Source organism: Gymnoscopelus braueri (genome assembly GCF_963280865.1).
Source record: "Gymnoscopelus braueri genome assembly, chromosome: 3".
Taxonomy (NCBI): domain Eukaryota; kingdom Metazoa; phylum Chordata; class Actinopteri; order Myctophiformes; family Myctophidae; genus Gymnoscopelus; species Gymnoscopelus braueri.
Genome location: NC_137612.1, coordinates 14,056,194 through 14,128,282, shown reverse-complemented (window position 1 = coordinate 14,128,282; position 72,089 = coordinate 14,056,194). Strand labels below are relative to the sequence as shown.

Here is a 72,089-nt window from a genome sequence, read left to right as displayed (position 1 = left end):
AAACCTTTTGCTTGTACCATGTGTGACATGAGGTTTGTTCAGCGTTACCACCTGTCAAGACACAGCCTCACTCATTCGGGTATGCGTCCATGCACCCAGCCCACCTCTTATTTTGTAGGGCATCAGCATTCACTCCTTTTTACTGTGACAGTTTGAGGGCCGTTTTGTGTTTGGCAGCACGAGCAACGTATTTTACATAACATTGTTTTCAAATACAGGTACAGATTTTTCCACTTAAAAATAAATGATTTCCCCCAGAATTGTTGGCACTCTGTTCAAAAGTAAACACTACACTTAACAGTCAGTTCCACTGTGTGGTAGTTAGTTGTTTTCTTACAAAGGACATACAGGGGTATTAAACAGATGAAAACATTACGTGTTAGAAGTCATCCATCATGGTCCAGTGAACACAGTAATACCAGATACTTTAGTGTATGACATCCATGCAACTCTGCTCTAGATGAATTTATGATACAATCCTGTGTACAAAAGACTAGACGCCGGCTACAGATTATGCTCCTGGAAGTCTGCAAAGTAAAGTCAACTTTTGTTGCACATTCATTTTAATATAGACCTTCATATACCAATGTTATCTGTACGTTGTCAGTGTATTTTTAGTTGAGAAGATCATTTCACATCGGGGCTTTAGTTAAAAGTTAACATTGTTGAGGGAAGTTAGGTGTGGGGGGGACTAGATTTTCACTCCTTTCATAGTTTAAATGGTTGAATTTTTACGATATTTGGGCGGGTATTCATAATTAGAGGTTTCACATCATGACCGTGATGTGAAAGACTTTCGTTTTTCAATTAAATGGAGCCTCCTAATGTTATATGAATTAATGCTACATGGTTCCAACTTAAAATTGATGCATCAATGTTTGTTTATTTTTTATATATCCCTACTTAGTAAGATTAAAACGGAACACAGCGTATATGAAAACATAAGTCATCACAAAAGGGGCTTTGTGACAGAGCTGTGGATGTTTGCAGAGCAGTCACCAGAGCTCTGCTGTAAAGTGCTTCGCATTAATTTTAAGAACATTGGAGACAAGTTGCCATGGAAATATAAATAATTTGCTGAAGTATGCTTTGGGCACTGCAGTTACTAATGCTGTTAACTGGGAGCAAACATAATGTAGAGATGGATAACATGGATAGATATGGCTTTGAACACCGTACATTTTGACCACCAAATTCCCAAAATGTTTAAGTTTAGGAAGTGTGCCAATAATACTAATGGGCAATTCATTCATGTATTTATTTGGAGGGATCGGTTTTAATGTCACTTGAAAGCTAATTCTGTGTAATCTAGTCAATGCCTAGGGTCTGTAGTTCCTTTGATTTCTGCGTTGAGATCATTTATTTTCTTTAATTCTGATTTTTTTTTATCCTACCAGAGAGCTCTGGAAACATACTAAACCATCACCACCTTGTTAAATTCAAACATCCTATTATCCTCGGTACTATAACCCCCCAAGGTAAATAATGGCAGAAAGATGTGTAAAGTACATTGATAGTTAGGAAGTTCTCTTCTAAGGATGTCATATATTCAGAGATGACGTGTAGTTAGTTTCCATTTCAAAATGTAGAACACTTAAAAATAGTGACTTTGATCAAATAAAAAGCAAAACTCGTGTCTGATGTATTCATGAGATGTGGACGTAAAACAATATTCAAGGTGGCGGCACTGAAATAGACCTGTTAGACATGAAGTGACATGAGGATTCTCGCGATTTGATGTTTCGCGCACATTGAGTAGGCGTGTTTTTCATATGTAGATGAATTTGCTAGCTTAGTACACCCTAAAGCTTTTTGCTTCGAAAGTGCTTTGCTTAGCTCCACATTATGTCCAATCCTATTTACGACAGTGAGAGAATCTTCTATTTAAAATGTGTGACACATTACATTGACTAACGTAACATGTCTGGAAAGCTGTATTCCAAAGTGGATCATAAGTAGGCATATTTTAAAAGTTAGAATGAGCTGTATCTCTACCATGATGACATTTAGTTCTAGTGTTAGACTGAGCTTGTCAGCTTTGATGTTGTGCTGTGTGGAGGTAGGGCTGGGCTAATATATTGCTCTGTGTGCATAGGGGTGAAGCCGTATGCTTGTTCCATGTGTGACATGAGATTTATTCAGCGTAACCACCTGGAGAGACACAGCCTCACTCATACGGGTATGCGTCCATTTACCGTACCCATATATATATATCACTGAGCAAGGCTCTTCTTGAAAATAATTGAAACAATGACAGGAAAACCAACGACAAACTCGAGTTTGGATTGTCAAGTCATTTGATGGGATGTTGAACCAGCCTCAAAATACCTTTTATAATTTTTCAGGGGCACCATGTTTGCGTAGATCTGGGATATGAAAATTTTTGAAATTCCACTCTGATCTACACATAATGAGTTGATGACAAAAGGCATACAAAATATATATATCAATTCTCTGCTGCTTGAAACTATACATTTGAAAATTGTTTTTACAGCTAGGGCGAGTGTTTTCATCTTTTTTTGTTGTAGATGTTGGAAATGTAATGGGTAAGAGGAAAATATTAGCACAAACAAATACTGCATGTTGACTTCGTGTGACGCTGAAAGTAATTTATTGACCATGTATTTGTGTGCTCTTTCAGGAGAGAAGCCATTTGCTTGTGACATGTGTGATATGAGGTTTATCCAGCGCTACCACCTGGAGAGACACAAGCGTGTCCATAGTGGAGAGAAGCCTTATCAGTGTGAACGATGCCAGCAGGTATGTAACAACATGTACTGACCAGGGTTATTATTATAGTTACCCGTAAAGCCTTTACCTGGAGCTACTACTGCCAGGGGCAACTGGGTTGACTGTAGTTAGATGTTTGCATGATTAATTCAGTGTCCACAGCTGTTGTATCATTTCGGGTATGTCAGTACATTTATTTAACATCGACGTTCTTTCCAGCGTTCAAAACCATATAGAAACACGAAAACTCAAAACAAAAAGCATAGACCTTTGTCTTCCTTGGTTTGACATATTTCGTTATTTGACGATCCAATGGAGTTTCCATTGGTTCAATATTTGTAAAACCCACACACAGACGTAAAGGGTGTTCAATAGCACTGATTTATATATATATTTTCTTAATACGTTGAAAAATTGAGATAGTTGGTTTCTGCCTGATAGCGACGAAATACCATAAGCTCTGAAACATAAATGTTTTGATTTAATGCAGAAGCTAACCATCTCCGACTTGTGTGTCTCTCAAAGAACTTTTCGCGAACAGACCGACTGCTGCGGCATCGACGGCTGTGCCAGGGTCGCGGCGTCGCCAAGGTGGAGAACCAGCCGTGCTGCGAACCGCGCCCCTACCCCCAGGAGCCCCCGCCCGCGCCCCCCACCTGGAGTCCACTGCATCCACCTCCGGGTCGCCTGGCCGTCTGACATTCCGCCTCCTCTCTCACACATCCTCCACCACATCTCCAGAGACAGGGCCAGGCCACAGGGCTCCTCTTCTACTCAGCTCTGTGCCCAGTGGCGTCACACCCAAGCACAGACTGATACCTTACAGCTGCAGTCTTGGGATTAACTAATGACAGAGGGACATTTGTGTTTTTGTTCTGTTGTATTTTACTGTATTTCCTTATTTTTTAAAAAGACTTCTCCGTGATAAACGGGAGTTCTGTTTTGTACTTAATCTATTTGTTTTATTTCCAGTTTTTCTTTCTTTTTATTTGCAAAAAAAAGTAATTATTGTTAAGATATATCTGCTTCTGGTGGTACTTTGGGGAAGGCCAGTGGTATTGTTTATCCTGAATCCTCTGCAGCAAAATGGGATTCATCTGTGATTTTCTTTTTTTATACATAGTGGCAAAAAGGAACGTATATGAACCTCCTGCAGATTAGTTTCTTTGTCGGTCATTTTGGATAAACGATTAACCATAAGTCAAGTGAGTTTAAGCGCAGTCTAAATCAATATAACTGTTGTACGCTTGCAAATAACGTAACGAGTAATGCCTGCCGTACAATGTGATCTAGGTTAGATTCGGGGTTCTAGTTACTTGGGTAAAGTGAACTTTATCAAAGAACAGGAAGCGATGATCTGGTCTTAAAACAGGACTGGAACCATAGGGGTGGATTTACTTTATAGGCAAAGAGACTACAGTTTTAATGATTTCTTTGTGTAAATAGTATAAAATGTAACTCATTCTTTAACTATAGGACTTATGTGGTGATCACATATTTTTGATACAAAATGGGCCAAAAACAAAGTCACGCTAGCAGGGAGTTCACATACTCTTCCTCCTCGCCAATGAACTGTAAAATGTGTAACGAGAGAGAGAGAGAGAGAGGGGGGGAGAAAAAATGTTTCATTGTTTTGTCAAAAGAAGAAACTGTAATGTCAGGCAGTGCGACGTTGATGTGAAAAAAAGACTTCCAAAAGTGTGACATGAGGAGTGCCAGCAGTTGACTTATAAAGCCTCATGCATGTTTTATACTTTGTTCTAGTGTCGTGTGACACTGTCTTAAAAGACCTGAGGCGATTCTTTAAAAAAATCAGAATCCTAACAGTTTTTTGAAAAAAAAATTTAAACATTTTTTTTTCCAAGATTTTTCAAAAATAGCAGATCTACAAGCTCATAGCGCGGCACTTGGTGCCACGCTATGAGCTTGTATATCTGCTATTTTTGAATAGCCAAAGAAATCTAAAGTGACACAGATGCGTTCCAGGTCTTAAGCATACGTGAGGCTTCATAGCTCTGCCAGGACAAATGTAAAGGCTTGGTCACAGAGATATCACCCTTGGGGTGATATCTCACCATGTACTGTGTCTTGTAGGATGCGCTGATGACTCAGGAAATGGTACAGGATGACGGCCTTATAGCAAGCCCCTGCCCCCCGCCCGCCCCGCCCACACCCTCTTACCAAGAGCTAGGCTATTGTACTTTAAACCGTATATGTACAGAGATCTACAGTACAATAGCAGATCATTGTCCCTCCCCTTTTTTTTCTCAGTTTGTCTATAGACCTTGGTTAAAAAAAAAAAAAAAAGTGCAAGTCGGCCGCTTCAAGTCCCATGACGTATGTACAGATTCTCACACTGTGAGAGTAGTGGGGGGTATACAAAATATTGTGGCCTTAGTGTGCTTTTTTTCTTTTTCTCTCTTCATTTGCCTTTTCCTTAACTAATTGTTTATTATTGTGGATCAGATATATTTACTAGGATGAGACACAGCCTTCTTCTTCGCGGGGTTATGTTTTTTTTTTTTTTTTTTTCCGAAAGCTGTCACGCTAATATAAAAGTTGATGGCTTCAAGTGGCGCTAAAACCAGACAAAGAAAAAAGAAATGCCCTCCTGTTGATGGAGGTTGTCTTTTTTTTTTTTTCAAACGATGAATTTTTGAGTTATTGTTACTGACGACGATGTAACACGTTCTGTAATCATTCATGAGCATTCATGAGCCACCATGTGAGAAGTCAATAGTGCTAACTTATTTCCCACTGCAGCGCGTCGTGGCTAGCTGCAGGCCATAGCAGAATCAACACTTTGTTCTTGACTCTGCTACACACTAACAATTGCCTTTTTTATCAGAATATTACGTGGTCTGGTGTGTATAATGGATGTCTGTTATGTTATCAGGCTTGGCCTTAAAACAAGTGCGGATACACAAATAATCATTGTAGTGCTAAATGATAATTGTTAATGAGCGGTTTTCTTTTTCCTATGATGAGCTTGGCTCATGCTGTGTTAAAGGTCTTTCATGGTCACAGTGAAATGGCAGCCGGTAGATTTGGGGGGCCACTTAGCTGTTTATAACTGAAGAATTTCTCACACTTGACCCTCCTGCGATTGTTGTGAGCTGTAAACCTGGTGAAGCTTAATATTGTATGATGGTGTACAATTCCAGAAGCCAAAATACAGATGAGAGATGATGGATGGGATGGAAAAAAAAACATCAGTTCAATTTTTCTGTAGGAAGATTTTCAGTCCTTTTAATTTCAAAGGCCTCTTTGATATTTTGGAATTTGACCTCGAGCGATGTTACTTGGAACAGTTTTACCTTTGATGCATTGAAAGACACCGTCTTTCAGTCTCTTAAGACAGTTTTTTCCTGTCTTGTCATAAAGAGTGGCCTCTTTGTCTCGTCATAGCCAGAATCGAGAGACTTTGTTGCGTCCCCTAATCTGTGATGGCATAGCAACGTTACAACCCATGTATTGACTACGTGGATTGCGCCAATGATTGATTTCTGGGCAATCGAGGGTTTTTATATTTTATGGAGATCAAATTAACATGAAGTTGTTACATGATGTATGAAGTTCACAAATTCATGGTTTATGAAACTGTCCTAATGTTGAACATTGATGTGGCATCATGGGGTAGATCTTTGGTTCTCTGGTTCCTAGCTTTTGAGAGACTTTGTTCAAATGATGTGAACGGTCAGTGCGTCGTGCTAATAACCGCAACAAGGTTTAACCTGAATTCTTAAGTCCTCGTTTTCAGATTTCAGGTCATATTCCAATGTAAGCTGTTCAACCCACTTTCAACATGTCGTCCCTATTTTGTTTGTCATTATAGGTGAAGTTTTTTTTCCAAAAAAGAGCTGATCTACAAGCTCGCAATGTGTCGCGATGCGACACTTTGTGAGCTTGTAGGTTGGCTGTTTTTGAAGATTTCAGAACGGGGCGCAAGTGGATATGTATATGATTTGACAGTTCAAGTGTGCGTAGAAATCTAATGTTACTGTTCAGATTCAAGTGACTTGGTGTAAACATTGTGAAAACCGTAAGTAGTTTGAAGGGCCAGGTTTGAGAGATGCATCGTACCATATGCTAATGCCAATGCCGCTAACATGATCACACACCACAGTGGCTAAAGGGCAATATATAGTTGACTTCACCTGTTAAATCCCTAACAGTTTTTTATTTTATTTTGTTTTTTGTTTTGTTTTTTAAGTATTGTTATCAATCTCATTGTTAAAATGCAATAGAATCCTTGAGTCTCAGATCATTGGTTAAAATACGATGAGATTTAATTTTTCAGACAAAAGAAAAATACGGGGAAAAAAGGAAAGTGTTTCTGTCTGAGAAGTTGTTTCTCTGTCACGTTTTTTTGACGATCGTTTCAAGGACCTTTTTTTATTCTGAAATTGTAAACACTGGAGTGAAAGGAAAAAAAAAACAAAAGACAAAAAAAAGAGATATGGATATTTTTCCTTCAGACTGTGCTAGATTTTAGGTTTTAGACGGAGCCGATTCTCATCTTGACAGAGAAGGTGGACAGAATTTGGATCAGTGCAGTTGAGAGCCCACTACGTTCAGTAATTTTAAAACATTAGACACCGTAGTACTACCAAAAAAAAAAAAGTTATTTTTATTTTTTATTATAAAGTCCCTGGTATTTGTAGTGAATTATATTGATAATGGTATTAGGTAAAGCAACAGCATAACAGTAGCTATCACAGAATTAGTTGTTTTTTTATTTTATTAGTCTTGCATGCAGAGTTATGGTCCTCAGTTAAGACAGGATCTTGATATTGATTATTTTTTTGTGTAGGCGAAAAATGAGTGCATACGAATAACTTCCTAAAAATGTTACATTGATTATTGTAAAAATGGGCTAACTAATATGTACCCTTGTGATCCAATTAGTTACAACTGTATTGAATTGAGAGGAGAGGCTTCTTACTATTATGCTGAAATAAAATAATTTGTAAAAGATATATAATTTTTTTGTTATGGTTGATTTGACTGTTCAGCCACTTTCAACCTGGTGTCCTGGGCATGTCATGCCACTTTCTTTTTTTTTAAATGGGGCTTAAAGGACAAGAACACTTTAGTTGTGGTTGTGTAGTGCCATGGTGTAACTCCCAAGGTTGGCGAGACATAAAAAATAATTGCTCCATTGATTAGAAATTGATGATTCAAAATTAGCTCCTCATTGACTTACATTGTACGGTGAAACAGCTCTCAAAGTCACTCTTTCAGCCCGTTAACAATCACAAACAAAGCCAATTTTGACAATGTAGAACATCACCAAACCTAGTACTTTTTGTTTGTTTTTTAAATAACAACTTCCTGTTGATTTAGCCATTTGTAGATCCAGATCCGCGGATCCGCTCTGGGTTTTCTTAACAAGAATGGCAAAATTAACAGGAAGTTGAAATTTGTATTTAAAAAACGGGCTAAAAGAGAGACTTAAAGCTGTTTTACCGTACAATGTAAATCAATGAGGAGCTAATTTTGAATAATCAATTTCTAATCAATGGAGCTTTTTTATTTACATTTCTCGCCCCCACCCTTTGGAGTTACATCATGGCAATACACAGCCCAAACCTCTAGTAAGTGTTTTTGCTCTCTAAGTGGTTAGTTGTATTTTTTTCTGAATTGAGAATGAGTCTAGAATGAATTTATTAAAAGGTTATATGAAGCCTCCCCCTGGCCAGCCGGGGCGCCTGATGGAGGGGAAAGGAACTGGTTGGAATAACGTGTGTTCCTTCCACGCGCTACGTCTACCAGGGAACCTCCCCCTGTCAGGTGATAAGAAGCGTGGGAAATCGTGGGATAAAAAATATTTAGAAAAAAAGGTTACATGAAGTAAGACTACTAATGGAATGACACCGTTTAACAGTAAGTGATGTAGTTGTCTCTGGGGATGACGGTGGACAGAATTCTTATTAAAATGCCACTTTTGACATTAGAAATAAGTTGTGGTTGATGTGACATCGTCAAGCATCGCAGCGTACTTCCCTGTGACATCACATCCTGTCCACGGGCTTGATGCCCAGGATGTGGACGCCTTTGGCCATGACAGCTGCTGTAGCTTTACACAGCAACATCCTGGACATGTTGACCTTCACCACCTCACCTGTCTGCCTGTCCTTCTCCACGCAGCAGCAGGTGGCGTAGAACTTGGTGAAGGTGGTTGCCAGTTCGTACAGGTATTCATCACACAATGTGTGGAGCAGCAGGTCATCCAGGATCTTGTGCAGGATCTCAGGGAAGCGCAGGATGCATTTGCCCAGCTTCCACTCCTTGTCGTGGTCCAACACCATCTCTGTGGTCCTCGCCGCCTCCCTCAGGCTGGCCTCATTCAGGCCGGCCAGACGAGCTATGGACCTGATATGTGTGAACGCATACAGCAGGTACGCTGCTGTCTTTCCTCGGTCTTCCAGCATCTTATCAAAGGAGAACACGTAGTCGTTCACCCTGTGACAGGTCTGCGTATTTGATGCAATCAAACACCACAGAGCGCTGAGCTTTGCGCAGCTCGCCATTCGGTCAGCAGCTCATCATGTCCTTTCTCTTTCAGTTTGTCCACGGACCTTCCATTTTTTAAATTATTTTTTTATTGTGAAGTAGCTGACCTACAAGCTCACAATGTGTCACGTCACGACACGTTGTAGGTCATAGGTCAGTAATTTCCGGCATTTTCTTTTTATTGCCATACCTCCCTTTTCAAGGCTGATTCTGGTTATTATTGGAACGTAAACAAAAACAACAATCACAGAACCTCAGGGTTCTGGAAGGTTCTGGGTTTATCCTTCGTAGTTGAAAAGAGAGAGCCATGAGCTGGTGGCCTCTTCTGCACCATCAGATGCTTCCTTTTCAGCTGAATCGTCTGCATCATTCAGGGAGTCCAGCGTATCACAAATATCAGGGATATCCCATCCGTTGCTCACTCCCTCTGCTTCCTCCTTCACCTCTCTGTGTTCTCTGTCGCCTTGTGTGCCAGTCCCACCCATTCCTCCTTGTGTGCCAGTCTCACCGGTTCCTCCTTGTGTGCCAGTCTCACCGGTTCCTCCTTGTGTGCCAGTCTCACAGGTTCCTTCTTGTGTGCCTGTCTCACCCATTCCTACTGAGCTACATGCAACGGAGGATTGCTTCTCAGGGACTTGCTCCTCGAGGCAGTCATCATCGGGGATGTGGGCTTTTCCCTCTGTTATCGTCACTGTCTGAGGAAGAAGACCCTCTGTTACTGTCTGAGGAAGAAGACCCTCTGTTATCGTCACTGTCTGAGGAACAAGACCCTCTGTTATCGTCACTGTCTGAGGAACAAGACCCTCTGTTATCGTCACTGTCTGAGGAAGAAGACCCTCTGTTATCGTTACTGTCTGAGGAAGACCACCGGAGGCCAAAGAAGCTCCCGGGACTCCTCCACCGGTGGGCACACCCGCCGCCACCAAGATGGCGTCCATGTGACGCATGTAGTCCAAGTGTCCTTTCACCACGGAGGAGAGATCCACGTTGACGATGCGTTGGTCCTCTACGTTGACCGGCTGTAGCCCGGCGACGGACAGCTGCGCGGCCGAGCCTCGGTACAAGAACCCCAGGAGCCAGTCTCCGCCGCAGTAGCCGTTCACTATCTTGCCCGCCACCACTTTGGACATCCTCTCCCACGCCTTCTTGGAGCCTTCGACAGGAGCCCCCAACAGAACCACATCCTCCACTATACCTACGCTGCCTGGCTCGTTGGCAAGCTCCTGCAAGCAGAAGTAGATTACCCTGGCTCCCAGACTGAAGCCAATGAGACTGACAGGACGCTTCCCCTGATGCCTGCTTCTGAGGACGTGGGCCAGGTGTTTGCCCACCTCCGCCGAGCGGCTGAGACAGACGGACCAGGGGTTGTCGATGACGCCGGCCACCGCCAGCATCGACGCCGGCCACGTCAACGCCGCCATGACGCCCGCCAGGACGGTATACTTCAGGGCCTCCTGGGCCACCATGCTGACCAGGCCATCCAGCACGGAGGTCATGGCGGACCCCAGGTCTCTGAGGAAGCGGGACTCCCACACCAGGCAGTACTGTTCACCAGAACCATCTCCCAGGCTGCACCACGGGGCCCGGAACGAGTTGTATCTGCTGCTGCTGCTGCAGAGCCAGCCGGTCACCGCTATGGTGAGGTGAAGGTGCTTCTCAGAACTCAGGGGCAGGAACTCAAACTCCTCTATGGCTCCCACGCGGTTATTCATCTTGTAACCGGTCAATCCGGCTCCTGCCGCTCCGAACAGGGAAGCCATGACGGCGATGCCGGCGGCCGAGCCCAGAGCGGCGGCCCCTCCTGCCCCCAGCACCGCGGCCGCCCCCGCCGCCACCAGAGGCGCCGCCAGTCCGCCCGTCACTCCGATCACGGTTCCGCCCCCCACGGCGGCGAGGCCGACGAGGAGGTAACGTCGGAACCTTCGTCCTCTCTCCCTTTTCAGCCTCCGAGATGACTCCTCTTGGCTCTCCTCGACCGCCTCCCTGAGCCTCTCTCCCAGGGTGTCCTCGTACTCCTCCAGTCGCTGGGGAGACACTCGCAGCAGACAGCAGACGTGTCGGATCAGAACCCTGGCTCTGGCGTCGTACTGACCGTCCCTGACAGAGAAAGACACCAGGTCCTGTACGATTGGCGTCGCCCCGGCACCCAGCAGCAGCGGTTCGGTCTGGAGGATGGAGTGGAAGGTATCAGAACCCTCAGAGCCCAGGCCCGACAGGAAGGCCCTCATGGCGGGCATGACCGACCCGTCCAGGCTCAGCCAGCTCACCACCAGGTCCTCCAGGTACCGTTCTCGAAACGTTCTGTTTTCAGGCCCACCAAACAGGCGACCCAAGGAAACGGCACACAGTGCAGCATAGGCAAAGCGCCCCGGTTCCGACAGCTGTCTGCCAATCATCTGGCTGCCGGGCTGCGATGCCGACCCTCCTCCTCCTGGGTCTTTTGGAGTGAAGTTTCTTTCTGTGTTTGTCTCTTTTTCATCCATGTCGTCGGTGGTTTGTCACTTCTTCTGCACAGTGTTGTTTTCAACTTCGTCATGACCTGAAGTCTCCTGCATCCGCTAAGGAACAGAGCTGTGCTCAAGGCTGTAAACCAAACGTTCACTGATGCCTCAGTTGTTGTATTTCGATGTTGTAAGTGGTGTCGCTTGCCAAAAAACAACCCATCTGCTTGTATAAACTTCATGGCCACGTCACGTGTGACGTCACACGCGTCATCACACAATACATGCAACGTCTGTATCTATCTTTACTGCTGTGTTGTGGGCTGTGATAGATGTCTCCCCCGAAACGTCTCCCCCCAAACGTACAGTCAGGAACACGGTTTCCAGATTGTGCGAGAGAAATAAGTAGCCAGGTCTATGAAAACAAGCCCACTATTAGCGACTATTACGGGCCATAAAGCATTTTAAACCTATATTCGTCGGCTGTTTGAAAATAGCAGATCTACAAGCTCACAACGTGTCGACGCGTTGTGAGCGTGTAGATCTGGGGCCATGGACAAATCACAAATGCATATGCAATGTGGGGGTCCTTGACATGAAAATGTTTGAGAACCACTGGTTTGAACAACATTATGAAACAAGCCCAAATAAGAAACTATTTACAAACGAGCCCAAAAAACCTCAACCCACAACTACCAATATTTACAAGCAACTTTACAGAGAAACAAGCCCAAAGTCGCTTATAATAAGCAGACCTGGCAACACTGTGACTGAGTAAAAGTGTCGTTTCCTCTGCCATCCTAACCAGTGTTGCCAGATGTCGCGAGAGAAACAAGCGACTAGGTCTATGAAAACAAGCCCAAAATAATTAAGCGACTAGGCTGTTTGAAAATCGCAGAAGTACAACAGGCTATATTAAGTACAAATTACAAAGTACATTTACTTTTTAATATCAATGTATTGCTGCATTAAAATTTCGACCTAAAGAAATAGCAGACCTACAAGCATAAAAGGGACTGACAGCAGAGATCTCCATGGGAAGGGACACTGGTAAACAGATAGATACAGAGATCTCCATATATGAGCACAAAAGGGACACAAATAGTTAGATGTGTTGTTTTTGATTCATCCAAAAAATGCTGCTGCTAATGATGATGATCAACACCGATTTGCTATACGCCCATATATGGGCATATCGGACGGATCATCGGCGGTGCGATGTGACGGTTGCGTAGCGGCCCAAAAGTTTAAGAATTTCCCCCCAAAAAAAATCCATAATTTTCATTTCAAAAGGAGTGAAAAAAGCAGATCTGCTAACACAATTTATCGCCTAGTGATGCATTGTGAGCTTGTAAGTTGGCTATTTTTACTATTTCTGAAAAAGGATATAAGTGATTAAATATCGTCTCTGTCAGGTGGAAACCTCATGTCCAAAACTGATACTTTTCAGGATTCAAATTCAAAAATAGCAGATCGACAAGCTCAAAACCGTCGCTCGCTTCCCACCGCGTTTTGAGCTTGCAGATCTGCTACTTTTGATACTTTTGTGTGACGCTGTAGTATGATCAAGTGGGGCGTTAATTTACGGGAAAAAACTAAAAGTTAAAACATGGAGATACTGTAAGAGGTTTCTGCCCGACAACAATGTTCTCTCTTTTTCAGAGACAAAACTGGATGACACAGTAGACGATTCTGAAATTGAGATTATAGGCTACAATGTCATTAGGAAAGACAGAACTCTTGGTGGAGGAGGGTTATGCATTTATGTGAGATCTGACATCATTTTCAATGTGTACCCAAAATTGGAGAACAACTCCACGGAATCGGTCTGGATAAAAATCACCTATCCTCACGCTAAACCCCTGATAATTGGCGCAATCTACAGACCCCCAGGTCAAAATGAGTTTTATGATTTATTAGAGGAGCACATGGCAATCATTGGAAATTCGGAATTGATTTTGATTGGCCACTACAATACGGATGTACTCCGGAAAGACGCCGCCATATTTAAATCTTTCAATAAATTCTGTGACATATAGCCTCACCCAAATGATAAAAAATATCACGAGGGTAGGCCCCACTTCTCAGACCATCATTGACCTCATTTTGACATCAGACCAGTCGAGGATTCCTTTAAGTGGAGTCATTGAGTGCAGTCTAAGCGACCATAACATCATTTTCTGCACGCGTAAGCTTCACAGATCTGTAGTTGATTGTCATAGCACGGTCAGCTGCAGAGCTATGAAAACTTACTCATCAGAAGCTCTCACAACAGCTCTTGAGAAAGTGGATTGGTCAAATGTACTCAGTGGCTCCTCGGCTGAGGAGTCTTGGACTGGTTTCAAAACTGCTTTTGTGTCTGTTATTGATAGCCTAGCGCCCAAGAAGGTGGTGAGAGTCAGAGCCCGTACACAACCCTGGATGAATGGAGACATCCTAAATGCCATCAAACTCAGAAACAAAATGTACTCTGAGTTCAGGAAATGCAAAGATGTGCAACTACTTGAAAGATGCAGAAATCAACGAAATGTAGTAAACAAATTGGTCAAAACTGCCAAAAAGAATTTCTTAAATGAAAGCGTTGAGGCAAACAAAAGCCACCCACAAAAGCTGTGGGAAGCGCTACAGAAATTGGGCTGCAACAACAAAATTCAAACCAAAGCTACGAACATCTGCATTATTTCAAGTGGCGTGCTCATTACCGACAAGCGAACTGTTTTAACAGCTTTTTTACCACCATTGCAACCCAGTTGGTAAGCAAACTTCCTCAGCATTCAGGTTTGTACGGCTCTGACCACATCCATGCTCACTATATTAAACTAGGGGCTAAAAAAAGACTCCTTTTCATTCAAACCAGTAAATGCTGATGATGTGCAGAAAAAACTACTCGCCCTCCAGCCAAACAAGGCCACCGGCCTTGACAATATCCCCACCAGATTCCTCAGAGACGCAGCTACTGCTATTGCCCCCATAGTAGCCCAAATCACAAACCTATACATCAGCCAGTGTCACGTCCCACAGGATTTCAAGTTGGCAAGAGTAATCCCTCTGCATAAAAAAGGAAGCAAATTAGAACCTGGCAACTATAGGCCTGTTTCCATCCTTTGTTCCATCTCAAAGGTTGTAGAGCGATTAATTCAAGAACAAATCAACAGCTACCTCAGTGAGCATAAACTGTTGTTTGAATTCCAATCGGGCTTCAGAACCTCCCATTCCACTGACACATGCCTACTGTATCTGACCAACTACATCAAACGTGAGGTAGACGCGGGCAAATACTGCGGCATGATCATGTTGGACCTCCAAAAAGCGTTCGACACTGTAAACCACTCAATTTTACTTGATAAGCTGAGGGCGATTGGTTTTGACTGCACATCACTAAACTGGATGAGATCTTACCTGGAGGGAAGAGAACAAGTGGTTGACATCAACGGAACCATGTCCTCATCCCTCCCGGTGAGCTGTGGGGTTCCTCAGGGCAGCATTCTAGGGCCGTTACTGTTTCTTCTATACATTAACGACATGAGTGCTGCCTGTAACTGCAAATTGTTCCTGTTCGCTGATGACTCGGCACTCCTGATCTCGGGAGAGGACAAGTTGCAAGTTGAGGAGGCACTCAGCTCCGAACTCTCAAAAATCCGTACTTGGCTTACCGATAACAAACTGTCACTACACCTTGGGAAAACTGAATCCATTCTCTTTGGGACCAAACATTCCCTCAGACAGATGGATGTAAATGATTTCAAGGTCAAAGTCGATGACACAATTATCTCTAGCAAAGAAGAGATTACCTATTTGGGTTGTGTTCTTGACAAATACCTGACAGGTGAAAGCATGGCTACAAAGGTGGTCAAAAGAGTAAACCAGAGAACCAAATTTATGGGCAGAGTTTCCTCTTTTGTCAACCCTCAGGCCCTCAGGACCCTCTCTGGGGCCCTGATTCAACCACTTTTTGACTATGCTTGCACCTCCTGGTACTCCAACACCTCAGTGTCACTGAAGACTAAGCTTCAAACCTCCCAAAACAAACTGATTCGGCTACTCCTCGGATTGGGGCCCATGACCCACCTTTCTCCCACCCATTTTGCCAGCCTAGGCTGGCTCAGGGTGGAAGACAGGGTTAAACAACTAAAAATGGGACTGGCCTTCAAAATTGTAAATGCAAATTTGCCCGATATGCCCCCTATTCCCGAGTAAATACCTCCAAAAGGTTAGCGACACCCACAGTCACAATACCAGAGGGAGCGTTAACAACAATTTGGTACCACCCACCCATAAATCAAACATGGGCAAATTCTCCTTCTACAGCACTGCCACCCAGGATTGGAATAGTCTAACTCCATCCCTCAAAAAATGCAGTTCGCTGGGCTCATTTAAAAGAGCCTTAAAAAATCACCTTTCAGGAGGCCAAAGGAGGAGGTAGTACCATTTTCCCGTTAGACAGCAGACCCTCCCCCCCTGTTCTTGTACATATAAAAAAAAATTCCCCTCTTTTTTATTTTGTTGTTGTACATAGTGTTATTTTTGCTGTTTATTTTGTAATGATATTTGAACTGTGGTGCCACTATATATGCCTATGAATTGAATACCAAGGCCCTCATTGGAAACAAGTCCGCAAGGACTTTTATGAACGGACCTGTTAGACAAAGTATTTTAAATGTAACTGTGCTGTTTTACATTTTTTGCCTAATAAAATATTCAATCAATCAAATGAAACAATGTATTCCTGAGTGTTGCCAACTTAGCGACTTTGTCGCTAGATTTAGCTTCTTTCCAGATCCCCCCCAGCGACTTATTTAGTGAAAAGCTTCTAGCGACAAATCTAGTTACTTTTTCTGGTGATTTGGGGATAAAAGGTGATCCTAGCGACAAATCGTTTTTTCTTCCTTTTTCCTCTCTCCCTCGGCTGCCTGACACTCACACACACACACTCGCTCTCATTCTGCAGCAGCACTGCATCAGGCAGCATGCAGGCGCAGCACACACGTTGCAGTAGAAAGGCTTTAGGCATGTCAAAAGCAAAACAATACAAACAAAAATACAGGAAGGAGTGGGAAACCTACCCTGAGTTCAAGGGATGGTTGAAGCCACACGTGGGCAATGATACTGATACCCGTGCATATTGCATGTATTGCAAATCAGACTTTTGGGCCAAAATGAGTGACATTAAAAAGCATGTTGCTACTCAGAAGCACATCCAAAAGGCAAAGCCGTACAACAGTGCTACACAAAGCACTTTGCCTGTCATTCACCAAAAATTAGACAAGGCAAGAAAGGCAGAGGCAACTATTGCCATGGCTGTTCTTGAGCACTGCTCCATGTTGGCATGCGACCACATTGGGCAAGCATGCAAAGTGGCTTTTGCAGATTCTACAGCTGCCACCAAAATCAGACAGACAGACAGTCAGTCAGTCAGTCAGTCAGTCAGTCAGTCAGTCAGTCAGTCAGTCAGTCAGCCAGCCAGCCAGTCAGTCAGCTGTAGTTCTGAGCTCTAAGATCATTAGCTAACAACCAGGACATTGTGATTAAGCCTGCAGACAAAGGGAGCCGTATAGTCATTTTGGACAGACAACAATATGTTTTTGAGGGTTTAAGACAGTTGAATAACTCAAATCACTATGTGGAGTTGGAGGCACCCATTTTTAAACAAACAGCAATAGAAGTTGGGGGTGTCATCACCGAATTAAGAAAGAAAAAATTTATAGATCAGAAACAAGAGAAGTACCTACGGGGCGAAAATTCCCCAAGAGCTAGAATTCTCTACCTTTTACCCAAAATCCACAAGGACCCTAGTACATGGACTATTCCTTATGAAATTCCACCTGGTCGCCCAATTGTTTCGGATTGTAACTCAGAAACATATGCCACAGCAGAATTTATTGAATTCTACTTAAACCCACTATCTGTAAAACATCCAAGCTACATTAAGGATACATATGACTTTATTGATAAAATAAAAAACATCACAGTGCCTCAGGGGGCCATTTTGTTTTCAATAGATGTTGACAGTTTGTACACCAATATAAACACAGTGGCGGGGCTGAAGGCAATCAGAGATATCTTTATAAAGTACCCTGACAGTCAAAGACCAGACGCAGAACTATTGAAACTGCTAGAATTAAATTTGACCAAAAACGATTTCACATTTGATGGGAAAACCTTCCTTCAGATCAGTGGAACAGCCATGGGAAAGAAATTTGCACCATCTTATGCCAACATTTATTTGGCTTTGTGGGAAGAAACCGCACTCAAAAAGTGCAGATTCAAACCCACACATTATTTCAGGTTTCTAGATGATATTTTTGGAGTTTTTGAGCACTCCACAGAGGAATTTGAGCAGTTCATCCAAATCCTAAACACACATCATGCCTCAATAACAGTGAAATATGTCACTAACAAAGAACATATTGACTTCCTGGATGTGACAGTCTTCAAAGGAAAAGACTTCAATACCACCGGCAAACTGGATTTAAGGGTATTTTTTAAGGAGACTGATACACATGCATTGCTCCACAAAACTTCCTTCCACCCAACCCATTGTTTTGCAGGAATAGTCAAGTCACAGCTCCTACGTTTCAAGAGAATCTGCACACAAGCAGCAGATTTTGAAAAAGCCTACAAGACTCTATTCACAGCATTAAGGAAACGTGGATATACAAGAACATTTCTCAGGAAAGCATATAACACGTTCCAGGAAGTGAAAATAAGGAATGAGAAACCCACACTAGCTTTAGTAACCACATTTTCTAGCCAAAGTTTACTGGCAAACAGAGCCATCAAAAGAAATTTTGAAAACAGGGGAGGGGACCTCTTACAGAACTTCAACATAATCTCGGCCTACAGGAGAAACAAAAACTTAAAAGACCACTTGGTCCACAGCAAATTGAAACCATGGAACCAGGTAATTAGGACAAGGCCTAACTACTTTAGCCCAAAACAAACTGTTAAGAACAGGACAAACAAAAATATAATTATCCTAAGACAGAACATCACATACAACACCAGAAATTGTGTTTATCTGATTACTTGCCAAGTATGTGGATTACAATATGTAGGAGAGACGAGCAACTCCATAGCAATTAGAATAAGCCAACATAAATATACCATTAATAATGAAAAGGATACCCATTTGTTAATTGTTCAACACTTTATGACACATGGAATTGAGGCTATAAAGGTATGTGGCTTGGAATACAATGACCGCTGGACAATTGGACAGAGAAGATTCCATGAAAAAGAATGGATCACAAGACTTAGCACAAAATATCCAGGTGGTTTAAACTTTTAAACTGCCCAACAGAACTGAAACCCTTCACAAATTCTCACTAAACTAAACAATGGAGTTGATCACCTACATCAAACCACATAGTTGAGTGGGAGATCTCATTGTTGAGTTGGTGAGAATATTAATGAAGACACATTGATACCAAGAGCCATCAGCAATTGGGCCATCAACAGGGAGCTCATTGTCTTCCAAAATGGAGGTGTGAACAGCAGAACTGTAGATATGCTAACTGGATTCCAAGCTTGTAACCTTTTAGCACCTATCCCTTAGTTATAAAATATAATGTAAACACATCTTTAACTGGAATTAAGAAAGAGTGGAAATAATTTTAAATCCGAGGGTCTGCGGTTACCATGACTCAGAGAATTTACGCCTCTGCCCTGCACAGTCAAACAGAAATCACAAACCTTTAAAACAGAAATAGTCTATGTAAGTTTAATTACACAGTCAGTGGGGCAAACGCAGTCCCCACCAATATTATTTACGATTCTGTGCTTATCGGTACATAACTCGGACGGCGCTGAGTCGACTAGCAGACCATCGGCCGGTCGCCGCGGGCACTCGCGCCTGGAGGCGCTCGGGCGCGACTCCTCGGCCTCAAGGTCTGCTGAGTCGGCGCGCCTCTGTCATGGTCAAACTTTATTTTAAATGGAACTCACAAAGCCTTAATAACATAAATAGTTTATGTAAGTTTAATTAATTGCAAAACATGACACCTCTTATTCAAAACAGATGGCGAATGCACCTTCTCTTTATAGGGCCTACACAGATGGTACCACAAACTACCTGTGAGGCCTCTTTGAATTGAATCTCATAGTCAGCAGTCAGTCAGCCAGCCAGCCAGTCAGTCAGCTGTAGTTCTGGACCAGGATCAGTTAGGTTGTTGTTCTATCTGTGTGGACGTGCTGAAGGAGCCTGTGACTCTGCCCTGCGGACACAGTTACTGCTGCAGCTGCATTGAAGGAGCCTGGAACCAGGAGGCTGAGGAGAAGACCCTGTCTAGCTGTCCTCAGTGTAGAGAGACCTTCTGTCCACGTCCTGCTCTGAGGAGGAACCACATGCTGGCTCAGGTGATGATGATGATGATGATGATGATGATAGAGAGCTGAATAATAGCCAGTGTTGGGGAAGATACTTTGAAAGCGTAGCTTGTAAAGCTACAAAGTAGTTCAACATGGCAGTAGCTTGATCAAGCTACATTTTAAAAGTCACAACAGCAGAAATGTCTCTCAACTGAGTATTTCAAAAAGGTTGACATTTTAAAGTAAACAGTAGTAGTAAAGAGACTAGAGACTTTGTATATGAGATGAGATGAGATGAGATGTTGTATAATGATGCCCCCCCATGGGGGGGGGGTTACTTTTCTTTGTATATGTAAACCTTTTTATAACAATCAACGTTGTCTGAACAATTGGGCCTATTTCTTTTTTAGATGCGACACAGTCTCTCAAAGTTCTTCAGATAGGCGGTTCCGTTTGGCACTGAAAGCATCCTTGTGTCCAACGTCATGAATTTGCTCATTTGTGGCCAGAGCTGAAGAAACTGAAGAATCCAGATGTTCAGCTGTCTTCTGTCTCTGCCGCTCCGCTCTACGCCGGCCCTGCAGACGTAGCCTGTGACCTCTGCCCCGGAAGCAGACGTCACAAAGCCCTGATGTCCTGTCTGGGATGCCAGGTGTCCTACTGTGACACTCACCTCCAGGCTCACCGCGGTGTCACAGCGTGGAAGAAGCACAAGCTGGTCCCGGCCACGGCCGGCCTGCACCACAAGATGTGTTCCAGTCATGACAAGCCGATGGAGGTGTTCTGTCGCTCTGTGTATAAATGAATGTATTATTGTGTCAACTGTTTCTTCACATTGTGTGTGAATCCAAACCAAACAACGTTCCAAATGTTGCTTTTTCTTGCAGAAACAGTTGGGGACGAGTCAGCAAAACCTCCAGCAGAAGATCCAGGAGAGAAAGAAGGAAGTGAAAGAGCTGAGACAGGTCATGGAGACCCTGAAGGTCAGTTCCCATCATGGCTAGTTAGTAGTTCCTGATATTCTGTTACTTACTGTGACTACAGCAGTAGTTCCTGATATTCTGTTACTTACTGTGGCTGCAGCAGTAGTTCCTGATATTCTGTTACTTACTGTGGCTACAGCAGTAGTTCCTGATATTCTGTTACTTACTGTGGCTACAGCAGTAGTTCCTGATATTCTGTTACTTACTGTGGCTACAGCAGTAGTTCCTGATATTCTGTTACTTACTGTGGCTACAGCAGTAGTTCCTGATATTCTGTTACTTACTGTGGCTACAGCAGTAGTTCCTGATATTCTGTTACTTACTGTGGCTACAGCAGTAGTTCCTGATATTCTGTTACTTACTGTGGCTACACACAGTAGTTCCTGATATTCTGTTACTTACTGTGACTACAGCAGTAGTTCCTGATGTCCAACACTGATGACATCGTCCATTTCATTCAGGTTCTGTCCAACACTGAGGACATCATGCATTTCAGGTTTAGGTTTAACCACTTTAAACCTGAATACATTGGCGATTTGAAATGAGCCGATCTAAAAGCTCACAACGTGTCGGCATTCAACACTTTGTGAGCTTTTAGATCTACTTTTAGATCTGCTCACACAAACCTTGTGTGAGGGTCCCTGGCACAACATATTTTCTGATGGGGGTCTGTGGCCAAATACATATTCATTTAAGGGCCCTTGGTATGAAAAGGTTTGATAAGCACTGATATAATTAATATTGATGCTTCTATTATTAATAATAATAATCTGTTCTCTCCAGAGCGTCCAGTGTGGTTCCAGCTCCAGTGGACCTCCAGTCTTACCCAGTGATGTTCTGTCCACTCTGAGCTCCTTCACTCAGCTGAGAGAAGATGTGTCTGCTCTGAGAGACACACTGGACCACGTCCTCACCACACCCTGGACACACACATCACACACAGGTTACACATGCACGCACGCACGCACACACACAGGCACACACATAGGTTACACACACACAGGTTACACACACACACATCACACACAGGTTACACACACGCACACACACACACACGCACACACACACACACACACACACACACGCACACACAGACACACACACACACACACACACACACACACACACACACACACACACACACACACACACACACACACACACACGGTCAGATGAATGGTCAACCAGCCATCATAGTAAACAGTAGATTGTTAAAGTCAGAAGACAGTTGATTGATTTGCTGCCAATGGACACCTACTGTAACTAGCTAATATATATGTTACAGTGTGATTGGAAAACCAGTCAGATTGAAAAAGGAGTGCTCGTTTTCTTCAAGTTCACCTCCCGCACTCCCCCGCGGCGGAGCGGGGCCCCCTCGTCAAAAAAAGAGAGGACGTCTCGGAGGTACCGTGACGAAGGTGACTTCGCAACGCTCGGCAGGGCGACTCGCTCGCCTAAGCTGGCTCGGCGGTGCCTCTCGTGGCTCAAGTCACCTTCAGGCGGCGCACCTTGATTCGCTCAAATCTCAAACCTCCGTCGAGCTCAAACCTCCGTCAGTGAAAACCAGTGAACCTTCTTCAATCTGACTGGTTTTCCACTCATACTGTGACAGATACACTGATAAACCTAAATGACTCTTGGGTAGAGGGTTGGGTTGTGTAGTTACCTTGTCATGATGTTACTCCAAGTATTGATGAGATATCTTCAGTAGTTTCTCTGTTGATTAGAAATGTATGTTCCAAAATACTAGTATACTATTACATAATAGTAGATGTACATTGCACAGTGAAACAGCTCTCCAAGTCTCTCTTTTAGCACATAAATGAACACAAAGTGGATCATATATCTATGTGTGTCCATTTACTGTATATCTTTCCCATTGGCCCCTCCCACATTGAAAAGGTGCTTTAGAGGTCATTGTTCAGCGTGATGTCTTCTTCATCTGACTTATTTCTTGTGTCTCCAGAGTCTCCAGCTGATGTTTCACACCCAGCAGAGCCTCAGACCAGAGAGGAACTCTTACAATGTGAGTCCATGTTCAGGCTGAGTATTATGATAAACTCTCATAAACAGGTTGATGAGAGTTAAATGTAATTCATGATATTCTGTCATATTTTCTCACAGATTCCTGTCCACTGTCATTTGATGCGAACACAATACAAGTAAACCTCTCCCTGTCAGAGAACAGGAAGGTGACCAGATTCCCCACACAGCACCCTGATCATCCAAAGAGATTTTCATTTTACCGTCAGGTGTTGTGTAGAGAGAGAGTCTGACTGAACGTTGTTACTGGGAAGTAGAATGGAATGAGAAAGAATGGGTTTATATAGCCGTCTCTTATGAAGACATCAACAGACAGGAGTGTTTTCAGTCGGGCTTTGGATTCAATTCAAAGTCCTGGTGTTTAAGATGCATAGGTGACGACTGCTGTTTCACACACAACAGCATTGATACTAAAGTGACGAAGCCTATTAGTTCCACCACAGTTGATACAAAAGAGTTCAAGCATACTGTCACCAGGGTGGGGGTGTACCTGGACCACAAGGCAGGTACTCTGTCCTTCTACAGTGTTTGTGACAACACAATGAGCCTACTCCATACAGTTCACACCACCTTCACACAACCTCTCTATGCAGGGATAGGGCTTCATGGTCCCAATGATAAAGGAGAATGTTGTCATGTTAATCCTAACCAGTATTCTCTGGATGTATATCATACAGCAGAGGTGTGTAAGATATGGTAGACATGTTTAAAGACACCTGATCCTCATATTCAGTTGAAAACCTTGCCAATGTTCCAGGGAAAGAGAAGCTCATAGCATATAGGCACTTATTGGATACATTGGTAGATGCTAGGTTTGCTTGTTTGTTTGTTTATTTCCACATATAAAATAAAGAAAAGATACCAAGTTGTCAAATATTACGTAAAAAAGAGGCAAAGGTGAAAATAGCCGATCTACAAGCTCATATTATTCTTACTGCCTCACACACTGTGAGGCGTTGTGAGCTTGTAGATCGGCTATGTTTTGCCTCTTTCATACGTAATATTTGACAATTTGGCATTAAAAGGGTCTTAAAAGTCATCATATTGTAACTTTATAAATATGCAGATACCCTGTATACACTTATACTGTATGTTGGTTTGTTTACTGTTGAGTGAGAAAACAATGTTGCGCATTAAGCTAATCATCTGGGGACCGCCCAAAATAATTTGGGGACCCCTCTGGGGGTTCTGACCCCCAGTTTGGGAACCACAGCTGTAAGCTCTTTTTCAATGCTGTGGGATGATAGGAATCACACCTTTAGAAGAGTGTTTCTGTCTGTAGGCTTGCTATAAAGGTTGGTAATGATGAGAGTGTTGTTATTTTCATCTATCTTGATAATATCCATAAAGTTGATTTCCTTTGTTTTCATATCAGCAGAAAATGACTTTTCCTCCTTCCTGCCCATTAAAGCTGTATAACCACAAATACTCCTCTGTATCAGTAGAGGGCGGTGCCGTGCCACACAGCCACAGCATGCAGCTGTGTGCATTGATGACTGACAGGGGACTTGATGTAACCAATACAAAGATATAATATATATATTAAATAAGAGACACCTAGAAAAGGTCTCACTGTAAAAGTAGAAATTCCAACATTTTAAGTATTTGCTGATCTTAGACATATCTTTATTATCATGTAAATCGTTGTACAAACTGAAAAAGTTTAGTTTTGACACGTCTTATGATGTACTTGTTAACTATGAAACATCTAATGATGTCAAACATTAAATGAATAAAATGTAATTTTGTCCAATCTGTATGGTAGAGTATGTTAACACAATATAACTTATACAATCTGTATGGTAGAGTATGTTAATACAATATAACTTATACAATCTGTATGGTAGAGTATGTTAATACAATATAACTTATACAATCTGTATGGTAGAGTATGTTAATACAATATAACTTATACAATCTGTATGGTAGAGTATGTTAATACAATATAACTTATACAATCTGTATGGTAGAGTATGTTAATACAATATAACTTATACAATCTGTATGGTAGAGTATGTTAATACAATATAACTTATACAATCTGTATGGTAGAGTATGTATGAGCAGGTTGAGGTTGCTGAATGCATAATGTTATTCATCTCAAAGTTCCAATTTGTGTCATCCTCATGCTCAAAATGCATCGCGATGCGACGCATTGTGAGCTTGCAGATGTGCTATTTTCAAAAGATTTTTATACATTTAATACATTTGAAAACTTGTGAAATGTGACATTCTGCATAATGAGCACTTTCTACTTTTGGTACTTTAAGTACATTTTGATACCAATACTTTTGTACTCAAGTATATTTTTAATTCCGGACTTTTACTTGTAACAGAGTATTTCTACATTGCAGTATTGATACTTTTACTTAAGTAAAACATTTGAGTACATTTTCCACCACTGGTTACAATGTCCTGTGACCACCATGTCCTGTCACTGTGACGTCAACATGTCCTATGACCTCACCATGTCCTGTGACCTCACCATGTCCTGTGACCTCACCATGTCCTGTGACATCACCATGTCCTGTGACATCACCATGTCCTGTTACCTCACCATGTCCTGTGACCTCACCATGTCCTGTAACAGTATAAGGTTCTGCATCAGACTCAAAACCCCGACATAGACAGACTATCCATTCTAACTTACAGGTTTCCGCCCGGGTGGTCTATGTACAATATGGTGAACCGTTGCGGTCTGCTCTCTGCTAACAAAGACCCAGTTCCTCTGAAAGGCATCGAGGTGGAGGTTGAGGTGAGGGACCATGTGGCCACAGTGACCTCCATTCTGCAGTACGAGAACAAGGAGGAGAGCCCCATAGAGGCTGTCTTTGTCTTCCCTCTTCCCGGCGATGCTGCCGTCTGTCATTTCAGCGCGGACAGTCGGAGGTCGTGGCGGAGGTGAAGGAGAAACAGGAGGCTCGGTGGGAGTACGACGACGCGTTGAGCTCGGGCCGGCAGGCCTTCCTGTTGGAGGAGAGCGAGCAGAGCCCCGACGTATTCTCTTTGAGCGTGGGCAGTCTGCCTCCGGGGGAGAGCGCCTCCATCAGGCTGGAGTACGTCACTGAGCTGGCCGTGGAGGCTGACGACGGGTTGAGATTCTGTCTGCCTGCCGTGCTCAATCCCCGATACCAACCTCAAGGTGGTGGAGGGAGTGGTCAGCATCGGGTGACCTCTGTTCCAGCTTCTCTAGTGCCCTACAGTCTGTCCTTTTCTGCCCAAGTGAGCTCTCCTCGACCCGTCTCTAGAGTAGAGTCCAACTATTCCCTGGACCCTCTTCAGTACCTCAACACAGAGCAGACCCAGGCCACGGTCCGGCTGGCAGCAGGACATACGTTTGACAGAGACGTGGAGCTGTTGATTTATTACAAAGACGCCCACGAGCCCAGTGCTGTAGTGGAGGCGGGATAGGAGTCTGTCAAAGCTGGCTCTCTGATGGGCGACCCAGTGGTCATGCTGAGCTTGTACCCAGAGTTCCCTAAAGCTGTGATGTCATCGGCGACTTCATGCGGGGAGTTCCTGATGGATCGTTCTGGAAGCATGGATTTTGGCACCGGGCATGGTCAGACTCGCATTGGCAGTGCCAGGGATACTCTGCTGCTCCTGCTTAAGAGCCTGCCCATGGGCTGCTACTTTAACATCTATGGTTTTGGGAGTAACTTTGATCACATCTTCCTCGAGAGCGTGGAGTACAAACAGGACACCATGGAGGAGGCTGTGAAGAAGGTTGAGATGATGAAAGCTGATATGGGAGGAACAGAAATCCTTCGGCCCCTCAAACATATATACAAGCAATCCTGCATCCCCGGTCACCCCAGACAACTATTTGTCTTCACTGACGGCGAGGTGGGTAACACCAAGGACATTATTGACCTAGTGAAGAAGAATGCCGGCTATCACAGGTGTTTCACTTTTGGCATTGGGGAGGGGGCCAGCTCTGCTCTCATCAATGGGATGTCCAAGCAGGGAGGAGGTCATGCCCAGTTCATCACAGGAACAGAGAGGATGCAACCCAAAGTGATGCAGTCACTCGGCTTTGCCCTGCAGCCAGCTGTGGTGGATATTTCCCTTCAGTGGAACCTGCCAAAGGGAGTGTCTGTAACACCTCTGTCTCCACCCATCACAGCCCTTTTCCAGGGTCAGAGGTCACTCATTTATGCCCAGCTCACTGGAGAGAGCTCAGGTGCCAGTGAAAGCAGTGTGAAAGTGACGTACAGGCTGGCAGACCAACCTTTTGAGTGCCAGCTCCACTTCAGTCTCACACCAACAGAGGGAACTGGACTGACAGTCCACAGGTTGGGGGCTCGGACCCTGATTCGCTCCCTGGAGCTGGAGCAGAGAGACCAGCGAGGGCAGCAGGATGAAGCAGAGAAGAAGAAGGTGGTGGAACTCAGTATCGAATCAGGAGTGAGCAGTGTCTTCACTGCCTTCATCGCTGTCAACAAAGGAAGTGGGGAGGCCGTACAAGGACCTCTGTTACGCAGAAATGTTCCAGTACCAAGTTCGATGGCATTTGGAATGGGAAACCCAATGGGAATGGATGCATATATGCAAGAAGAGTTCGAAGCAGATAAGCACTGGTTTATGGAGCCTAAAAGTCATCAGCCACCCAGATACTCATTAATGTCAGAGGAAAGCTATGACGCTTTAGATAGGTGCCGGGCTGTGTTTCAAAGTCGTCAGCCACCCAAAGACACATTGCTGCAGTTGATTTCCCTCCAGAATGCCTCTGGACTCTGACATCAACCCTGGAAAATGTACTGGGGAAGAGCAAGGACCAAGTGGAAAAGTCAATGCCTGGGCAGGTGAACCAGGAAACGTGGACCACTGTTTTGGCTTTGATCTGGCTCCATGGTTTCAAGATGGAAGCCCAGGATGAGTGGCAGCTTCTGGCTATGAAGGCAGTATCCTGGGTCCATGCTCAAAAAGTCCCAAATCTGATGGAGGTCATTGAGGCTGGAAATACCCTGTTGGGCTGTTGGGCTTTGCCCCTTATGTTGTTAGAAGAATAGCTTCTGAATTAGAAGACCACACTCATAAAGAGTTAATGGGCACAAACCAAGGCCCAGGATGTGATACATTTAAACAATCCTTGAAAGGTTTTTGATTTCTAAATAGCATTTTATTTTATTTTTTTATTATTATTATTAAGCTTGGGCAGATACAGGCTTTATGAATAAAATTCAAAGTTCCTATCTCTGATCTGCAGCTACTCAGTCAGGGGTATTATAAACTGAATGTTGGATGATTAAATGTATGGGATTACAGTCACATACTGAGGTGTTTGTTCAGCCTCTTAAAGGCATAAACACCACGTGATGTAATGTCTCCAACAACCTGCAGAGGGAAGGCTGTTCCATGCTGTTATAGACCAGTTATTTGTTTACCAACATTGAGACTGGACGCACAGGTGACTGTTTCATGTAATCAATTCCCAACAGATCCCCAAACCTGTTGTTTTGGGGTGCGCTGGTTTCAGTTCATTCAACCTCTTGTGTGTAGGCTAGTGAGGTGTGCACTAGCGAGACAAATATACTTCATCGCGCAACGGTATTGCGCACTGATAATAGCTGACATACTAGCTCACAACCGTGTCGCGGATGCGACCGTTGTGAGCTTGGAGGTCTAGTATTCTCTACGTGTTCTCTGCGCGTGGGACGGAGCATAAATTAGGCTTGATGGGCTGCAGCTGCGTGAGCCAAGCAGGCTCTGGTGCCGTGATCATAGAGCGCTCCCTCCATTCTTATGACAGCCACTGGAGGTGGGGTTTGGGGACAACTGCTTTGAATAGCTATTATTGTTTACACACAACAGAAAGCAAGGATTATATATTTCAAGAGCGAGAGATCACACAGTAAGAATCCTTCCTCCACACTGGGAGAAAAACAGCATCTGACAGTTTGATGGGATGCAGTTTTACACGCGAGTGCAGTGACCACTTTAACTTTGCATCCTATGAGCGGTGGGGTTCACTTGGTGCCGGCCTGCGCGCGCATACTGGTTCTTATCAGTGTGACGTTGTCTGATAAGGGGTCTATAAGCAGAGTGGACGAAGCTCCTATCAAGGCCTTTGGTGTTTGACTTGAGGATTTCCAGGGCGTGGCTTGGTAGTGCCCTCCGGGTGGTTCGCCCTAGGATGTGAGCTTTGGTTGAGCAGAGCCATTCAAGGAGAGTTACGGCCAGGTCTTCTACATAGCCTTCTATCGGCCAATAGTGCAAAGCCCTAAACCGGAAGTTTACGGAATGCCTTGGAGTCTATATGGACGTTTGTCACTATGTCCAGTTTACATGAACCGCGTGTGGGGGAACTCTCAGTGGCGGAACTCTCTAATGTAAGGCTCTGGTTGAGTTAATGGGCGCAAAGATTGTAACTAATCCTCGAAAGGTTTCAGATCTTTTCTAAATAGCGAGCTTAACCCATTAAGGCCTGAGGTTCCGATTCTACAAATGTCTTCTAAATCCAAACAGTTTTCTGAAAAACTTAACTATATCAGTGGTTCTTAAAAACGTTTTCATGGTAAATGGTGCATTTATATAGCGCTTTTATCCAAAGCGCTTTACATTGATTGTGCATTACATTCACCCATTCACACACACATTCATACACCAATGGCGGAGGAAACCATGCAAGGCACCAACCTGCTCATTGGGAGCAATTAGGGGTTCAGCGTCTTGCTCAAGGACACTTCGACACTAACTCTGGGGGAGCGCCCCAGCCCAGGATCGAACTGGGAACCTTGCGGTTTCCCAGTTCACTCTACCCCTGAGCCACTGCCGCCCCTATGTCAAGGACTTGAGTATATATATATATATAAGGACTTGATCATATTTTGTACCAGGGACCCCCCAGAAGCAAAGATTCTAGTTAAACGCGCTCTAAAAATATATTCAAAGATTTGCACACGATTTTTCAAAAATAGCAGATCTACAAGCTCATAGCGTGCCACCGAGTGCCGCACTATGAGCTTGTAGATCTACTATCTTTGAATAGCCAAAGTATGAGATAATGGTTTGGTTGTGTGGTGGTGGTTACACAGATGCATTTCGGTTTAAATGGGTTAAAAAGAGAATATGCATATCGGTGTGTATTTAATATGCAATCCACGTATTGCACAACTAGAAGGATTATAGAATGTCATGTTAGTGATAATGCCAAAGATGCCGGTGCACGGTTTATTCACTCATTTACAATAGCTATTAAAATGTTTACATTTGGTTCCTTGATGGTGCTTGATTGTGGTAATAGTTTAGGTATGGGAATAGGAGTCTTTTCAGTGCACCATAGGTTGTTTTATATAATGTTTGATGCTTGTTTTTGTTTAATATTGAGTTATTATTGTGCCACAGGCCAAAGCAAAGTCCTTGTATGAACCTTAATAGTTGTTAAAATGTTAACATTTGGTTCCTTGATGGTATTGTGGCAATAATGTAGGTATGGAAGTATGTGTCTTCTTCAGTGCACCATAGGTTGATTTATATTATGTTTGATGCTTGTTTTGGTTTAATATTGGGTCATTATTGTGCCACAGCAGTCCTTGTATGAACCTTATTTTTGGCAATTAAAGTTTTAGTTTTTCATATTCCAAAAGAACATCTAATCATGTCCTGTAACATCGTCAAGCATTGCAGCGTACCTCCCCGTGACATCACATCCTGTCCACGGGCTTGATGCCCAGGATGTGGAAGCCTTTGGCCATGACAGCTGCTGTAGCTTCACAGAGCAACATCCTGGACAGAGGAGGCTGCAGGGTCATCGTTGACATTACTAGCAGTGAAAAGTGAAAATGATGAAAACAGAGAGACAGAGCCTCCAGCCAGCACCTCAACTGAACACATGAAAACACAAGCTGATGTAGAGGACTGTGGAACATCACAACCAACTAGTGATGACCAGCTCCTCTCTTCACACTGTTCTGAATCTGACATTACTGAGGACAGTGATGAGCGGGAGACCAGTGAACAGCAGTCTGCTTTAAACACACTGAAATCACACAAGACACAACGTGTGGAAGGACAAAGATTGTCTTTGAGCAACAAGTTGTCTTCATGAATCACTCATCATGTACATACCGTTTTCTATTGTTCCATCTGCATACTTTCTCAACATTTCTGAGAATGTTCACCGTATGGAAACCACAACTATTGAAGTTACGTTGACAAACTATAAAACTAGTTTAGCTGGTAGAACTTCCTGTCACCTCCTGTCCTCAAGTAACACTGTCCTCTGAAAAGCCATCTGTCTATATACTGTAATAACCATATGAAGTATAATACGCACCCATTCACCTTTGCAGCTAAGTGGCCCTTTTGCTCCTGCAATGTAAGATGGAAGCACTGTCTGTACTGATAAGACCCAATTATTGAAATCCCAAACATGGAATACATATTTGGACCATGCCACATTTCATGCCTGTCTCAGGATTCCCCTGCCAGTATACAGTGGATAACCTCCCAGTCTCCAGGTTTTCTAAAGTACAGCTAATCACTTTAAGTCTGACATCCCAATTTTGGGCATGCCATTTTAGGCTAAGAAGAAAATAGAATTTCTGATCTACAAGCTCACAACATGCCGTGATGTGTTGTGAGCTTGTAGCTTTGTTTCCCCCCCAATTTTTTGCGGTGCCAGCCGCTCTACATTTGACCGTGTGTGTGGGTCCGTCCGTCCGTCCGTCCGTTTGAGCACAGCAAAGATGCAACACATGCGCCACTTAAAGACATCCACACACGCACGCACGCACGCACGCACGCACACACACACACACACGCACACGTAACATGCGGTCCTGCGAGGCGCACCGTTGCAACACATGTGCCACTTAAAGACATGCACACACACACACACACAAGCCAGCACTGCACACATGCACGCACGCGCACACACACACACACCCACACACACATACACGTAACATGCGGACCTATGAGGCGCACCGTTGCAACACATGCGCCACTTCAAGACACACACACACACACACACACACACACACACACACACACACAAGCCAGCACTGAACACGTGCAAGCCAGGACTGCATACGTGCGCACGCACATGTGCACACACACACACACACACACACACACACACACACACACACACACACACACACACACACACACACACACACACACACACACGTAACATGCAGACCTGCAAAGCACTGCACACGTGCACTGCACACGAGCAAGCCAGGACTGCACACGTACGTGCGCGCGCACGTGTGTGAAGACCTGCGAGGCGCACCGTGCACACACACACACAAGCAAGCAAACGTGCGAGCCAGACCTGCACGCGCGCACGCAAACGCACACGCACACGCACACGCACACGCACACGCACACACACACACACACACTCCCCACCATGAATCACACACAGGTGCAAGATCTCTATGATGAGCTGAGGGGTTGCCTATGGTGCCCAGGTGTCAATCATTGTCAATTAAGAGTCAAGGTAGTCACAACAGTACACTGCCTCCACCAGGCCTCACACTACAACAGCACCCACACCACAAAAATATTAATTAAAGACAACAATTGTTTGCCACCACTTCCCTGTCTCTGTGTCTGCTTTTGGGTACCCACCCCATAGATATTAGAAACCTAGATACCTCATTGGCCTCTGCAGTTCATTGGGGCGACTTGTATCGCAATACACGGCGGCTCTTCCGTCTTCCGCAGGGAACCTGTCACTCAAAGTGACTACTGGCCAATCACAGCGCTCACAGTGCGTTGACTACTGGCCAATCACAGTGCGTCTTTTCCGGGACTTGTCAGTGCAATGGTTCTCAACCAGTGGTCCGGGAACCACCAGTGGTCATTGAGGGGGTTCCAGGTGGTACCCAGCTAAATGATGGAGAGTTGATAATAACCAAATGGACCCTTATAGATCTTTAAATCTTGAGTATAACATTTCACACTGTCAAGAGTCAAATTGTTAAACATCTGCATTACTTACTAAACAAGTACACAATTAGAGAACGTAAACAATTGTTATTTTGACAACAGCTTATCGAACGATAACATATTCTACGTTTTGGGTGTGAGAGGCTAAAGCTTATCAAACGGTGTTCCGTGACTCAAATGCTGAATAAATAATGGACCTTGATATGAAAAAGGACCAGTCTCTTATTTGAATTTCACAAATAGAGTGTGGAGTTTGCCAAGTTCCAACTAACTAGATGCTGCGCACAGCTGTCAGCTGCTGCCTCTCAAAGGGTTAAGAGCTGGGTTAAGAGCTGGGTTACAAAAAGACCCGCCCCCACCTGCCTCTGATTGGCCTACCGAACTTCCGCGTGTGTGACGCACACGGCAGCCCTGCGGAAGCAGGAAGCGCGCCCGAGATACAGACGCTTCAGAGCCGAATGAGGCGTCTACCTTTATATGTCTATGACCCACCCTGTCAGCTATGACAGACCACTTTTTGCCACTCACCTTGGAATTTGGCCCCACTGCTATATACCTGCACCACTTAACACCTGGGTGTGATTTGTGTTCTGTTACAGATGTACTGTAACTTTAATTTGTAGTAATGGTTTGTTTTGTTAGTGTTTTCGCATTTGAAGCCCCCTAGTGGCTGATGTTTAAAAGGGAGAGCTTTTATTTTTATGTTGTATTTCCAGTGTCCTTCTAAGCAAAGCAATCAACTCAACCAAGATCAAGTGTGTTACTCTTGAACACACAGAACTCAAGCAATCAATTCAACCAAAATCAGATGGTACGCATGAACACACAGAACTCAGTCAGTCAGATGCCAGTCAGTGCACTGCTGAATGCACAGCTACAGTACTTGTCAGAAGTCCTCCAAGTGTACTACTTATATTTTGTTCCTTTCAAGAGCATCGTTGTTGGTATGATACTTTGTGTGTAGAGATATCTTCATTGATATTTTGATAATTGTGAATGAGCACATTTGGGTGTAGTTTGTTTAATTCAACTGCATAACATGTGATTGCCTCTAACACTGTGTGTATTGTATTCTGTGTAGCTGTTGATATAATGCCTGTGTAGTCATTCTGGCTGTCGATATAATGTCTAGTTATTGTAGTTGCTATAATATACTGTATTCTTTTATTGCATTTCTATTTATGAAGGAAAGGAGTTTAAGCACTGTTTTGTATGTTTTTGTTGTGTTGTAGTTTCACCCTTTTGAAGCCATAAAACCTGTTGACTACAAACAACGTCTCCTGAGTCATGGTTGAAGAAAGACGTTTATCTGACTGTTGAATCATACTATTCAGTGTGCAGTGAGAACAGTACAATTAGCTTCCAGTAGCGCTGTTCAGTAGCCTTGAAATGAATTTACAGGGATTTAACATTGTGTGTGTGTGTGTGTGTGTGTGTGTGTGTGTGTGTGTGTGTGTGTGTGTGTGTGTGTGTGTGTGTGTGTGTGTGTGTGTGTGTGTGTGTGTGTGTGTGTGTGTGTGTGTTTGCGTGTGTTTGCACCTTCGCGCGAGCGCATTGTATGTGGGGTTTCTAGGTGAGGCTAATTTGCGACACCTGTCCCTGAGATCATTTGCATAGTTTGCACCCGTTGTCATACACATCCCACACAAAAAGCACCGCCCTCTTAGTATATATTTCCTCATCAGACATAGTTGGGAGTCGAGGATCTCTCTGATAAAGAAAACATCCTGAAGTTAAAATAGTATCCAGCAACTGACAATGTCCAAGAGCAAGTGTAACAACCTATTGCCCCGTTGCTTTGCGGCTATTCTGTTCCCTTTAGCTGTCATCTCCATCATCTTTATCCTCTTATTGTTCTTCCCTGGCTTCGATGTAAAGTATTACGAAGATGGGCGCTTTACTGAAGATGGAGAATTTATACCTCTAATACTAATGGTAAGTAACCATATTATTATATATTATAGGGCCTAGTATGTTTTCTCAATGGTGTGGTGTCTGCATCAGTGGTGTCATGGGGACCACATGGGGTAGGACGGCGTGTGGCCGGTACATTTTTCACACGCAAGGTACGGCACAGTACAAGCTAGAACGCACACAGTGCACGCAATGGCTACTTTGCATAACAGGTTTACAAGCGTGTGTGAAAATGTGTCCTCACTCCTCCTTTATAGGCTACACCATACATGAGCAAATGGCGGCCAGGGGCCACATGCGGCCCCCACCTTCACTTAATGCGGCCCGCAGGTTAATATCGGAATACTGATATATTATTGATTTCAGCTGTTACAATTCCAAACATGCAAACATGACCCGCTTTAAGTACTTCAGTCTATATTAGTAGCCTAATGACTAGTATTAAAATTCAGTTTTTTGTCCAATGTATTTCTATTTAAGTTCAAAAAGTTAACAAGTATAACTACATGCATTTGAAATTAAATAAAAATTTTACTTTTCAGGATTCCAATAAAAAAATAGCAAAAAATAAATCAGGATTCCAATTAAAAAATAGCCAAAATAGCAGATCTACAAGCTCAAAACGCGTCGCAGTGCAAAAGTGCATCCCATGTGTATAATGCGTTAATACACATGGGATGCATAGCAAGTGCTACCAAAGTTATTTTGTGAAACGGTTAAAGTGCTATATATACTGATGATAATCATTGCTAGTGTTTCCTAAATCTTCGGTCTCTCTATCTCTCCATCTCTTTAATTAAATGCATGTTCAGGTGAGTTACCAATTTCATCCAATCAGGGCAGAGAGTATACCCATCATCAGCTTCAATTTTATATCGTTCCAGTTTAAAATGTTCTTCTCATTTCTTTATGTCATCACTTCCAATTTCACTTGTTTATCCTGTCTCCTTTTAGCCAGGGCTGTTAGTGACCCGATCGTTCACTTTGTGATACAAGCGCTAAATTTTCCACAAAGTTTCTTCTGGACCTACTTTTTCACAAAAGCCCGTTAGCCAAGCAAAAAAAAACTATATGGCTGCCATTTTCCAAAATGGCTGCCGGCAAAAGACATGCTATGTGGTTTTTGACCTGGATTGTGATTGGATTATCCAATTTGGATTATTTTGGCATCAGAATATAGTTTTGACTCCCCCCCCACCCCCTCCCCCCGTTAGCCACCCAAAAAAACCCCAATATGGCTGCCATTTTCCAAAATGGCTGCCAGTGAAAGACATTTTATGTGTTTTTTTTACCTGGTTTGAAATTATTTTGGCATCAGAATATAGTTTTGACTCCCCCCTGCCCCCTCCCCCCATTAGCCAAGCAAAAAAAAAAACAATATGGCTGTAATTTTCCAAAATGGCTGCCGGCGAAAGACATGCTATGTGGTTTTTGACTTGGATTGTGATTGGATAATCCAATTTGGATTATTTGGCATCAGAATATAGTTTTGACTTCCGCCCACCCCTTCCCCCCACCCCTTCCCCCCGTTAGCCACCCAAAAAAACAACAATATTGCTGCCATTTTCCAAAATGGCTGCCGGCGACAAACTAATACATTACAAAACAGTACTGTGCTGTTATTGTACAGCACTTTACTTTACTCAACTGTACTGTTCTGTTATTGTACAGCACAGTACTGTACTGTACTGTGCTGCTGTGCTGTACTGTACTGTACTGTACTGTACTGTACTGTACTGTACTGTACTGTACTGTACTGTACTGTATTGCTATTGTACAGTACTGTACTGTACTCTACTGTGCTGTATTGCTATTGTACAGCACTCTACTGTACTGTACTGTACTGTGCTGTATTGCTATTGTACAGCACTGCATTGTACAGCACAGTACTGTACTGTACTGTACTGTACTGTACTGTACTGTACTGTACTGTACTGTACTGTACTGTATTGTATTGTTATTGAACAGCACTGTACTGTACTGTACTGTATTGTTATTGAACAGCACTGTACTGTACTGTATTGTTGTTGGTTACCAGTTCACGATTTAGTGAAGAATCTAGGCCCTGAAAAATCCATTGGCATCCTTTTCTTTCACGCTTTCACTGGATGTGATGTCGTGTCAGCCTTTCGTGGGAAAAGGCAAAAAGACAGCATGGCAAACCCGGCAAGTGTGGCCTGAAGTGTCTCATGTCTTCCAGAAGCTCAGTCAATACCCACCAGTAACAGTGCATGACAAGAACAGCACTGCTGATGGGGTTGATGATGCAAGATTTTACCTGTTTGCATGGAAGCAGAGGTCCTGATGCCATTCCACCTACAAGGGCATCTCTTGCACATCATGTGAAGCATGCCACTTATCAAGTTGCCCGTGTCTGAAGCCAGGCAACTGTATGTCAAATGCATACAGAGAGCCCTGCCAGCTGGGGATGGCAAGCAGAAGATGATATTTGGCAAGTAGCGTGTGTGGATGACACTCTACCAATAGCCCAGATTTGTGAACAACTGACAAAATGCCGGTGCAAGACTGAATGTCGTGGTAGATGCAGTGCTACCCGCTTTGGCCTTCAGTGCACACAGATGAGTGCCAGCAAATGTGACGATTAGAACCATTTGTGATCCAGGGGGGGGGGGGGTAAAAACTCATATGTTGATACCAAAATAATCAAATTCCAATCCCAATCCAGGTCAAAATACACATAAAATGTCTTTCCCCAGCAGCCATTTTGGATGGCGTGGCTAACGGGGGAGGGGGCGGGGGGGAGTCAAAACTATATTCTGATGCCAAAATAATCAAAATTGGATAATCCAATCACAATCCAGGTCAAAATACACATAAAATGCCTTTTGCCTGAAGCCATTTTGGAAAATGGCAGCCATATTGTTTTTTTCACGTGGCTAACGGGGGGAGGGGGCGGGGGAGTCAAAACTATATGTTGATACCAAAATAATCAAAATCCATTCACAATCCAGGTCAAAATACACATAAAATGTCTTTCGCCAGCAGCCATTTTGGAAAATGGCAGCCATTTTTTCTGCAAAAGTAGGTCCTAGGCATTGTTCATGCCAAATTTGGCGCTTGTATCACAGAGTGAACGATTGTAACATAAAAATGGACTTAACAGCCCTGACTATTTATGAATTCTCATTCCTGTATCCCGACCAGAAAATGATTTTTTTTTGTTTACTAATAAGGTGCTGGAGAGACAGGGAGAACACACAATCATTACCATCAGAAAATAGAGCTATTTAACACTTATTTGAACAAAAGAAAATCAATTGCTGCACCTTTAAGTCGCTCTAAATGGCCATTGGGTGCTTTAAGTAAAGTAATGACATTCCCTGGAGGTGTAGGTAGAAATGTTTTGTGTGTTAATTTACTTGTGTAATTACTAATTTCTCATGTCTCCCTCCTTAGGTGTTGATACCAGCACTTTTCAGCAATTTCACAAGAAATGAGGGGTTCTCTAGAGAAAGAGATGGTTGTGTGGTGAGCTTTTCAGACAGTGGTTGAAGAAAGATAGTCTACAAATACACTTATTTTATATCATATCATATATTCTATTCCATTTCCTCTGTCTAACTTGCTGCTACAGTAGGTATTAATTTAATAAATAATCAAACCCTGCAACAAACAATGACCAACACATATAGAATGGAATGGAATAAGGTATAGGCAAATGACTTCCCCATCCTTAAATGAAATGTATTCAAATAAGTCTTAGAGGAGAGCAGACATTATTTGTGTGTGTGTGTGTGTGTGTGTGTGTGTGTGTGTGTGTGTGTGTGTGTGTGTGTGTGTGTGTGTGTGTGTGTGTGTGTGTGTGTGTGTGTGTGTGTGTGTGTGTGTGTGTGTGTGTGTGTGCGTATATATATATATACTATACTATACTATATCTGACTTTAATTTTTACTTCTACAGAGGATCGTCTCCATTCTATTTGCTCTCCTTGGGCTGGCTGGTGCTCTCTTCGGTTTGATTTTCAGGTAGATGTACAAAACCAAAAGTATTTGTGTCAATGTATCTGTAAATGTATAAAAGATGTGTGAACTCAAGAATATTTTGCGGGCGCGGTCCAGTGAAATTTTCACGCTCGTGCTCGTTTGTGCACACGCCCGTGGGCGGCAAGAGCTGGATTGTGGTCAGCTTTTTTCCCCCACCACGCTCAGGGTGAATCCACACATGAGCGTCAACATTGACGCTATAGGGTCGCAAGCCCTTGTTCCGGTTCCGGCCATTTTTGGCCGTTACTCAATGAAAACCGGAACCTGGATATGCACTTCAGACGCGCATCGGGACGGAACGTCCGGTTTTTAACTTAACATGGGAGTGGATGGGACTTCCGACTTCCGAGCGTCAACTTGACGCTCATGTGTGGATGCACCCTCAGGAGGACTAAACAACAATGATTGCCCCGCTGATCTGAGCGAGAACGCTGCGTGTCACCCCCCATCTCTCTCTCCCCATTTCCTGTCAGCCTACTGTCCTAGCCCTGAGTCATGGCGCAACTTGTTCCTGGTTTTGGAACTTTCTCCATTTAGGTTACAACCCGTCATCTACATAAACGTTCAGATTTCAAATATAAAGTGCTTACCCCACGGACACGGATGTAACAAGCTAAAAGAACCAGTATCTTCCGTATTGTTCAATAAAAAGCATTTTAATTGATCAGCGGCCATTTTCTCATAGTTATAATGTATGAAGTCGTTATGTGAGCAAGCAGTTATACAGTATGGTATACAGTATGGTCATCTGAAGCTCATACCCTAAATCACCATCTGGCCTATCGCTCCCCGGGTTATGCCCTGGACAGTGTTTGTGGACAGACATTCTTTCTTTTTTCTTCAAAATTCAAAACTCTAATGCAACAAGTCGTTTTCGACTGGCGATCACTCTGCAATGGCGGATCGCGGTAGAAATGTTATTGTTCCAGTCGTTACACGGGACCCGTGGCCATCGCCCAAACACCTCCCAACCGATAGGGTCGCGTTCAAAGCATATGAAGGAAATTTTGAGAAAGTGGCCACAGATCGGATTAAAATGCTTTTTATTGAACAATACGGAAGATACGGTTACTTAGACCCGGGCGTTTTAACTTGTTACATCCGTGGCCGTGGGGTAAGCGTGTGTGTGTGTGTGTTTGCCATTTTATATTGCAAAATATTTTACAAATCATTTCTTGTATTTGAATGGACCACACTGTAAACTATCTTGATTTGGACAACTCTTTTTTTAAAGACTGTGTTTTTACAGTAGCCTACATGTGCAATGTGTTTGTGTCAATGAATCTCAATTGTTTGTCACATGCTGTCTTTATTATTCCATTTTGTGTGTAGTGGTGACCCTGGTCGTGAACAACCGTGGAGATCCAGGGAGCTTGAATTAGACATTCATCAATTCAACAACACTCTCCACAACACTACAGGCACGTGCACACATGGACATCAAAGGGGGCTAGAGCCCCTAAGTGCCCTTTTGCCTTTTTCGGTAAAAAAGTGCCATCTCCAAGCCATGGATTTTATCAGCTCAGCCGGAGCTCTTAATTGATCCCTCTGAACAAAGGGGTTTTGCACTGAGTTGATTGATTGGGCCATAACATTGTCAAACAGTCTCTCTCTCTCTCTCTCTCTCTCTCTCTCTCTCTCTCTCTCTCTCTCTCTCTCTCTCTCTCTCTCTCTCTCTCTGTCCAGTCAGTGTAATTTCTCAATTTGCTGATTGAATTTTGATCGATCACAACATTTCTGACTGACATGCACTTCTAGGTAATCAAGCAAATGCTTAATACTTAATAACAGCAACTGCTACTTTAACTTTGTTATCATTCATTCTAGGCTACTGGATTGTCAGGGCAGGCTGAGGGGTTGTTGTGGCTCTTCTTAACCACTGTTATTATAACAATTGTAACTTTTGTATGAATATTATTCAGTTTGTGGAGTAATTTTTCAGTGTTTTCCTAGACTCCTAGTGTTAATTTAACATGAGATATTCCTCTAAATCTGGGCAGAAATGTCTCCCGGCTAAAGGTGCCCTTTTTGTATTCCAGCCCCTGCCCCTCAAATTCCCTCTGCACCTCCCTGGACTATATTCCACCTCCTGCTGTTGACAAGCCTTCTGCAACTGGTGCTGTATGCCATTCTGGTGATCATCGGCATCTGGATTTACCTGCCATGTCTCCGTGATACCTGCCTTTGCCTTTGTGATACCTGCTGCAGACAGCCAGACAGAGGGACAGGCAGTATGTATATGTATATATATACACATATATATACACACCAAAAAAAAGAAAACATATTTATACATATTTATTCATATATATATAAAATTATTTATATATACTGTGTATATATATATATATATATATATATATATATATATATATATATATAAATAATTTTTGGTGTGTTTTGTGTTTTGATTACAGGTGGTAGACAGTCATCATCCACACGTCACACAATGATCCCAATGAATGATCACCGGCTCCCTCAAGAAAAAAGAAAAAAGTAGTATTAATAATAACATTTTTGAGAAGTGGCAAGTTCGAGAATCGCTTTGAATCTTATTTTATTTTTTTTGAATGCTTTTGACACCATCAACCACTCCATACTCCTCTCACGCCTCAAATCCACCCTCGGAATCACCGGCACTGCCCTCTCCTGGTTCACATCCTACCTCTCCGACAGACATCAATTTATTACCATAAATAACTCCAAATCCATCACAACCTCTGTCACCCACGGTGTCCCTCAGGGCTCGGTGCTTGGCCCTCTCCTGTTCATTCTCTACATCCTCCCCCTCGGACAAATCCTTCGTCGCCATGGCCTCAGTTTCCATTGCTACGCCGACGACACACAGCTCTACCTCCCCTCCCAAACCATCACTGCTACCACCCTCTACCACCTGTTTGACTGACATTAAGTCCTGGATGCAAAAAAAAGTCTTGAAACTAAATTGCAAAGTCCTCATTATCAGTCCAGATGCCCTGACCCGCTCCACCCATAATTTCTCCCTTAATATCGACGGCTCCATCGTCACCCCCTCCACCAAAGTCCGCAACCTTGGTGGACCACATAACCAAAACAGCCTTCTTCCACCTCAGAAACATCGCCCGCCTCCGTCTCACACTATCCCAACCTGCTGCAGAAACCCTCATCCATGCCTTCATCACTTCCAGACTCGACTACTGCAATAGCCTCCTCTATGGTGCCACCGCAAAAGTTCTCAAAAAACTTCAATATGTACAAAACTCTGCTGCCCGCCTCCTCACCAGAACCAGATCCAGAGACCACATCGCCCCAGTCCTCCATGACCTTCACTGGCTCCCAGTAAAACACAGGATAGATTTCAAAATACTCATCACCACCTACAAAGCCCTCAATAACCAGGCACCACGCTACCTCTCTGACCTCCTCAAATGCCACGCCCCCTCCCGCTCCCTCAGGTCAGGTGATGCAAACCTCCTGGACTCCAGGAGGTTTGCATCAAAACTCCCCCCCCCCCCCAAAAAAAAAGGGCTTTTTCAGTTGCAGCCTCCACCCTTTGAAACCCACTCCCACCTCACATCAAACTCACTCACCGTGTTCAAGGCCTCCCTCAAAACCCACCTTTTCAGACTTGCTTTCCCTGCCGAACCCAAACCAAATCTCCCTTTCTTCCTCTTAGTCTTAGCTTATTGTTTTTTTTAGCCTTTTATGATTGAATTTTGATCGATCACAACTTTTCTGATTAAACATGATAATGTCCCATTCGGTGCGTTGACAGCATCCGAAGCCGGTGCTATTGCACATGGTACCTGTTCACACAATTGCATCAGGTGAAGACAACAAGACAGCTAAAGAAAATGATTGCTAATAGCTGCCTCAATTCTGTGAATATAGCAAAAAATTACAACGGATTCATGAAGTGTATGTGGTGTGGTCAGACAATGAAATAATCAAAGTCAACGGCATGCAAGGGATCACAGTGAAAAAATGGTGCAGGAAAAGAGCAAAAACAGAAGGCAAGTTTGTGATGGACATTTCTATCAATATTGTATTTTTGCCACGGACATGCAAAACGAGTGATCAATAATATTACCAGAATCACATAGGCCTAGCCCTAAATATATAGTCATAGTGCCATAGTGTCTACTCTATTCCACAGCGCTACACATTTTAAAACAAGCCAAATAAATACAATTTTAATTATTTTGGGGGGAAAGATGATCTACAAGCTCACAACACATCATGTTGTGAGCTTGGAGATCAGCAATTGTCTTTTCTTTTTAGCTTATAATGACATGCCCAAAATTAGGATGTCAGGGTTAAAGTGGTAGCTATACTTTCGAAAACCTGGAGACTGGGAAGTTATTCACTGTATACTGGCAGGTGGCAGTCCTGAGACAGGCATTAAATATGGCATGGTCGAAGTATATTCCATGTTTGGGATTTTAATAATTGGGTCTAGTACAGTGCTTCCATCTTACATTGCAGGAGCAAAAGGGCCATCTAGGCTACTTTAGGACAGGAAGAGATTAAGTTCTACCAGCTAAACTAGTTTTTTGTTTGTCAACTTTAATAGTTGTGTTTTCCATTAAGGTGAACAGGTACTTTAGTCTATGTTGATGAGAACGTCTGGGCATGCCGAATGGAACAATAGAAAATGACTTGAGAGACAAAACAGATAAGTATGTACAGTACACGATGAGTGATTAATGAAGGGCATGACAGGATTGAAAGGAATGCAGTGTCACAATAGTTTGATGCAAAGGTGCCTAACTTTGATAAGAGGAGGCCTGATGGTGAGGCTGTGGATCAAGGGTTTCCATGGATTATGAGTGTGGAGTATTATTATGGTTATTATTGGTATTATTGGACACTTTGAAACGCTTTCTCTCAACTAACACTTATCAACTTTACTTGTCCAGTTCTGCCCTCCTTTGCCTCTGTGCTCTTTCTCAACAGATGACATGCCTTCTCTTTTTGCTCTTTTCCTGCACCATTTTTCACTGTGGTCACTCACATACCGTTGTTTCATTGTCTTGTTGTCCTCACATGATGCAATGATGCCTTTGCATTCAACTATTGTGACAATGCATTCAATTACAATCCTGGCATGCCCTTCATTAAGCACTCATCATGTTCCAGTGTTCCATTGGCATTTTATCCTTGACGTTTCCATGAGAAGCATTTAACATGTAATTATTACGTCTAATAAATCAAATCAAATCAAGTGTAGCTTGTAGGGTGTGTCTTTTTTTCATGCATGTCTTGGACATTGTTGTCATCAACAGCAGTATACCTCATCACCTTAATGGAATCCACAACTAGCTATGGTTTAGGAGGTAGTAGAACTTGATTTGATCAAGTGAAAATGTCCATAAGCTGTCATGGTCATGAGCCCTGCTTTTGATGCCAATACTTTTGTTCTTTTACTCAAGTAAATTCTGAATGCCAGACTTGTACTTACCGAGTATTTCTGCATTGTTGTATTAATACTTTTACTTAAGTAAAACAATTCAGTACCTTTTCCACCACTGCTGTTAATAAAGTATTCAATCAATCAATCATCCTACAGTAATTGCTTTAAAATACTTCAACTGAACACATACAACAGGCTGAATAAAATTAAACTTACTATATCACTGTGTGGCTCATTATTTTGCTGTGTGGCTCACTTGCACAAGTTGCACTACCAAATAGTTTCACCCCCAACGACAACAGAAAAATGTAACTTTCTTCTTCTACCCCGGATTTGAACACGGTTTCCTGCGCAAGTGCTGACATTTTTACCATTAAGTTAATAAAGTCGACAGCTGCTGCTTGCTCAGGGGATAAATTGAACCTTGACCATTAGGTCAAAAAGAAAAATGTGTTTGAATAACTTTGGTGACTTGTAATGTAACATGCTCATTAATATGTGCAGGAGATTTGTAGTATTGCACAGGGTACCTGTACACAATTGCATCAGGTGAAGACAACAAGACAGCCAGAAAAGTATTGCTAATAGCTGCCTCAATTCTGTGAAAATAGCTAAATGTGCTTTCAATCCGTTGTTGGAGAAAAAACAATTTTTGTCTTTCTTTTTTTTAAGACAACGGAGTGTATGTGTTGTGGTCAGACAATTAAATAATTAAAGTCAACTGTGAGGGACCACAGTGAAAAAATGGTGCAGGAAAAGAGCAAATTAAAACAGAAGGCATGTCTGCCATCTGTTCAGAAGGAGCTATTTGCTACCAAGGCAAAGGAGGGCAGAACTGGACAAGTAAAGCATGGTTGCCGTTAGTTGAGAGACAGTGCTTCAAAGTGTCCACTAATAACAACTATAATAACTCTCAACAATCATAATCCATGAGTGATTCACCACATGTACATGTACATGGGGCAAGCAGATCAAGGTCATAATTCATGACAGGTGCCTTTGCATTGAACCATTGTGACACTGTATGCATTAATCACTCATCATGTAGGCCTACATATCTTTTTTGTCACCTTAATGGAATCCACAACTAGCTACCGTACCTTGCCAAACCAATGGCTTAGGTGGTAGAACTTGATTTGATCTCCTTCTGTCCTCAAGTCCTTCTGTCCTTTGAAAAGCCAGCAATCTCTAATAGTCATATGATGTATAATACACACCCACTCACCTTTGCAGCTAAGTGGCCGTTTTGTGATGGAAGCACTGTCTGTACTGATTAGACTCAATTATTATTATACAAAATAATAAGGATTTTTTTTTTTGTGGTTAAGTGGCTCAGTAGTTAATGCAGACATACTATTGTTTTAAAATGTGCAGCACATTGGAATAGACCCTCTGACACATTAGGAGTCCATTAGTATACATTTAGGGCTAGGCCACTGTGTTTTTGGTAAAAGGATTATTTTGCATGGCCGTGGCAAAAATGAAATATTCATGGAAATGTCCATCACAAGCTGCCATGGTGATGACCCCTGTATAGAATGAGTACAGGACCACAATGGGAACACGTCCTTAGGACTTTTTGTGTTACCCTTTTAGCATTATTGTATAATTGTACCACTATTTTGCAAACTATTAATAAAAGTATTCAATCAATAAAAAACCTCTGTACTGGGAAATGAACTGATATACGTTAGTTAATTCATTAAGATAATACAACTTTTTGTATATTGCAATAATCATGTGTGATTGTCACAAAATCCCAAGTCACAACTGAACTTGTCTCAGGGCACATACCAGTGTGTCTCAGCACACTGTTTGACCTAGAAGAAAAGTAAAATAGTCACACCTGACCAGCCTGATGCAAACTAATATGTTTTCACTGCCAACAGTTTGGCTTGTATTCCTCCCAAGAAATGCCCCGATGAAGATGTAGGCTAAGTCACAACAGTAGTAGCAGCAGCCTTTGAAATACATATTTTTTTTGCATCGAGGCTGTTTGTCTATTTTACATTTCCTCCTTTTTTTTTTGACGTTTTTCAGTCCATGTATATTAGAACTTATTGCAGTGACACCTGAACATTGAGGACCATATAATACCATGTAAGCTGTACTTTCAGCGTTTTAAAGTTTTATTATTTCAAAATCAGACACACACACACACACACACACACACACACACACACACACACACACACACACACACACACACACACACACACACACACACACACACACACACACACACACACACACACACACACACACACACACACACACACACACACACACACACACACACACACACACACACTCCTATAAATAGTCCAGAGAACAGAAGCAGTAAAGTGTTTCACTCAAGCATTGAGGTATGGATGATTATCCATGCAGTAATGAATGCAGTCCACTGGGGGGCACTATCACACAGGAGAAACAACACACACACACACACAGTATGTAGAGCAGATATGAGCTCTGAACACAACAGTAAGTAGAAAGCAGGCTTTCTACAGGTTGGCCTTCTGTGGAAAACCACCAAGGTTACTACCAAGATAATCAATAGATCTGATATCCTTTAAAACCACCAAGGTTACTACCAAGATAATCAATAGATCTGATATCCTTTAAAACCAAGGTTACTACCAAGATAATCAATAGGTCTAATATCCTTTACACATTGTATACTTATATTTTCAGGTTATTGGGAAAATGTATCCAGCGACATAATTGATTGATCGATTGAATACTTAACAGTTTGCAAAAAAAGGTACAGTGATACAGATTTATACAAAAGGAAGTAAGTTGTAGTAAGTTAAATGCAAATAAGTCCTATTGATTGATTGATTGATTGAATTCTTTATTAGCAGTTTGCAGAAAAAAAGCACATGAAAGTAGGCCTACAGTTCAATACATGGTCAGCTAAAAGGATTTTAAAACCCAAGAAAGTCATTGGCTTGTTTCCATTGGGGTCCTTTGTACTCAATTCATAGTGACATTTATAATGACAGACAGATATACATTACTATGCAAAACATCATAAAAAAACATTTTGAAAAACTTTTTGTGGCATAGCAGGCATTTTGTGGCATAGCTATAACATGTGAACCAATTTTGTGAGAATATGTGAATGTACAGAACTTGTCCCGTGAAAGGGGTTAAAAAGTTTTAAAGGATTAACAGTCAATTAAAATAAAAATCAATAAAACAATCTGTGATCTGCTTGTTGAGTCTGCTCTGTAATCGATTGGTCAGGCCTGCAGAGGAAGGAACTGTAAGGGGGAGGAGCTCAACCGTGCGTAACGGACTGTACGTGGTGCAGAAGAACTTCATTGAAATACATCTCAACTTTTCAGGTACAAAATGAGTATTTATGCTCTTAAACGGTTGAATACGTCGTTACGTTCGTCTTGTCTGTGTTTTGATGAACATTCTGACCGAATATTGAGTGGTTTAGAAGAGTCACGTTGGCCGCAAACAACTTAGATGCTATGAATGCTAACGTAGCATTTATAGCATCTAAGCAGTGTTGCCATGTCTGCTTATTATAAGCGACTTTGGGCTTGTTTTTCTGTAAAGTCACGTGTAAATATAGTTTTTATTCTTTCTTTCTTTTTTTGGCTTGTTTGTAAAGTGTAGTTGTTTATTTGGGTTTGTTTTATAATGTTGTTTAAACCAGTGGTTCAAACATTTTCTTGTCAATGACCGGTGGTGGAAAAATTATTCAAATGTTTTACTTAAGTAAAAGTATATCAATACTGCAATGTAGAAGCTCTCTGTTACAAGTAAAAGTCTGGTTTTCAAAATGAGTAAAAGTACAAAAGTAGTGGCATCAAAATGTACTTAAAGTACCAAAAGTAAAAGTACTAAAATGTTTGAAAATGGCAGATCTACAAGCTTGCGTTGTGAGCTTGTAGATCTGCTATTTTCAAATAGCCTTGCCTATGTATAATATAGGGCCAAAGTGGTTAATGTATGTTTTGTAATATGATAATTTATATCTGAAAAGTAAACTATTAACTAAAGTTTTTGAATAATTGTAGTGGAGTAAAAGTGCAATATTTGCCTCTGAGATGTAGTGGAGTAGAAGTAAAAGTACTTAAAGTACTCAAGTACAGTACTTGAGTAAATTTACTTAGTTACTTTCCACCACTGAATATAGTATACTAGAGTTGGTTTACTAAGTCTAGAGGGTTTAAAGGGATAGTTCACCCCCAAAATGACTTTTTTTCCTATGGATTAGTCACCCCATGGAGACTTGGATAATGGATATTGTTTAGTTTTTGTCTCATTCCTAAGACAATAGAGTACAGAAGTCCTGACGTCACTCGTTCATCCCCAGGTTCGTAAAGTAATTTCTCTATGGAGAATAACATTGGGTCATCATAGAATCGTCTCATATAAGAATTGTGGTCCAAAAATAAACAAACTGTCTCTGCGATATTGTCAGGGAGGAGGTTCTGTATCGTTTATGATAGTCAACACTTATATTTGATACAGTCTGTTTCTGGTGAAAATTTAACTAATTCGGTGGAAGTAACATTATCGTTTTCTCACCGTCAGTTCATGCTTCCTATCCATAAGAGTAAAACCGCCAGGGTCATTTGTTTATTTTTGGAACACAGTTCTTATTTGACGCGATATTAAATACGTCTATGGGGATTCAGAATGGGGGTGGAAAACCACGAACCAGGTAGACAAACATAGGATGTGTAAATTACGTCAGACTTCGGTGCTCTATAATTTGATGACCGGCAGTGGTTCCGGTAGGAGACATAAAGAGTCTAGTAGTTTGTGTCTCCTACCGGAACCACTGCCTACCGGTCCGCTGGTCATCAAATTATTGGCTTAAGAATGCGACAAAAACAAAACAATATCCATGAATTCAACTCTCCATGGGGTGTCATTTTGGGGATGAACTATCCAGTGGTTAACAGCCTGTATTATATTAGAGTTAGTTTATTAAGTCTAGAGGGTTTCAATTTTTAAATATATTATCATCTACTCAGGCTTTTGTGAACACCCAAGTTTTTAAGTTGCTGGATTCATTATTTAGATATTTGATATTAATTTGATGTCACGTCCGACGTCCCCTTCCTATACAAACCCATTGTAACTTCAAACTCCATTTTAACCATGATAGATTCATCAAGAACACCCGTCCTTGGTTCTGGTGACTCATACTGCCCTCCTAATACGTGAGGGGCCGTGTTTATTTGATTACTTTTTAAATGTATTTAATTTAATTTTTGTATTGTATTAATTTTTTTTCAAAATAAATGTAAAAAGTAATTGAAAAAACACTGCTCCCTCACGTATTAGGAGGGCAGTATGAGTCACCAGAACCAAGGACGGGTAATCTTGATGAATCTATCATGGTTAAAATGTAAAAATTTGTTTGAAGTTACAATGGTTAGTATAGTTAGTATAGGAAGGGGGCGTGTCTGATAAAATGAATATCAAATGAAATATCTAAATACTGAATCAAGCAACTTAAAAACCGTCTAGGGTGTTCACAAAAGCCTGAGTACACGATGAAATGACCCCAATTTTTTTTTAAAAGTGGAATATCCCTTTAAGTGGTTAAAAACCTGCTTTATAGAGCGTCGCAGTTCCCGCCCACTTCCTGTTTTTTTTGGTGCCAGAAGAAAAAACTCAATGCATTTTCCATTGACATTTCCAAAAATATTTATATCTATTAATTTAAGCCTCGAATCAAGCCATCATGAGATGACATGAATCATGACCATAAAACGTTTTTTTCTGTGATTCTTTTTTATTTTATATTTAATTATATGATATACTATATTTAATAAATACCCTTTGTTTTGCCGTTTTCAACAAAAAAAAATCACAGAATCAAACGTTTTATGGTTATGATTCATGTCATGTCATGATGGCTTGATTCGAGGCTTAAATTAATAGATATAAATAGTTTTGGAAATGTCAATGGAAAAATGCATTGAGTTTTTTCTTCCGGCACCAAAAAAAACAGGAAGTGGGCGGGAACTGCGACGCTCTATAGAGCATCGCAGTTCCCGCCCACTTCCTGGTTTTTCGTGGTGCCGGAAGGAACAACTCAATGCATTTTTCTCATTGACATTTATTTATATCTATTAATTTAAGCCTCGAATCAAGCCATCATGACATGACATGAATCATGACCATAAAACGTTTTTTTCTGTGATTTATTTTATTTTATATTTAATTATATGATATACTATATTTAATAAATACCCTTTGTTTTGCCGTTTAAAAAAAATAATAATCGCAGAATCAAACGTTTTATGATCGAGGCTTAAATTAATAGATAAAAATATTTTTGGAAATGTCAATGGGAAAAATGCATTGAGTTGTTCCTTCCGGCACCACGAAAAACCAGGAAGTGGGCGGGAACTGCGATGCTCTATAGTATATGTATGTATCATCATCTTGCTACCTTATTGAAGCCCGGTCCAGCCAGCCTGTATGTATGCACACTACTAACTCGGAGCCAAACAGTCGTCCAATTCTCTCCCAACTTGCTACAAAAATGGCTCATGGCACTGGCTAGGCAACCATCTACTTTTCCAACCTTCACAGGTGTCTCCACTTCTAATAATCACAAAATGTTTACACATTTTTTAGGGTTATTATGCCTCGGAGAAAACGGACTTTACTGTGTGAGCCACGGAATCGACTGCGCATGGAAGGTAAATGTGTTTATTTTGGTCATGTGCTTATTTTCAGCCTTGTGTGTGTGTAATTTTTTTGCAAACGCAACCCCCTCCCCCATGTGTGTGTGTGTGTGTGTATATCTCTGGGTAAAAACACAAATGTTTTTATGAAATATTCTGCCTGCATCCCATGTATAAACATGTGATAATAACACCTATACATGTCATCTCATTTCTCAGATGAACGCCGCGAGCGCAATCGCCTCCACTCTGCCAAAACACGCTCATTGGAGTCGTCCAAGGCCAGAGGTAATTACTGATTACACTCATACATTACATTTGTTGCATTCATACAACAACAAATATGTCATTTATTGGACACAACATTATATACTGCTGTCTGGGGCGGTATGGATTTTTTTTCCCCGCGGTAATTAATCCCTGTTTACCGCCGGTACGGCGGTATTTACCGCATCCCATGCAGTTTATTTTCCCATGCAGTTTATTGTCTGAAGTAAGCCGAACAAAAATAAGTTTTTCTCTTGAGTAAAACTTATTTTTGTTCGACTTACTTCAGACAATGCAGCAGCATAGGTCATAATAATAATAATAATGACAATGGTGGCTTTATTAAATCGACCGCGGTTCTTTAAAAAACTGCTCCGTTTGTTTTATTTTTATATCTCCCCAAAAATATATTTTTGGGGGCTTGTAGATATTGTAGATCGGCTATTTTTGCTACTTTTCTGTGACATAGAATGGCCCGACAGTATATGAAATGTGGCCCTCTGGAGTGAGTGTGGAAATATAGTGGCCCTCTCCATCATCAAAGTTGCATCACCCCTGGCCTAGAGTGTACAGACAGTGTTCATGTAACAGGTTTGTTCATTCTAAGTTGAATTGATTGAATGTTTTGAAATAAAGTCACCAGTGTCATTTCATTCTCATATATACGTATACCCCGTCATCACGTGTCAAAAAGAGCAGATCTACAAGCTCACCGATCTTGTAGATCTTCTATTTTCGACAGCCGAGTGTGTCATCGATTGACGGTATTCACGGCACTTGACTCAAACAATACGACGGTTTTATTTTCTTTCATAACAAACGGGGATAGGTTCCCTACTTTCCTCAATCGTAATAGTTTTTATCTGAGACGAGGCTTTCCAATTATCTTTGACGGATTACACTAACGTCATGGTCATGGAATATAAACATTTGGAACGATGCCGCGGCCACACAGACTGGTTAACTACGAGAGATGAGAGAAAACATCTAGGTGAACAACCCCTCGTTGCGAGCAGCAGCATGCATGGGTCAACGATCATGTCGATTTTCACATATCACACAATATGCACTCGTAAACTTCCAACCCCCCAAAAAATATTGTTTTGAAAAAACAAAAAAAACACACAACCCCCTCCCCCAAGTGTGTGTGTGTTTGTGTGTCTCTCTGGGTACAAACACAAATGTATGTATGAAATATTCTAGCCTGGTTCCAGACGAATCTGCCATTACAAAAAAAAAAATCCCACGAAGTTGCGAGGGACCAGTCAGGGCCCAGTATTATCACCAGAGGAATTTTTTTTTATTTGCCCCTCTGAAATGCAGGTTCCACACAGAGATTCCAGACTAATATCTACACAGTGATATTAGTCTGGCCATGCCAGGCTAGAAATATTCTGCCTGCATCCACATTTTCTTCATGTATTAACATGTGATAAAATAACACCTACATGTCATCTCATTTGTCAGATGAGCGCCGCGAGCGCAATCGCCTCCGCTCTGCCCTCACACGCTCATTGGAGTCGTCAGAGGCCAGAGGTAATTACTGATTACACTCATACATTTCATTTGTTGCATTCACAGTCACATTAAACAATGATAATTGTTTATCATGGTACACTTTTCATTTCATATCACACAATATGCACTCGTATAACTTCCACTCCCAAAAATATATTTTCACGGTAATGAACCTGACGCCGCGGTATGCATTACGGCACCGCGGTATTGTGGTTACCGCACCCAGCCTTACTACTGTCAACATTATATACTACTGTCTTCATTTCTTAGCTCAGCGCCTTCAGAAAGAACGCCACAGATCCAACTACACCTCATCGGAGACAGAGAAGGCCACAGGTAACTAATCATGTTTTCCCATTAAAGGAGAAATCCGGACATTTTAAGTGTTATCTTTGATGTGTCGTTACTCACCTACCGACGTAAAAAGTGGCATTGTTTATTTCCAGAGATTCCCCTGTCGTCATATTTTCAACCCCCTCCGTTGTCATAATGGGTTCTAAAGTTCCTGAGAGGCTACCGCTAATGACGAACGAGCTAACGCTAGTTGCTTGTTTCTCAACATGGCAACACCAAGTTGCCAGGTTCTGGGAGAGAAACAAGCAACTAGCGTTAGCTCGTTCGTCATTAGCGGTAGCCTCTCAGGAACTTTCACTGCATGTTTGACTATCATGAGACTCCACAATGAGTAGTAGTAGTAGAGAAAAAAATAACTTTGCATCGGTTATAATATACAAATTTCCCTATGCCACGCGCTCCCATTATGACAACGGAGGGGGTTGAAAATATGACGACAGGGGAATCTCTGGAAATAAACAATGCCACTTTTTACGTCGGTAGGTGAGTAACGACACATCAAAGATAACACTTAAAATGTCCGGATTTCTCCTTTAACCCTGTAATATATGCTAGCCACTAAACGTACTGTGAAGACAGAACCAAACCAACACTCGGAGACAGTGGCCCTCATTTATCAACGCGGTGCAGCCCAAATAATGGGCGTACGGCGAGATCACCGCACCTTTCGGCATTTATCAATATATCCTGACATGGGCTTCATCCTACCATAAGCTGAAATCTCACGTCTGGTCGAGACCAGTTGTTGACGTTGGCTGCGCCCGTTTATTCCATTCTAGACCTGCGGAGCAGCATTGTCTGACTGTCTGACAGGCATCTGGACACATAATCCACTCCTAAATGTATATCTACACTAATAAATAATCCCTGTGAAAATATAACATTTTATAAAGTAATTTAAACAAACTGCTTTAACAGTCATTCAGTCGCATTGGCTATGTTAAAATAGCAGATCTAAGCTAAAAAACGGGTCGCGACGCGTTGTGAGCTTGTAGATCTGCTATTTTCAAAATATACAGCGCTTCTGCGAGCGCATTTCCGGGACTCCCGACGATCTTTTCATGGACAGTGAGGTGTACAAACTTACAGTAGCTTGTCCTATGTTATGGAGTTATGTCATAGAGAGTTTTGAAGACTACAACCTGGCTGGGTTAACGATATAAACCCGACGCTCCAATCTCTTATTAACGTGGCGGAATCACTGCCGCCGAATCACTGCCGCCCGTCCGAGTCTCACGGGGAATGTCCTACATGACTGCTTGTGCACTGCTCGGTATAAGTTAAATAAATTAATATACAAACGTATTCCATTCATGGCGATGTGATTGGTATCATAACATGTCATTCATGTAGGCTACAAGCCTACGTGACAAAGATTGTACCGCTACGGATTACATGAAAGACACAGTTGGGTGTGTGTGTGTGTGTGTGTGTGTGAGTGAGAGGCGTGTGCGTGTGTGTGTGTGTGTGTGTGTGTGACTTGACAGGCGGCGAGGCGATCGGGGGAAACTCTTTCTTATTGGCTTTTGGTCGTATTCTGGTTCTTCTTCATGTCGTAAAATCGGGGCGTTTTGAGAATATTTAAGGGCGTGTTATTTAAATGACGCTCGTTTTCAGACGTGAGATTTATCAAAGCTCCGACCTGATGTACGCCAGGATTGGCTGTGTAGGATTCGTTGATATATGTGACTTCGACGTTGGTGTACGGCCGAATATATGGAAAAATATAAGCCGGTTTATACGCTGCGTTGATAAATGAGGGCCAGTATGTGCGAAGTCCTCACAGGGCGTTTTATTCAGGAAGTAGGGCACGTCCACAGGGGGGAAACCCCTGGTGCCGTTTGTTTATACGTTTCAAAACATAAATCAAAATAAAGCAAACTTTCACCCCTTCGGGGCTCAGTGTCATTAATCGTCCATGCGAATTCCCCTCACACGCTCTGCGTGGGTTTCCAGTCCATGAATGGTCCGTTAATACATCGGGTCCTAGGTTGCCTATAACAGAAACATATAACCATTAGACTCCGAGTTACATAACAGCAGGTAATGAGGAGGAGAATAAGTGGGGTTCGCTTACCGCCTGTGCACCTGTCTGGTCAGCGTGGAGAGTCAGGCCATACTGAGGCAGAGACGGTGCTTTTGGTTTGTCTGTACGCTCCCCAGCTGGGCGACGCAGGTGCGCTCACTTCAGGTTGATTCCACAGATAGACGGGCAGGTAACGCCCGTCGATGACGCAGCCCAGCTGGGGGCGGGGCCTGGCTGGCCCCCCACCGTCTCTGCCCCACTGACTCTCCCCGTTGAGGTGCTTACCTGGCAGGCGGTTGCCTAGCGACACCCCACAGTACATATATTTATTTAGTACATCCAGCGGTTGACACTAAGGTCTCAGAGGCACTTGCCTGTCGGGTAGGTGCAGGTCATGTTCTACTTGTCCACTTTTCTTTTTTATTTAGAGTAGCCAATGATTTTTTACCCCCTTTTTCTCCCCAATGTAGTCGTTATGCCAATTAATTCCTCTCCACACACATGTCTGTGTTGTCACTGCTGTTGTATCCTACTGACTCCTACCTGCCAGTGAGGAGCCCCCACCAGGAGGACGTAGAGCCTTCGTCCTACTCCTCTCACCCAACACTCCCCGCTGACAGGTGCCCCCCCAGCCCGTAGGAGTACGTGCAATGACGATTATCACCCTCCTCCCCGCCCGGCTTCCCTCCCCCGAACACGGGCCAATTGTTTTCGTGTAGACGCTCGACAAAGCCGGATGCACCACGGCGGATTCGAACCCACAACCTCCGTGGTGGTGGGCAGTGACTTTACCACTGCGCCACCCGAGGTCTTGTCCACTTGCCCGAAAAGTAAATCGTCTATTATAAAATGATCTGTAAAGCTTTAATTACTGTTCAATTTAACTATTATTTTTCACTTCCTACTTGCGAATTCTGGGGCTGTGTGATGAAAAATGTCATACCTCAATATGTATGCCAAATATCAAAATAGCTATGAATATGACTATGGGTTCACACTTGTTAATTCATATTTTTAAGTGTAGCAACAGTGAAAACAGCACATTATAGAACAAAAGTGCTCTTATTTTGAAGTCCACTGACGCGAAGTCAAGGGTTTATACGTGTGTCTGACTTGACACGTGCTAAGCTAAGCTTTGACCGTTCAATAAACAAACATCAATAGGTACTACATGGCTGTTTTACAATCTGACATAAGGAAGGCTTTATAAGCTGCTGGCTGCAGTCTTGTATTTTCACACGTCGGTTAGGGACTAGGTAATCTCTCAAGAACCAATCCATCGCTGCGCTGGGATCTGTCGGGAGCCGTGTTGACAACCCATGCACATTGGCTACAAGTGGTCGTGCCTTCAGATCAGGAAGCAGGCCGCGCTTTACCCAATCAAATGTAGTGGGCGGGATTTAGATGTGTGGGGCTCGTTTCCCACTGGAAACAAACCAAAACTAATTTAACAATAGCGTCCTCTGAGCAGACAAAACCACGGAAAGATATTCACATTTTAACTTGCTCTTTCATCATAGAAACAAGTGGGCTTATAACCAAAACGATCCATGTTCTTTGGGAGAAATGGTGTTAGAGTTCCGTGGAGAAATATTGTTAGTGTGAATGAAAACGTATACGCACCACCGGAAGGGGAAGGCTGAAGGCAGACCAAAACCCCGGTTTCCTGTGAGCATTGGTCCTCCGTACAGCTCAGCCCAGAGTCAAATGGACAAGTGAAAAACAGCAGAGGGTGCTGCTGTCTTTCCTTTTTATTTGATTTATGGGTTCCCAGATAGGGGACTAGGGAACACAGCACATGAGACAAAAGTCTGCAGGTGTTTTTCTTTTTATATCGCGGGTGGGACGCATGCAGCCGTGATCATCTCATGCACACCACACACCCGATCGTAGTAGAGTTATATACGTTTTTTTTGTACTGGGAAAGAAGGCTTGAATGAGCTGAAATTGTGAGCTTGTAGTTTTGAGTGAGTGAGTGAGAGAGAGAGATCCACATTTTCTATATATCATCACTTGGAGTCAAAAACATGTATCCTACTGCCTTGCCTTCTCAGCTAAGAGCCGTGATGACCATGGCCAGACAGTGAACCATGATACTCAGTCATTGGAGCCACCCAACGCCACAGGTAAAAACTCACATTTTCCCATTCACTCTGTTCTATACTCTCGCCACCACACTGACATTGTCATCAACACATGAACACAAAATATGCACAATGATCACATTATGCAAACCTTTGACAAATCCCACCATCACTCCATCATTCATGCACCATCACTCCATCATGCATGCACCATCACTCCATCATTCATGCATGCTGTCCTATCTCACTTTGCAAAACAACGGACTAGAAGACACTTACTTTCCCATAACTGACAAAATGCTCTTATTTTGGAGTCCACTGACGGGAAGTCAAGGGTTTATACGTGTTGTCTGACTTGACACGTGCTAAGCTAAGCTTTGACCGTCCAATAAACAAACGTCAATAGGTACTGGCATTGCTGTTTTGAATCTGACATAAGGAAGGCTTTATAAGCTGCTTGCTGCATTCTTGTATTTTCACATGTCGGTTAAGGACTAGGGAACCGCAGCACATGCGGCAAAAGTCTTCAGGTGTTTTTCTTTTTATATCACGGGTGGGACGCATGCAGCCATGATCATCACACGCACACACCTGCCCGTAGTAGAGTTAAATACGTTTTTTTGTACTGGGAAAGAAGGCTTGAATGAGCTGAAATTGTGAGCTTGTAGTTTCACATAGAGTGTGTGTGTGAGAGAGAGAGAGAGAGAGAGATCCACATTTTCTATATATCATCATCACTTGGAGTCAAAAACACGTATCCTACTGCCTTACCTTCTCAGCTAAGAGCCGTGATGACCATTGCCAGACAGTGAACCATGATACTCAGTCACCCAACTCCACAGGTAAATACTCATGTTTTCCCATTCACTCCGCCGATCCGACTGATATGCCCATATATGAAGATCTCTGTATCTGTCAGTCCTTGTCCCTTTTATGCCCATATATGGAGATCCCTGATGTCGTCAGTATATGCCCAAATACAGTGTATGTGCATGCCACCTTTTGTGCCCATATATAGAGCTGACTGATTTGTATGCGCCTGATGCAACATGACGACACATTGAGGTTAGACACACTCCATATTTGGGCGTAGCTGCATTGGGAACTCCTTATATGGTTATGGCTGAGTCATGGTGACATGAGCATGACGTCAGAGGCCGGCCGGTCCTACCTTAACCCATTAAGACCGGGAACGCATCTGTTCTCATTTCTAGATTTCTTTGGCTTTTCAAAAAATAGCAGATCTACAAGCTCGTAGTGCGGCACCGAGTGCCGCACTACGAGCTTGTAGATCTGCTATTTTTGAAAATGTGTGCAAATCTTTGAGTGTATATACAGTATTTTTAAAGGGATTTTCTTTCACTCAAATCTTTGCTTCTGGAGGATTCTACAGATGTCTTCTAAATCCTAACAGTTTTTTGAAAAAACCTATGTTGCTATAATCAGTGGTTCTTATTTTTCATGTCAAGGACCCCCAGAATCATATGTATTTGGCCGCGGACCCCCATCTCAAAATGTGTTGTTCCAGGGACCCCCCAGAAGCAAAGATTTGAGTTTAAAAAAATGCTTTAAAAATATGTATATTCAAAGATTTGCACACATTCTCAAGATTTTTCAAAAATAGCAGATCTACAAGCTCATAGTGCGGCACTGTATATCTGCTATTTTAAGCCAATTTTAATATAGGATGTAGCCTACAGTATATGAGCTGTTTGAACTCATAAGATGTGTGTCATTGATTGTTCCCCCCCCCCCCCCCCAAAGAAGGAACAAAGTGTGTCCCTTATCGGTTCAATAAGGCCAGGGACACGTCTTTTAGTTTCCAAATAAGGGAGGATTCCATATTTCAAGGGACGGTTGGCAACCCTACCTCCTCTCTTTGTACAAGACAGCATGTGGCCATTGTTGTATTGGTTCAACACACATTATGAGCATTTTGGTTGTGTTTAGTACAGTCACAGATACGTGTGTGTGTGTGTGTGTGTGTGTGTGTGTGTGTCTGTGCGCGCACTGTACGACTCAGCAGCCCTGAGTCAAGACCTGAGCTCTGCTGCCCCCTGGAGGACTGCTGCCAGCATGCCTCCCACCTTCATCCTTGAGAATGGCAACTACAGTGACACTGAGACAGACTGTGAGTAACACACACACACACACACACACACACACACACACACACACACACACACACACACACACACACACACACACACACACACACACACACACACACACACACACACACACACACAAACAGACGTTTTACCGTGAGCGACAATTCCAAGTTTGGTCGAGTCTGGTCGTAAAGTGTCTGCCATCATCACCAAATGGAACGCCCCTTTCAGCTTGACTCAAGTTAGCATTTAATTTGAATAAATTAAAGTGACGTTGTGTGATTCAATGTGTTCTACAGCAAAATTACAGACACCCACAGTCTTGCAAGAACCTGTGTGTAGGGCTTTCACCAACTAGTCAACTAGTATAACCACTAGTCGACCTTGTTGGTACTAGTCAAGTTGAAAGCATATGGAGAAAATGGCCACCGATCGGATTAAAATGCTTTTTATTGAACAATACGGAAGATACGGGTACTTAGACCCGCCCGATATAAATTTTAACATCCGTGGCCAGGGGGTAAGCACTTTATATTTGTAATCTGAATGTTTATGTAGATGTACCGGTTGTAAATGGGAAAAAGTGCTAAAACCAGGTTGAAGTTCCGCCATGATGCTCGTGACGAACGAGCGTCGTGTGATCCATGCCTAGCGAGTAGCCTAGCCTTGTTGCTGACCAACAGCTGGATTTATTGTGTACTTTGTTTAACGAGAGACACAGCAGATAGTCATTTTCACAAGTGTTGCTTGACAAAAATGTTAAAAGACAATACAATAATCATTACAAAACAAACTGATTAGTAGAAGTTTGTACATTCTGATGCTGACAGTGCCTCCTCTCTCCTCCTTGTAGATCCCACACCGTTCATGAGGAGTCAAACAGGAAAGAACAGCTTTTGTTGTACAGAGGGTGGTGAAGACTCTGGTTCCGATGCTAATCTGAAAGAACACATGAGGATTCATACAAAGGAAAAAACATTCTTGTGTCTGGTTTGTACCAAAGGCTTCAATGAAGTTTCATCTCTGAACAGACACATGAGGATTCACACAGGGGAAAGGCCATTTGCTTGTTCAGTTTGTAACAAAAGCTTTGGCCATGCCCATCATCTGAAAACACACATGAGGATTCACACAGGGGACAAACCCTTTGCTTGTTCAGTTTGTGGGAAAAGCTTTAGTGTAACTCAATCTCTGAAAAAACACATGAGCATTCATACAAAGGAAAGACCATTCGTTTGTCTGGTTTGTACCAAAGGCTTCAATGAAGTTTCATCTCTGAACAGACACATGAGGATTCATACAGGGGAAAAGCCATTTGCTTGCTCAGTTTGTAACAAAAGCTTTGGCCATGCCCATCATCTGAAAACACACATGAGCATTCATGCGGTGGAAAAGCCCTCTGCTTGTTCAGTTTGAAACAAAAGCTTTGACCCATTAAGACCTGGAACGCATCTGTGTCATTTTTTGATTTGAGCTAAAAAGTATTATTTTACACTTTGGCTATTCAAAAATAGCAGATATACAAGCTCATAGCGCTTGTAGATCATAGATCTACATCGTAGATGCTATTTTTGAAAAATCGTGAAAATGGGTGCACATTTTTAACTCAAATCTTTGCTTCTGGGGGTCCCTGGAACAAATTATTTTGAGATGGGGGTCGGTAGCCAAATACATATAATTTTGGGGGTCGTTGACATGAAAAAGTTTGAGCACCACTGATATAAAAACATAAGTTTTTCAGAAAACTGCTAGGATTTAGAAGACATGTTGTAGAATCGGCTTCAGGTCTTAATGGGCCACGCTCATCGTCTGAAAACACATGAGGACACATGAGGACACATGAGGAAAAAAAACTGAAATCGAAAATGTTACCTGAAGATGCACATGATGACACATACATGGTAATAAAAAGCTTTAGTTGCAGCTTGTCTGACAAATGTTTTGGTCAACATTAGCGCATTAACACACCTCTGTTAATCGTGATTATTTTACCTCCATTATCTGCGCACACGCACGCTCGTGCACACCCACACTATCGTGTGGTCTCTGTAACAGGACTTAAGGTATCATAACAAAAATATTTTTATCACCTGGGACACATTTGTCTCAAATATGCTTCAGAATACTGGTATTGTTGCAAAGGTCAAACCATATTGACCATATTCACAGGGTGGCCATTTTGGAGTTGAAAGTGCCACCCCGTTGCCGTGGCAACCAGGGTGGCACTTCATTAACTTAACTTAACTTCACTGCCAGATTTATGGCAGTATTTTCTTTTACTTTCAACAGGTCACAAAAAAATTATATTCATTATGATCGCAAGTCCAATCGTTTGTAAACAGACAGGCTATCCGTGCACGTCGCCCCGACAACAAACCGTCCGATCGATTCGGAGTCCTTCTCCTGCAGCCCAGCATGAACACGCCATTTATCGCCAAAATTGGACGGTTCACTTACTTTTTCAGCTCGCCACAGAAAATGTACGTCCCTTATGATCGCGTGTCCAACTGTTTGTAGACACACAGGGTAGGTGTGTGAGTGGGCCAGAGAACAAATATTCAATCCGCGACAATCCATTCTCCAGTAGTAGAAGTTTTTAAACGGCGCGTCTGACGGAGCACGGCGGAGGAAAAACAAAGCAGAGAAAATGGCGTTTCAGAGGGAGAGTTAAACAGGGAGCAGACGGAAACGGAAAGAAATCCGTATCTGGGTGTGTTACAATGAAATGTATCACTATGAGAGATGAAGAACGGTGAGATCTTTATAAAATCAACGTTTTTAAAAATTACGTTTTTTACGTCAGCGGTAGTGAATGAGTTAATAGCAATATGGCCGCCGTGTGAATATGGTCTATACTTATACTAGGCTGCCTTGCCAGCAGGCGTGCGCAGAGGGCCTTTGATCTGTTAATGTTTCCTTTTCTTTTCCAGCCTTCAGCACTGCTTTTTTCCCCACTTCTTTGTCTTTTCCTTATTTTTCTCAGAGCCTGTCTGTTTTTGCTTTTTGTTGATGACAATGATGCATTATTGAGTTCATTTTTTATGCTACGTTGATTAATTAAATACATAGAACCACAATGGAAACAAGCCCCAGGACTTTTTTTGTGTTATCCTTTTAGCATTTATGTCTTTCTGTACCACATGCTGTTTACATTTCTCACTAATAAAGTATTCAATCAAATCAATCATGTTATCCTTATATGGTATGGCTGGATTGTGAACATGTTAGTGGTTGAACTTCCTCCCTTTGAGTGGAGATGTGGGAGAAAGGTATGTGTTTGTCGTGGATCTTTAATGCCTAAAGCCAGTGGTGGAAAAAGTACTCAAATGTTTTACTTAAGTAGAAGTCTCAATACTGCATTGTAGAAGTACTCTGTTACAAGTAAAAGTCTGTTGTTCAAAATGTACTTGAGTAAAAGTACAAAAGTATTGGTATCAAAATGTGGTTTTCTCTCTTTCTCTCTTCTCCCTATTGAACACACACACACACACACACCCCACCCCCCCACACACACACACCATCCCCCCACACACATGCGCGCACACACACACACACACACACACACACACACACACACACACACACACACACACACACACTCTAACTTACTATACGGGGGGGAGACACACACACACACACACACACACACACACACAAACTATACGGGGGAGGGAGAGACACACACACACACACACACACACACACACACACACACACACACACACACACACACACACACACACACACACACACACACACACACACTCTAACTAACTATACGGGGGAGACACACACACAATTCAATTCAATTCAATTCAAAGGGCTTTATTGGCATGAGAAAACATACGTTTACATTGCCAAAGCAGAAAGCATAATACAACAATACAGCAATACAATCAAAACAAAAAATATGTACATTTGAAAGTCAGAATCTTCAATAGATCAATTTCTATGTACCAAGATCACTGGGTGCAGGTATAGTGCCGGAATATACACAATGATTAGTCTTTAGGGTGGTTGTGTTCCGTTTGATATCCTTTTCCTATCACAGCAACTCACGAATCTTGCTGCTGTGTTTGCACATTGTTGTACTTCGCCCAGCAGATATGGGAGTTTTTTGTCATTGGTCATGTTTTCAAAATCTCCGTGTGTGGTTGTAATCTGTGGGAAGTATGTGTCTCTGATGTCTTGGTACAATGGACAGACGGTTAGGAAGTGTAGCTCGGTTTCCACTTCATTTTGTGTGCAGTGGGTGCATAGTCTGTCTTCTCTCGGGATACAGGTCTGCCTGTGACGACCTTTCTCGATCGCAAGACTGTGCTAGTGTGCTCACTGAGTCTGTACCTAGTTAAGATTTTTCTTTGTTTTGGGTCAGTCACGGTGCTCAGGTATTCTGCCACTGCGTATTCTCTGTTTAGGGCCAGATAGCATTCTAGTTTACTCTGCTTTTGTGTTGCTTCTTTCCAGTGTGTCAGGTAGTTTTCCTTTTGCTGTTTTATAATTTGGTTTAGTCCAATGGGTTTTCTATCTCGTGGCTCTGTTTGTGTTTGTGCCCGGAGTTCCAGGGCCAGCTGGCTGAGGGGGCATCTCTCTAGGGTTTCGCTGTGTGTGAGTGCCTTGTTATGGAGTGCATCTAGGTCGCTTTCTTTTAGGTGGTTGTAGAACTTAAGTGCTCTCTTTTTTATTTTGATAATTAGTGGGTATCGTCCTAATTCTGCCCTGCATGCATTATTTGGTGTTTTTCGCTGGGTACGGAGAATGGATTTGCAGAATTCTGTGTGTAGGGTCTCGGTTTGGTGTTTATCCCATTTTTCAAGGTCATGGTTTGCTAATGGTCCCCAGATCTCACAACCATAGAGGGAAATTGGTTCTATCACAGAGTCCAGTATTTTAAGCCAGGTTTTAATTGGGATGTCTATTTTGATGTTTCTTTTGATAGCATAGAATGCCCTTCTTGCCTTGTCTCTCAGGTCCTTTACAGCTTGGTTGTAGTTCCCTGTGCTGCTGATGTTTAGGCCAAGGTAGGTATAGTTTTTTGTTTGTTCTAGTGGGATTGTATTTAGGAAAAATTTATGGTTTTGGCGGCTGGATCTTTTTTGGAATATCATGATTTTAGTTTTAGTTAGGTTCACTGTCAGGGCCCATGTCTGGGAGAATTTGTGTAGGAGATCAAGTTGCTGCTGTAGTCCTTCCTTGGTTGGAGACAGCAGCAGCAGGTCATCTGCAAAAAGTAAGCATTTGATTTCTGTGTTTGCCAAGGGGATGCCTGGAGCTGTGGACTGTTCTAACGTTTTTGCTAATTCGTTGATATATATGTTGAAGAGTGTTGGACTCAGGCTGCATCCCTGTCTAACTCCTCGGCTTTGGGGGAAAAAGTCTGTGTGCTTTTCGCCTATTTTAACTGCACATTTGTTGTTAGTGTACATTGATTTTATGATGTCATAGGTTTTCCCCCCAATGCCACTCTCCAACAGTTTGTACATCAGACCCTCATGCCAAATTGAATCGAATTCTTTTTTGAAGTCGACAAAGCAGGAGAATAATTTGCTTTTGTTTTTGTTTAATTGGTTGTCAATTAGGGTGTTTAGAGTGTAAATGTGGTCTGTTGTGCGATATTTTGGTAGAAAGCCAATTTGTGATTTGCTCAGGACATTGCTTTCTGTGAGGAAGTTTAGAATTCTGTGGTTGAGGATCATGCAGAGGATCTTTCCGAGGTTCCTGTTTACACAGATCCCGCGGTAGTTATTTGGGTCATATTTGTCTCCACTTTTGTGGAGTGGCGTTATCAGCCCTTGATTCCATGTGCTGGGGAAGATCCCAGAGCTGAGCACGATATTTAGGAGTTTTAGTATGGCTATTTGGAATTTGAGGTCGGTGAATTTGATCATTTCATTTAGAATACCGTCTGCCCCGCAGGCCTTCTTGGTTTTAAGTGTTTTTATTTTGTCTTGTAGTTCTTTTAGGTTGATTTGGGAATCTAGTGGATTCTGGTAGTCTTTTACGGCTGACTCTAGGTTTTGTAGTTTATCTTTTATTTGTTTTTGCTCTTTGTTCTTCTCGATTGGGCCAAAGAGGCTAGAAAAATGGTTCACCCATATATCTCCATTTTGGATGGGTAGTTCGTCCTGTTTTAGCTTATTAAGTCTGTTCCAGTTTTCCCAGAAGCTGTTTGTCTGTATGGAATCCTCGATCTCTTGCAGTTGGTTTCTAACATGTTGATCTCTTTTTTCTCTTACTGTTTTCTTGTATTGTTTCAGTGTTTCCCCATATTGGAGACGTGTGTTGTGGTTGTCTGGGTCTCTGTGTTTTTGGTTTGATAGTTTCCTTAATTTTTTCCTGAGATTATTGCAGTCATTATCGTACCATTTGTCATTCTCAACATTTTTTCTGGCTTTCCTGTTTGATACTTTTAGGTTTGCTAGTGAGGCTGTTAGTTCAAATATATGATTGAGGCCTTCTACTGCCCTGTTTACACTTTCACTGTTTTCTTCAAAGGTTTTTTCTAGGAACTGATCCAGTTGTGATTGGACTTGTTTTTGCCTAATAGCATTTTGGAAAGCTTCTGCGCTGTGTTCATTCCATTTGTAACGTTTTCTTATAGTATGTAGTTTGTTTGGCGTTTGTTCTTTGTGTCTGTGTGTTGATCTGTTTAGATAGGCTGTGGTTCTGTTGTGGTCTGACAGGGGTGTTTGCGGGCTGACTGTGAAAGCTCTGAGCGATGCCAGGTTTATGTCCGTGATAAAGTAATCTACCGTGCTGTTTCCCTGGGATGAGCTGTATGTATATCTACCGAAGGAGTCCCCTCGGAGTCTACCGTTAACGATGTACAGACCCAGTGAGCGACAGAGCTGTAGCAGTTGTGACCCATGTTTGTTTGTTGTTTTGTCGTGATTGTATCTCGGGGGACATGTTGGGGAGCTGATGTGTCCCCCTCCTGGTAAGTGTTTGTTTCCCTGTGTGTTGAGGGTGTCAGGCCCTTGTCCTGTTCTGGCATTTAGGTCTCCACAAATTACAATGTGACCGTGTGCCTGGAAATGGCTGATATCCTCTTCTAGTGTGGGGAAAAAGTCCTCTGTAAAGTAAGGGGATTCAATTGGGGGGATGTAGGTGGCACACAGGTAGACATTTTTTTCGGTTGTGGTAAGTTCCTTGTTTAATTCCAGCCATATGGAAGAAGTTCCAGTTTTTACTAGCTTAATGGCGTGGATTAGTTCTGATTTGTACCATATTAGCATACCTCCAGAGTCCCTTCCCTGGGTGACTCCTGCCAGTTTTGTAGATGGTACCACGAGTTCTCTGTAGCCAGTAGGACAGCCAGTGGGGCCGTCCCCTCTGTGCCATGTCTCTTGTAGAACAATGATGTCTATGTTTGCAATCTCTTTGGCAAAGTCTGGGGTTCTGCTCTTGATGCCAAGGGCAGTCGACCTCAAACCTTGTATATTCCAGGATGATATAGTGAGTGATTTGTACTCCATTGTTCACATTGTTGTTACATTCCAGAGGTTCTGCCCTGGGCCCATGCTGTGTAGAATTCCCTGAACATCTGCTCGATGCTGTGTGTGCTGGGGATGGCTCTGGTCACCGCCTGTGCGTATGTGTATGGTTGGAGAGGGAGGGGGAGAGTGGGCGGTGGTGAGGCTGATGCAAGAGTGTATGGGATGGACATCAGTGGTGTGGGTGAGCTGTGTGTGGGATGAGGTCTGGGTGGAGCAGTGAGGATATGCATCAGGGGTGTGGGTGGGCCGCCCTGTTGTGTGGCATGGGGTCTGGATGGGGCGGAGGGGTGTCTAGGAGAGGGTCTGCTAGGTTGATAGGGGTGGTGACGTCTAGTAGAGTGTCCTCTGTGTGCAGTGCGGTGTCCTCTGGGTGTAGGATGTTGTCCACGGTGGTTGCGTGTGTAGGGTGTTGTGTCTGTAGGGTAGTCGCGGTCGAGTGCAATGTCCTTCAGGCTCTTTGCAAAGGTTGGGATATCAGCCTTGCGGATGTGTACCTGGTCGTGTAGGCTTCCCTTGTGCAGGGTTGGGTGTTCTGCGAAGTGGACCTTACTCTTCCTTGCACAGATTCTGGAAGTCTGTGCGTTGATTGCGTTGATGTAGTCGTATTCGACGTCGCCTCTGTGTAGCAGTGCCGAGATGACTACTTCTGCGTTGGGGAATGTTGAGGTGGCTTTTTCTATCATTCCCTTGGTAGATGTGACCATCTCGTGGTCTTCCTGTACCCATATGTCGTTTGTGCCGGTGTGGATTATTATATGGCTGGGGGAGCCCAGCCGGTCCCTTGTCAATAACTCCATCGCACGTGCTGTGTTTCGACATCTGATGTGTTCAACTCTGTGCTTTGGGAACAGCTTTCTTGCATCGATGTATTTCCCATTTGAGTCAGTCAGGAGTACAATTTCTGGTTTTTGTAGCTGGCGGTTTTCTGGAGGTGTAGCAGTGGGGGAGGGTTGTGGTGGGTCCTCTTCTTGAACGATCTCTTGGGAGAGTACTTTACTTTGAGGTACCGCTGATTGGTCAGGGTTATCTGGTATTTCTAACCCTTCCTGCTGATTGCTGGTTGGTCTTGCTTCCCTTTCAAGCTTTTCTATCTCTCTCCTCAGTTGCCCTATTTCCTTTTCTGTCGTTTTCCTTAGCTGTTCTGTGTCTTTTCTCATACTTTCCCTAGTCTCTGCTATTTCCTTTTCCTGTCTTTCTTTTAGCTTTGCTAGCTCCTTTCTCATGTCTTCCTTTAGCTGTCTTATCTCCTTTCCCATATGTTCCCGTAGCTGTACCAACTCCTGTCTGAGCTTAGGCTCACTCTCTTCCTGTTCCTTTGTGGCACTGGCCCTGGGAACTGTCTGTTCTTGCGTATACCCCAACAGCTGTTGCTCCATCTGTACTTGCCTATATTCTAATCTAAAGAATTGGTCAGCCAAGTTTGGCTCTATGGTGTGAGCTTTTGGAGCACTGATTGGTGGGGGTGGGGGTGGACTCTCTACTGTGGCTGGATGTATTGTCTTGTCTATGTCTATACTGGTTGGAGTGCACTTTTCTTGTGCCATCTCCCTGATTTTGGTGAAGTCATTCTTTATGGGTGTTCTATTTCCCTGGATTGTTACTCTTCCAGTTTTGTAAATGTTTACAGTGGTGGTTCCTTCCTCTGAGTGCATTTTAAGGCTACATCCATCAGTCAGTGGTACCTTTTTTATCTCTGTGTAGTGCTCTTGTGTGGCTTCAATCCATGCCTGAGGTCTATGTGTGAAAAAGATTAGGTTTGTTTCATTCTTCTTTTTGTCATAGTCTGCATAAAGTGTCTCTATGTTATTTGTCAGGAGTTCAGTCTTGTAATTCTCCTTATCCTTAACCTTAGCTGATGTTGGATATTCAATTGGTATCGGTGTTGTGGGTGTGTGTGCTGTTGCTGTAGCTAGTGGCTCGGTTGCCATGGCTTCCATTGTTCAGGCTCACACCTGGCTCACCTAGCTTCACGCCCCTGTCTAACACCCCTCCCCCGGTACTTTCCTTTGTTATGCTACTTTGCTGCTTGCTTCTACTACTACTAATACTACTATTATATGTGTCTAAATGTTTAAACTGTTCCCATGCAGTTTACTATGATTCTACAGTATTCTATTTTACTACAGTCTTACAACAATCTTACTACACTTCAATGTCTCTAGACTAGAGTTCTGCAATGTATCTCCAAACTTCAGGCTTACTTACTCAAGTTTGTTGTGTGTCTTTTCTGGTAAAGGAGCAAGTTTTAACTCCAAATGTTTTGTTGAGTGGTAAAAAGCTGTTTTATTCCTTGTTGTCCTTGTTGTCCTTGGTAGATCCTTTTTGGTCTTTGTGAAAAGTGTTGAAAGTATTTCACAAAAGTCTTTAAAAAGTGTTCCAGGGATCCAAGGGCTCAGGAGCTCAAACAATCACAACCTCTCACCTCAAGAGTCAGAGCACTACTCCACACACACACACACACACACACACACACACACACACACACACACACACTATACGGGGGAGAGAGATATGGACATGGCCGCACATTCCTGCCGGGCGGTAACTCACTCTCTCCCTCCCTCTGTCTCTGTGTCTCTCTTTGTGTGTGTCTCTCTCTCTCTCTCTCTCGAAAAGATTGGAGAAAGGTCAGAGACTGTTTTCTTTTCATTCTTATTGTTTTGTGAGATCCAGGGTTATTGATAAAACATTCAGGGCTGTATAGTCCCGCTCATCCAGGCCTGACGACACAACAGCCATCCTGAGGTTTTCCATCTGAAGAACAGAATGCAGACCGCCATGTTGAAACCAGTCATCAAGTTACACAGAATAGGTATGTACTGATTTAGCTACAGTTTACAGTAATCATTTAGTATAGTAGATAGATATGTACTGTTTAACTACATTAACCCGTTAAGACTTGAGGCCCATTCTAAAAATGTCTTCTAAATCCTAACAGTTTTCTTTAAAAAATTATGTTGCTAAATCAGCGGTGCTTTTTAACAGAGTAGATATCATTTCCATATATAGATATAATATTCTGGTGGACTTTGGGAGTTTGATACTTTTATCAGGCTTTACTTACATAGGATCCATTAAAAAGCTAAAAGTAGGCCTATTCATTGTCTCCGCCAGGCCGAACGGCATGGCGAGAGAGTATGTTTTGCACCCTGTCCGTCCGTCCGTGTGTGTGTGTGTGTGTCCGTCCGTGTGTCCTGTCGGTCCGTTAGCAGCTAATCTCCGGCACCGTTGACCCGGTCGCTGCGAAACTGCACACACTCCCTGGATGCCAATTCAGAACCTCTGCCTCAAATTTTTCACATGGGCCTGTTTTAGCGCCACCAGGAGGCCGATTTGTGCAAAACCCATTTTTTAAATATTACTCCTACAGATTTTATCCAAACGTCATGCAAATCGGTACACAGTATCTCTATAGTCATGTGATCAACACGGAACTGTCCGATTTCCCATATTCCATCCTCATTGGCTAAGGTTGGCTTCCAAAGTTTGCAGGATTGGTCCTTTTTGAACAAAATGCCTCAAATCATGAACGCAGCTTGGGATTCCTCTGAAATTTCACACACACATTCCCACTAGGCCAAGGAAGAAATGCCACCCTTTTCACATTGGCCTGTTATAGCGCCACCAGCAGGTCTAATTTAGCAAAACACATTTTTGGAACAAAATGCCTCAAATCATGAATGCAGTGTCCGATTGCCGTGAAAGGCCTAAGAATAAATGGCACCCTTTTCATATTGGCCTATTATAGCGTCATCAGGAGGAGCACTTTTTCTAGCTTGATGACTGAAGCAATAGCCATGTTGTTTAATAATAACCACTAATTAAATTATAATTGCATTCAATTATAATGTATCACTTAGATACATGGAGTGTATGTGTACACTGTATATGGGACTGGAGTTTATCCTGACATAAATAATATACATAAAGCGACAGTAAAAGAGTAACATTCCCAATCTCTCAGAAAGAGAGTTTTTTTTGGGGGGGTGTGTTTGCCAGAGAGCGATAGAGCAAGCCAGAGAGCAAGAGAGAGAGGGAGACGCACCTTCCAACAACAAAAAAAAATCAAATATTGCCATGGTAATTTGCATATCAAAAACCCAAGGAACTACACAAATGAACATGAATGGCCGTGGCTGCATATCAGTGAGGTGTGTAAGGGGAGGTCTTATATAGTTATATGGGCCTTTGACACATGGGTAAGGGTTGCCACGCAAAAAGGGTGAAATCCTCCAAAACAGGAGAAACTAGAAAAAGTTCTCCTCGGAGCACAGATCTCCGCCAGGTCAGGTATGTTAGTGGGGGCCAGCAATGTTCGGAATTCGCCAATCAGGCTGGAATGTGAAAAATCGGACGGATCACTTGACTTAACAGATAATACGTACCGATTTGCGTGATGTTTGGACAACATTTGTAGATGCAAAATGTTTTGCAAAAATTTACCTCATGGTGGCGCTATAATAGGGCAATGTAGAAAGGTTGGCCTTTGTTCCTCAACGTAGTGCAAATGTGCTTGCAAAACTTCACCGCAATCGGATGCTGCGCTCATGATTTGCGGCATTTTGTTCCAAACAGGCCACTCCTGCAAACTTAAGATGTCAATCTTAGCCAATTAGGGAGTGTGTGTGCACAGTTTTGCTCTGAACAAGCCAACGGTGCCGGAGATTAGCTGATCACAGACGGACGGACACACACACGGAAACACGGACGGACGGACAGGGTGCAAAATGTATTCTCTCGCCATGCCTTTCGGCCTGGCGGTAACAAAAATGGGGTGTGGCTTTAAACAACGCTAAAAAAGGCCAGGATACCATCTAAGGCCAGGAGGCCATATGGTGGCCAAAGAAATGAACTATTATTCGCTATGACTCTGAAAAAGTGTTCAAAGGAGTTGCATATTTTATTTAAAACTACTGTTTTTATTACAAGCCTATGTTTAGCTTGCCGGAAGCTGTTATGAATTATGACTGTAATTTTGTTATTGTTTTTCATTGATGGACTGTTGAATACCACCCAACATGAGCAGTAGTGATGCGCGGGTCAGGTTTTTCCATAACAGCCGCCCCGCCACGGAGCCCAACCCGTCCCGTAAAACAATATATAAATCAAAGACTCGGCCCGCGCGCGACCCGTGGTGGAGGAAAAAAAGCGCTCTTCTAAGTACCCAAAGTCACTTTAAATGTCTACAGTAGCACAATATTGTAATGGACTAAATAAATAAGCATTTTGTTCAAAATAGGGTTCTTAATTGTTCATTGACAGCAAAAAGACATTTGACTTGTCTCTTTTTCTGAGAATGTGTTCTTTCTCTCTAAATAGCCTAAACATA

General features: G+C 42.7%; 3 protein-coding genes, 2 long non-coding RNA genes and 1 pseudogene across 49 annotated transcripts in view; 5 read left to right on the top strand and 1 right to left on the bottom strand.

Moving 5' to 3' along the window:
• The window catches only part of znf740a (zinc finger protein 740a), a 34,832-nt gene extending 27,118 nt beyond the window's left edge, over positions 1 to 7,714 (top strand). For 31 of the 40 annotated variants that reach the window (XM_080424558.1, XM_080424587.1, XM_080424578.1 and 28 more), the window contains 5 exons: positions 1 to 79; positions 1,398 to 1,478; positions 2,096 to 2,179; positions 2,642 to 2,760; positions 3,256 to 7,714. The exon at positions 1 to 79 is cut by the window's left edge and continues 5 nt beyond it. In XM_080424558.1, the coding sequence (XP_080280684.1) occupies positions 1 to 79; positions 1,398 to 1,478; positions 2,096 to 2,179; positions 2,642 to 2,760; positions 3,256 to 3,429 (537 nt within the window). In that variant the 3' untranslated portion in view covers positions 3,430 to 7,714. The remainder of the gene's footprint in view (positions 80 to 1,397; positions 1,479 to 2,095; positions 2,180 to 2,641; positions 2,761 to 3,255) is intronic. The other 9 variants (XM_080424582.1, XM_080424584.1, XM_080424580.1 and 6 more) reach the window with 3 other exon arrangements.
• A 1,810-nt stretch (positions 7,715 to 9,524) lies between these two features.
• Positions 9,525 to 11,729, bottom strand: LOC308081821 (transmembrane and coiled-coil domain-containing protein 4-like; the record flags this gene model as incomplete). Its single annotated transcript, XM_080423444.1, has 1 exon — positions 9,525 to 11,729. One exon carries the CDS (start codon positions 11,727 to 11,729, stop codon positions 9,525 to 9,527), a length of 2,205 nt encoding a protein of 734 aa, XP_080279570.1.
• Positions 11,730 to 21,763: 10,034 nt separating this feature from the next.
• LOC308082073 lies at positions 21,764 to 23,326 on the top strand. The gene is made up of 3 exons (XR_013932893.1): positions 21,764 to 21,920; positions 22,944 to 23,003; positions 23,102 to 23,326. It is a non-coding gene; the product is annotated as an uncharacterized lncRNA (long non-coding RNA).
• A 2,374-nt stretch (positions 23,327 to 25,700) lies between these two features.
• Positions 25,701 to 27,760, top strand: LOC308081820 (von Willebrand factor A domain-containing protein 5A-like; annotated as a pseudogene). Its single transcript has one exon. The product of its transcript is annotated as a von Willebrand factor A domain-containing protein 5A-like (transcript).
• Positions 27,761 to 34,656: 6,896 nt separating this feature from the next.
• Positions 34,657 to 40,274, top strand: LOC308082336. Its single transcript, XR_013932911.1, has 4 exons — positions 34,657 to 34,858; positions 38,255 to 38,326; positions 38,759 to 38,823; positions 40,174 to 40,274. It is a non-coding gene; the product is annotated as an uncharacterized lncRNA (long non-coding RNA).
• Positions 40,275 to 47,504: 7,230 nt separating this feature from the next.
• LOC308082114 (uncharacterized protein) lies at positions 47,505 to 62,392 on the top strand. 5 transcript variants are annotated; one of them, XM_080423737.1, is made up of 9 exons: positions 47,505 to 47,583; positions 50,855 to 50,919; positions 51,124 to 51,192; positions 52,639 to 52,707; positions 52,960 to 53,025; positions 57,124 to 57,195; positions 57,933 to 57,995; positions 59,180 to 59,284; positions 60,118 to 62,392. In XM_080423737.1, the coding sequence occupies exons 2-9, from the start codon at positions 50,862 to 50,864 to the stop codon at positions 60,678 to 60,680; spliced, it is 1,065 nt and encodes a 354-aa protein (XP_080279863.1). In that variant the 5' UTR covers positions 47,505 to 47,583; positions 50,855 to 50,861; the 3' UTR covers positions 60,681 to 62,392. The 5 variants fall into 5 exon arrangements, with proteins under 5 accessions (XP_080279863.1, XP_080279862.1, XP_080279866.1 ...); XM_080423736.1 differs by having other exon boundaries at positions 59,177 to 59,284; XM_080423740.1 differs by lacking the exon at positions 52,639 to 52,707 and having other exon boundaries at positions 59,177 to 59,284.
• Positions 62,393 to 72,089: the final 9,697 nt, after the last annotated feature.

What these genes read in the sequence shown, in the direction of transcription:
- LOC308082114 (XM_080423736.1), top strand. Translation starts at nt 50,862, where the DNA reads ATGCCTCGGAGAAAACGGACTTTACTGTGTGAGCCACGGAATCGACTG. An exon ending in GAATCGACTGCGCATGGAAG is followed by an intron (nt 50,920 to 51,123) that starts GTAAATGTGTTT and finishes CTCATTTCTCAG; the next exon opens with ATGAACGCCGCGAGCGCAAT. An exon ending in GGAGTCGTCAGAGGCCAGAG is followed by an intron (nt 52,708 to 52,959) that starts GTAATTACTGAT and finishes TTCATTTCTTAG; the next exon opens with CTCAGCGCCTTCAGAAAGAA.